This window comes from Mytilus edulis, chromosome 2, assembly GCF_963676685.1.
Source record: "Mytilus edulis chromosome 2, xbMytEdul2.2, whole genome shotgun sequence".
Classification (NCBI taxonomy): Eukaryota; Metazoa; Mollusca; class Bivalvia; order Mytilida; family Mytilidae; genus Mytilus; species Mytilus edulis.
In genome coordinates, this window is record NC_092345.1 from 66938727 (window position 1) to 67010815 (window position 72089).

Consider the following 72089-nt stretch of genomic DNA (forward strand, 5'->3'; position numbering starts at 1 on the left):
CGTTTCCAATATGTGCATCCTGATTTTTCACTCCAAAAGAAAATCAATTTATATTTTAGAAGAACAATAGCCGATGTATACAGAGGTCTTTTAATCATTGCCATTTCACTATTGGATAGTTTTAACGTACTATTTATCTTCAGTCTTGTTGATCCAAATTTGTCGGTATATGATTTATCAATACAGTATTTAGTATTCGTAAGGCCATCTGTTTTCCATTCATTACTATCATCTGAATGGTACATTATTTGTTTTGTTTTTTTCTTCCTCTCGTCAGCATTTTGATCAATACATTTACAGCTTTTTTTGTTTGCGAAGTCAGTAAGTTTTTCATGTGATCTAATAAGTCCGCTGGCTTTAAATCTGTGATACAAATTTCCCTTCACATCTTCTTTTTTTGACGCTTTATTTGTGTATCCATTGACAACTTTCCAGTGATCCGCAGATGCAAGGACTATGTTCGCTGAGGACACATAAACCCCATCTACATGATTTATACAAGTAAGATCTCCACAAACATCCTTAGGTTTGTCACACATAAAGAAATCCACATTCGGAGGCATCGAAACATCTAAGTTAAGTGTTGCAATACATTTTACGCTTCTTCTCTTTAAGACTTCGCGAATACCAATATTTAAAAGAAAAGCTCGAGAAAATGGCGAAATATTTCCATCATGTTGAACCACTATAGTTTGAATCTTCCATTCTTTGCGTTTAATTCTCTGCAAATTTTCCATGTAGGTCTCATACTTGTTTTCTCTCCCATCAAAAGGAATTACCACGTATACTATTGGCTTTTCCAAAACGGTCATATCCTTTCGGTTTGGATAAAAAATATTCGACAAACTAGGAAAACAAGTAAAAAGAAGCAGGACAAATAAAAGAACTTGTAGTTTTCTCGTAAATTTCTTTGGTTTTAGTAGAACTGTGATGTAATACATTGTTGATTTATGATTAATGATGATGACACTAGTAATCAAATTGCTACTTGCTGTTTGCAGTCGTTCCCCATTTCTACTTTACACTTCTAAATTTGATTTTACCATCCATTTCCCTAATTTCTTTACTTTATTAAGATAAAATAAACGATTGCTCTTCAAATTGTATTGAATACGTTGTACAGTTCATCGACAGTTGCCACAGATGTTTGGGCGCAGATGTTTTAACTCACAACATATTTTAATTATATAGATTAATAGATGAGTGAGGCAGGAAAACTTGAATACAACGTTATGCGATTTTAAACTACTGGTCCATTTAGAACAATGTATTTTTCATGATAATTTTATTGTACGAAAAGATAACTTGAAGCAGTTTGATAACCCCCTCGTAAATACACCAAAAGTTAATTACCACAGTACTGGACACTGCCATATACTCCTTATATCGGTTTGGGTACAAGTGGTTACAACTATTTATTATAGCAACTTATTATATATAAATACTATGTCCTTAAAGCTGGGTACAAATGGGTACAAGTGGTTACAATATTTCAGGACACGCTGAGTATCTAAATATAGGTAACTGTAATAAATAAGTGTAACCGTTTGTACCCAGTTGTACCCATGTTTCAGGACACAATATCTAAATAGGTAAATATAATAAATAAGTGTAACAGTTTGTACCCATGTTTCAGGCCACAGTATTAATATAGGCAACTATAATAAATAAGTGTAACCATTTGTACCCATTTGTACCCATTTTCAGGACACGGTATCTAATTAGATAACTATAATAAATAAGTGTAACCATTTGTACCCATTTTTCAGGACACGGTATCTAATTAGATAACTATATAATAAATACGTGTAGCCATTTGTACCCAGTTTAACCAATATTTCAGCCACAGTATCTATATAATAAGATACCGATTATAAACTAATGTAACCATTTGTACCCAGTTGTACCCATTTTTCAGAACACTGTGCTAAATAGGTAACTATAATAAATATCCTCAATAAGAGTAATCATTTGTACCCAGTTGTAACCAGTTACAAAATGTATAATCTGCTATATTTTTTGCAATCATGTATCGTTGTACCCATTCGTAACTCGTTACTGTTGACAAGAATTAGTAAATTCCCCATGTACCATTTGTATCCATGTGTACCTGGTTACAAATGTAAGGGGGGAAATATTCAGCACTAATTTCTTGACATATATGAATAACTGTAGTAAAAGAACCATTCATGGTCATCGTCATTATACATCACCTACTCTGCATTACGTCTCAATTAATGACCTGCTGCGATTTATACCGTTGAAAAGCCGTATTCATTACTTCATTCTGTGGTCAATTGATGTTTGGAAACCACTGTTACAAACCCTTATTCAAAGCAATACAAATTTACAGCTATCAATCCGGATATTGCAAGTCACAGACTTTTCAAACCAGTTCGCATTGGGAAAGATGAAAGAGAAAAGATCTTTTCTCAAACTCTCCTTTGCCAACAAAGGTCTCGATGGCGTTAACTTAGGCAATATCTTCTTATTTTAAAGATCAGTCTGTACCATCATTTCTTCTACCTATACCAAACCAAATGCAACTAAATTTTTTAATTACAAACACGTTTTGCAGGATCTAAATATTGAAGACTTCTACATGTAGTTCCCAATTGACATATAATCCGGCACGCCACGTTATTACCGGTGACCTCAAAAATGTCAATAACTCTTCCTGCGAAATGTGTTATCCAAAGGTCCGAAATATCGTGAGCCAAAATCCATCAATTGGAAATACAACTTCAAAATACTGATGGATTCAGTCGAGGATTATGCCAGGCTATGGGCTAAACGTGAGACAATGTTGATTGCATCTATCCCATCGAACTAGAGATAGAGGACACAACAGATATTTAAGTCGGCCTCATATCTTGACTTACATCTAGAAATTGACAACGAGGGTCGGTTGAAAACAAAACTTTACGTCAAACAAGATGATTTCAACTTCCCAATTGTGAACTTTCCATTTCTATGTAGCAACATTCCAGCAGCGCCTGCATACGGAGTATAAATCTCCAATTGATACGATATTCCTGTGCTTGTGTTTCCTATGATGATTTCCTTGATAAAGGGTTGCTGCTCACAAGTTGGCTATTAAAACAAGATTTCCAAATGGTAAAGTTGAAATCATACCTTCATTAATTTTATGGACACCATCACGAGTTGGCTGACCGTTATGGAATAACCGTTTGACATGATATCGGATGTTTCTTACATCGTAACTACAATCCCCTTCCCTTTTCATGAATGTGACCTACCGAATTATGACTATTTACCGGATGTGTATAAGCAACGCGACAGGTGCCACATGTAGAGCAGGATCTACTTACCCTTCAGGAGCACCTGAGATCCCCCCAGTTTTTGGTGGGGTTCCTGTTCCTCAGTCTTTAGTTTTCTATGTTGTTTCTTGTGTAGTATTATTTGCCTGCTAGTCTTTTTCATTTTTAGCCATGGCGTTGTCAGTTGATTTCGATTAACGAATTTGACTGTTCCCCTGGTATCTTTTGCCCCTCTTTTAGAATTGGTTAAATGATTTGATTTTGTGCAATACACTATGCTGTTGCAAATTGACCCCCCCCCCAAAAAAAAAAGAAGAAATTTCTTTTTAATTACTAAAATCTAGAGGAGAAAAATTGTCCCCAAAAACATGAATTAAACTCAATCCCAATCTTCCTTTTGTGATATGGTGTGGTACAATGTCACGAGAGATCCTTACACACAAGAATGCTCGTTTTTTGCATTAAATTCCTAAACTGTTTGCACCATAACTCCAAAAATTTCAGAGCAATTGAAATACTTATACACAAGTTATTATCCTGAAAATAGAAAAAATGCTAATTTTTGGCCCCTAATTCCAAAATGGTTGGGACCATCAACCCCAAAATAGTGGTATTGAACCTTCTGGTAAAAATCTATAGAGATCCATACACTTAAACTTAAGTTATTGTCTGGAAACAAAATGTGACTTCGGATGACACCATGATAGCATTATACGACACAGTAAACCAGATGCTCCGCAGGACGCAGCTTTATACGACCGCAGAGGTTGAACCCTGAACAATTGGGCAAGTATGGACACAACATTCAAGCTGGTTACAGCTCTAAATTTGGATTGTGATTAAATAGTTGACACAGCATAGGTTTCTGACACAGAATGAATGTGGTCTAATGAACTTAACATTTTTTTTTGCCTTAGAGCAATTCACTATGCTGTTGAATATTAATCCTCTCAAAAAAATGTTTGAAGAAATTTTCTTTTTATTTATGAAATCTGAAATGAGAAAAATTTACCCCCCCCCCCCCCCCCCCCCCATTTTTTTTCACATCCCCCTTTCCCAAAACTGATCTCAATTCAAATTTCGAATGGAGTTTGCAACAATAACTACTCATTTAAATACATCATAAAATATTAAAATGTAACAAAAGGTGCTTGTTATCACTGAATGGTAAAGATTGTTTTAATTTGTCAGTTGGTAGTAAAAGTTAATATACATTGTATATTGTATAAAACAATGATTTAAGTTGACTCAACTACTATTCTGGACAAAGAAAGATAACTCCAATCAATTGGTCTTGCTATTGCACAATATTGTGCAATTAGATATTTCTGGCTATTGCGCAATACTGTGCAATTGAAAATATTTGCTATTGCACAATACTGTGCAATTGAAGATTTCTTGCTATTGCGCAATACTGAGCAATTGAAAATTTCTTGTTATTGCACAATACTGTGCAATTGAAGATTTCTTGCTATTGCTGAATACTGTGCAATTGAAAATTTATTGCTATTGCACAATACTTAATATAATAATTTTGGAACCTGATTTGAACCAACTTGAAAACTGGGCCCATAAACAAAAATCTAAGTACTTTTTAGATTCAGCATATCAAAAAAGCCCAAGAATTCAATTTTTGTTAAAATCAAATTTAGTTTAATTTTGGACCCTTTGGACCTTAATGTAGACCAATTTGAAAACGGGACCAAAAATTAAGAATCTACATACACAGTTAGATTTAGCATATCAAAGAACCCCAATTATTCAATTTTTGATGAAATCAAACAAAGTTCAATTTTGGACCCTTTCGGCCCCTTATTCCTAAACTGTTGGGACCAAAACTCCCAAAATCAAACCCAACCTTCCTTTTATGGTCATAAACCTTGTGTTTAAATTTCATAGATTTCTATTTACTTATACTAAAGTTATTGTGCAAAAACCAAAAATAATGCTTATTTGGCCCCTAATTCCTAAACTGTTGGAACCAAAACTCCCAAAATCAAACCCAACCTTTCTTTTACGGTCATAAACCTTGTGTTAAAATTTCATAGATTTCTATTTACTTATACTTAAGTTATGGTGTGAAAACCAAGAATAATGCTTATTTGGGCCCCTTTTTGGCCCCTAATTCCTTAACTGTTGGGACCTCAACTCCCAAAATCAATCCCAACCTTCCTTTTGTGGTCATAAACCTTGTGTCAAAATTTCACTGATTTCTATTTACTTATACATTTTGTACTAAAGTTATTGTGTGAAAACCAAGAATAATGCTTATTAGGGCCCTTTTTTGGCCCCTAATTCCTTAAACTGTTGGAACCAAAACTCCCAAAATCAATCCAAACCTTCCTTTTGTGGTCAAAACCTTGTGTCAAAATTTCATAGATTTCTATTAACTTAATCTAAAGTTATAGTGCGAAAACCAAGAAAATGCTTATTTGGGCCCTTTTTGGCCCCTAATTCCTAAAATATTGGGACCAAAACTCTCAAAATCAATCCCAACCTTCCTTTTGTGGTCCTAAACCTTGTGTCAAAATTTCATTGATTTCTATTCACTTTTACTAAAGTTAGAGTGCGAAAACTATCAGTATTATTAAATTAAAATTTTTGCGGTCGTATAAAAATTGCTGTGTAGCAATATTGGACACATTTCTATTTTTAACAAGTGACTTAACTTAACTCTTAGTGTTGATTTGGAGAGTAGAGGAACATAAATGTGTAATAAATTGCTTTGCCAAGGGCAGCTGGATACAACCACAGAAGGCCAACCCTGAACAAAATATTCGCACTTGATACAGGTCCGAATTTGGGGTCATTTAAAAACTAGGGAGCTATTAAATGTGTTCAAAGAACATATTGCATTGAAAAAAGGGATTTTTTTTACCACGAGAAACAAGCCATCATAAATATCCAAGTTTATAATATTGACAGAGCTACAGGAGAAAACGTTACCATTACACAGATAGTAACTACATAAGCTATCTGCTAACAAGGTATGAAGCATCTAAATCTTTTACCTTTTGAAATATAAAACTAAATATAATAATTAAACTGCCACTGCCAGATAGTAATCCCCAAGACAAAAATTAGTAAAAATCTGCATAAAAGAGAAATTACTATGGACTGAAATATTCAGGAATTAACTGATTTGTATATCTGGTCTTGCTGATGGAGAAATTGTCATTAAAACTCAATAACTTAAATAATGAACAGTCTAATGATTTCAGCCATGCTGACTATTTTTCTCTATCTATCTTTTATATTTTTAAGATATTAACAGGCATGAACTACAAACCAATGTTGTTTAAACTCTTATTTATATAGTATTATAAAGATTTCATTGTTTAGAACCCCCCTCCAACAAACCCTTTTTTGTTGGGGATGGAGGGTAATAGCTTAAGACTTCTTTTGACCAATCACACCCAAGACTACATGATTACCATGCAATACTATTACTGTATTAGAAGACTTGATATTTAGGCAAATCATAAGCTGAAGATCAAAACTGCATAAACTTCAATTACAATGAAGACACCCTGCACCAAAATGTAGAAGCCAAAACTTGGTTTATATATCATTAGATAGAATGTTTACCGTAACATATATAAAGTAAACAAAAACCAATGAAAATTCCACATGATTTTTGGCTGAAAGGATCTGCCTGAAACCAGATAACTATTGTTCCCCAGATACCAGATCAAAATCAAAGAAGACATTTATAAACTAATTGGAAAGCAGGAGGCATTTAAAACAATAACAAGTCAAATAACTGGGTCAAAACAAATTTATTCTGGAGGAGACAGTACTGAGATTCTGACAGTACAAATTATAAATGCTTTCAATTCTATTTCTGATTTAAGGATTCTTTTGCTTTGTTTTATTTCTCACTCTCTTAATAATATTGTGTTTCATAAGAGCATTACATTGAAGGGTTGAGAGAATTGTTCAAAATAAAATACAATTCCAATTTTGCTTTAAAAGTAAACCAAATTGTTTCCTAATTTTGTAAAACTTCTAGTTCAGTTATACAATGTTATTTGTTTCTCCTACAAATGTATATAAGTATAAATACTTATTTCTAATATGTATAACAAATTTAATAAATATATAAAATAAATAGCTCCTTTCTTTGTTTATCATGATGACAGCTGTAACTATTTAAATGCTACCTTTAATCAACAGTAAAAATGATTTCATTATTTAATATTGTCACTTGCATTCCAGAATTTTTCATAATCAATTTACACGGATCCCAGTCTACGACTAGTAGCACTTTTAAAGTAGGTCACTATGACCTTAAATAACATTTTCAATCCTCATTGGCTTCTCCCCCAATTTCAGCATCAACAGATTTTCCTGCCTTCTTCTTCTTCTTTTTGGCAGCTTTTCGTGAAGCGGAAACGGCCAGTATTGCCTGAAATTGTATGAAAATTCAAATTAACTCTTACTATAGAAAAATAGCTGAAAAATTGGAGGGGCAATAAAGCCTTTTAAAATTACCATACTGGGTCTTAAATTTGCTCTAATAGGACTTAACGTATTGAGGTTCATGGAATAAATATAAAGGAGTAGGATCAGTAAGACCCCTTTTTGGCCCCAAAATAAAGCAGTTTTACAAAATTGTTAAAATGTTTACTTTTAGTTATTTATTGGACAGTAGAATGTTTCTTCTAAATAAATATAGGCTGTGTTTGACAATACAATTCACATATATCGGGTACTAGCATCATTAAGTCATGATAAATTACTGAAATCTTCACAATTTTGGCATTCTAGTTATATTTTAGATGGTTTCCGTCTTAAATGAAAGTGGGATTCGTGTTCATTCTTAATATTGAAATGTAAGTTATATTTGATGATTATACATAATGATATAATAATATACGGATGCGGCCACTTTCATTTTTGACAAAATCATCTGAAAAGTGACAATTGTTGGCATATTTGATAGATTTTTCATATTTAAGCTAGAATCGGGGCGTTTTTAATGAGTAAATCAGTTAAAATCTTTTCCATATACTTATTGAGTCAACTAAAATAGACACTTAAGTGTTTAAAAAGTGTCTACAATCTTTCGTTGAGGCCAAAATCAGTTCTTACCGACCTACTCCTTTCACATTTGATGAAATACCATAACATGAACCATGACAAAATTTGTTTGTTTTGTGCAAGTTCTCTTTTTTTCCCAATGTATGGGTCACATTTTGGATTGAAAAAGTATCGGTGCAAAAACTATATACATGCACTTGGTGAAATTAAAGAAAAGAAAGCTTCTCTTAAAAGGATTTGTTGTTATTTTGCTTCTACACCTTCTAGAAATGGTTAAAAAAAAAATTATCATAAAATGAGCATTTTTATTCTCTGGAATATTTACATCAGATAAGTTTTCATCAAGTATTTTTGGTTATGAAATTGAATAGAGCACAATAAATATGAAAAGATTCCAATGTAATCTGCAATGCACTGGTGTCACAATAAAATGATAACACTGCTAGCTAAGCACCATTTATCTTGTAACTTAATACTCACTTTTAATTCTGGATCCTCTACAGATTTTTCTGATTCGTATAATTCTGCTTCAAATGGCAGTCCTGTGATCTTCAGTGGACCATTGGGCATCAGCAGTACTGTGAATTTAAATTGAGCTACGAACTCACCTGAAAGAAAATTTTTATTTTGAGACAAAACATACATCAATAATTTTTTTTTTTATATTACAGTATAACTTTAAAAGAGAAATGACAAATGAAAAATGCAGCAATAGCATATATATGTCAGTTCATATGACAGTGTCATACATGTAAAAATAACACCTTTTGTATCAAATAAACGATCAATTCCTGATTTTTTTTTATAACAAAATTCTTATGTGAAATACAATACTTTAATTGCATTTCATAAATAAATGAAGGCAAGCTTTCAAGATAATTTTGGAATAATAATGCCATAATATCTTATCTTAATAAATTTCTGTTATGTATGGCATATATTAAAATGCAAATGAAGAATATTCTCTTTATAAATATATAAATTTATATGTTAATCTGAGGCACAACAGTTCAAAATTCAAACAGATACTTCTGAAGTCATTATTTCTTTAATCAAAATCACTTACTCTCTTTTTCATAAAGGACAGAGAAAGGTACCATTAAGTCATGCTTGACACATTCAACTACACCCATTTTTGCTTTCTTTTCATCCTCGCATAATCTAGAAAAAAATAATGTACTTGTTTAACCTATATAAAATTATTGAACAAATTATTAACAGACATGTAAACACATGTACTTATTTTCAGCTGTGCTAAATGTGAACTAGAGGCCCTAAGGAGCATGTGTTGATCACCTAGGTATATGTACATATTCAACAAAATACACTTTCTAACATCTTATACAAGCATTTAATTCATAACAAAAATCTTTATTTTGTTGATCTTGTATTGCTGATCGTTTTGTCTGCTAACTTTCTCTCTATCATCTATAGTTTTTGCTCTAAACACAAAGAGGGTAAACAAATCCTCATTTATCAGCCATCACTCCTACAGAGAGTGAGTCATCTAACTATATCTTCAAAATATGACTAGTTTGCATATCTTGCCTTACTGACCATTTTTAAAATTAATTTATGTATGAACCTGCTCAATATGGCTGTCATTGTGTGCAGAGTTCAAATTTGGATCAAAATCTTAAAGTTGCCAATATACATCTTTTCAGGAAAATTCATATCAATAACAAAACTGTTTTACTTGTTTATATCTTTTAAACAACCAAAAATGAAATGTATAAGTCTTACCTTAAAGAAAAGGGCAATAATCCAAATCTTTTTTCTACATCACTTAAAAATTCTGAAAAAAAATCATAAGAAATATGTCATTTACTATTCTATATCACCACACTATATAATATGCAGAAAATATGCATACTGCACAGTAATCATAGTAATTGTAGCCATGCTGTAGAAATAGTGACAATCAATACCCATAATTTTAATTTTCATTTGCAATAGAATTGTATTGGCTACCATTGACTTTTTTGACAGAAAAAAATATAATGAAGTGCCGAACCTCTCATTTTTTTGAGTTTTGTAAGTCATGAACTAAAATTTTTTTAAATGTTGTGAACATAGAGGAGGGATCTGAAGTATGTAGAACTTCAGCACCGAAGACAGTCCACATTTTATATACCACCATCACATACATGGTAAGTTACCAGTCAAACTTAACATGCCAAGAATAGGTGGTTAGTTTTACCATTGAACATAAATCAATTATTTTAAAATTCTTGAAATAAAAGTTAAATATGATAGCGGTAAATATTTGTTCAATACAATGTAATACTATATCTTGGCCAATATAGTTGTATTTCCCACTTACGCCTGGAAGCTTTCATTTTGAGTTGATAGACAATATCCTTTTTCTTATACACTGTAGTTCTAGTTTCGAGTTCTCTTCCCTGAAACACATAACAAAGATTTTTTTCCCCTGTATGTTTAACAAAATTACAGTAGAAAATATACATCGTAAAAACCATACATTTGTGCAAAATACAACTAATTTAAATTGGTTCTTTGTAAAACAAATGGTTCACACATGTTAACATTACTTTCAAAACAAGCTAAAATAATAATAATAAAAAACTAGAGGCTCTCAAGAGCCTGTATCGCTCACCTGATTCTACTTGGGTTTTTGAAATAGTATAAAAAAATAAAAAATTTGGCAAATTTGGCTAAAAGTAACAACACTTGGCCAGCACCTCACAAGGAAAGGAACATTCATGCTATGTTTGGTTTCATTTCATTCAGTGTTTCTCTTAAAGAAGTCATTTGTATGCATTTCCCATAGGGTCCTATGTTAAACTTAGTCCTCTGCTGGCGGCCATCTTGGATAATGGATCAGCTACAAAGTAACAACACTTGGTCAGCACCTCATAAGGAACATTTATGCCATGTTTGGTTTCATTCCATTCAGTGGTTCTCTAAAAGAAGTCATTTGTATGCATTTCCCATAGGGTCCTATGCTAAACTAAGTCCCCCGATGGTGGCCATCTTGGATGATGGATAGGATACAAAGTAACAACACTTGGTCAGCACCTCATAAGAAACATTCATGCCATGTTTGGTTGTAAAAAGTTAACGACAACGACGACGCCAGACGCCAAGTGATGAGAAAAGCTCACTTGGCCCTTCTGGCCAGGTGAGCTAAGAAAAAGGCTTAAACCATTATAAAATGGTTGTTTCCAAAATCATAATGAAATGTACATGCTAATATATTAATAAAATAAGAGAATATGGCTAATAAAACATTACTTAAAGATAACAAACTACTTTCCTACACCATAAAACAGTCTGGAAAGATAAAACAAAGTCAAACCTCCTGAAGTAATGTAAAACTATATCTTTTAGAGAAGGTCAGACATCATTTGAACCTTAACATATATAGATTACCACATATACTGAGCATACCAATGTGATTTATGTTTGTCAGTGTTTTCCAACAAAAGTGATTATCAAAGGACAATTCCACACATCTTCTTTAGTAGATAGAAAATATTCAAAGCTTGTGTTCAGTGTTATATCTCTGCATTTAATTGATATGTAAACTGGATTATATTTCCATAGGGGTAGTGCCAGTGATATTTGAGTATGTCAGAAGGTACAAATAACAACTTATAAATCATACAAGTATGTACATCAGTTTTCCTCCAATTGATCGAGCCATTCGTGATATTTTCACTTTTTTTAAAGACATAACAGATGATGAATGTCAAGTCATGGAAATATCTCACAATGACCTTTCACTGACCTTGCCTTCTCCTGAACTGACCAGTACATCTACAGCATAAACTTCATGTACATCAAATTCACATTTATCATGTTCTTTTCTGAAAAAAAATATATTCAGCACATTAAAAATTGAATATACTAAGTCAAAGTCAGAATTGATAAAATGATATAATGCATTGTTTAAGGGTAGAAAACTTATTCTCCATCAAATTCAATGACTGATTCATAAGCCATAGTAATATTGACAGATAAACAGCAATACTTGATGAACTAAAGATTTTTTGACTGTTGTGAACATAGAGGAGGGATCTGAAGTATGTAGAACTTCAGCACCGAAGACAGTCCACATTTTATATATCACCATCACATACATGGTAAGTTACCATTCAAACTTAACATGCCAAGAATAGGTGGACAATACTAAACGTATACAATAAAATCCTTCTCTGAGCGCAGCCTCATAGTCATAGAAACGCAGAGGTCGAACTCTGAATAGTTAGTGCAAGTTAGGACACAATATTCAAGCTTGATATTGTCTGCACACAATGTATTGAAGTTTGCTTTAAATTAAGTTGAGGAAACTATTTTGTGCAAATAGTTGTTCTGTATAAAAATGATGAAGGAAAGATTTATTCTGTACAAAAATGGTGCAGGAAAGATTTGTTCTGTATAAAAATGATGAAGGAAAAATTTGTTCTGTATAAAAATGATGCAGGAAAGATTTGTTTTTTGAAGATTTTTTGACTGTTGTGAACATAGAGGAGGGATCTGAAGTATATAGAACTTCAGCACCGAAGACAGTCCACATTTTATATACCACCATCACATACATGGGAAGTTACCAATCAATACTTAACATGCCAAGAATAGGTGGTTTAGTCCCTTTAGCCTAATTACATTCCAAGGCATCTTTTAACAAGAATACACCAGTTTTTGTGGTAAGTATACACCACCTTCTATTTTAAGTACCAGAAAATAAAAGTAGTTGTTTGATCGACCCAATAAGACCTAACACATTACAACACATCCCTTTCAAGCAGCTGACTAAATGACATTCTGTGCAGGAGTATCTAAGAAAAGTGTGACAAATAATTATTATTTGTTAAGAGAACCTATGAACAGACATACAAAGTGAATACAACATAGCCCTCAATTCTGGAGTTAGAGTTGCAAAAAGAGGTCTAAAAAAAGTTATATCTACAGTGTCAACTTTAAAAACAATCTAACTACCACAACAAATTCAGAAGCCACATTTTGACATTCATTTTTTCTTTGTTTTTTTTCTCTTTAACTTGATTTATTACATTATTCCATAGACTTCTTTGACACAAGCCAATTGCAATTTGTTTTCCTTTCATGCATAAACAAACCCTGTGAACTAAAGTATCAAATGCTTGATTCATACAGAAACTGTCCAAAACATATGAACTTTCTCTAACCTCCTTTGATAAAAAAACTTGCCCATCAATCATTTTTTCCCCAACATACAGTATTAAAACAAATTTATTCTACAGCAAGTACAGGCATATGATCATATCTTGCAAGCAGTTGTTCCTTTAATGATGAATCAAAGATCTAGAGACTGTTGTGAACATAGAGGAGGGATCTGAAGTATGTAGAACTTCAGCACCGAAGACAGTCCACATTTTATATACCACCATCACATACATGGTAAGTTACCATTCAAACTTAACATGCCAAGAATAGGTGGACAATACTAAACGTATTCAATAAAATGCTTCGCTAAGCACATCCTGATAGGACCGGAGAGATTGAACCCTGACAATTAGGGCAAGTTTGGACACAATATTTAAGATTGATATTGTCTGCACACAATGTATTGAAGTTTATTCTAAATTGTGTTTAGGGAACTATTTTGTGTAAGTAGTTGTTGTGTAAAATGATGAACGAAAGATTTGTTTTCTTAAGAATTTTTGACTGTTGTGAACATAGAGGAGGGATCTGAAGTATGTAGAACTTCAGCACCGAAGACAGTCCACATTTTATATACCACCATCACATACATGGTAAGTTACCATTCAAACTTAACATGCCAAGAATAGGTGGACAATACTAAACGTATTCAATAAAATGCTTCGCTAAGCACATCCTGATAGGACCGGAGAGATTGAACCCTGACAATTAGGGCAAGTTTGGACACAATATTTAAGATTGATATTGTCTGCACACAATGTATTGAAGTTTACTCTAAATTGTGTCTAGGGAACTATTTTGTGTAAGTAGTTGTTGTGTAAAATGATGAACAAAAGATTTGTTTTCTTAAGAATTTTTGACTGTTGTGAACATAGAGGAGGGATCTGAAGTATGTAGAACTTCAGCACCGAAGACAGTCCACATTTTATATACCACCATCACATACATGGTAAGTTACCATTCAAACTTAACATGCCAAGAATAGGTGGACAATACTAAACGTATTCAATAAAATGCTTCGCTAAGCACATCCTGATAGGACCGGAGAGATTGAACCCTGACAATTAGGGCAAGTTTGGACACACTATTTAAGATTGATATTGTCTGCACACAATGTATTGAAGTTTACTCTAAATTGTGTCTAGGGAACTATTTTGTGTAAGTAGTTGTTGTGTAAAATGATGAACAAAAGATTTGTTTTCTTAAGATTTTTTGACTGTTGTGAACATAGAGGAGGGATCTGAAGTATGTAGAACTTCAGCACCGAAGATAGTCCACATTTTATATACCATCACATACATGGTAAGTTACCAATCAATACTTAACATGCCAAGAATAGGTGGGTATGACATAGGACAGAGGCTACAAACATTAAAGCATTTTTGGGGGTAAATCAAAGGAATTTTTTTCTCAACATATAGTAAAATTTTCTTCTGAAAACATAATACATAACAATCTGAATCTAACTTTTTCTTCTGATATTCTATTTATTCAGGATTGTTCTAAAGCATTTTAAAACTAAGAATCATGCATTACTGAGTTTTTGTGATGTATTCAATTACCCGTCAGAAAATCAGATCTAATATTTTATATAATAAATGGTCAAAAACAGAAGCACACTTAATGCTACCATTCATATAACGCTTATGATAAAATAAATTTTAATGAGATTCAAATTTGGAGGCAATTTTGAAAAAGATCACTTTTAAATTCTGTGAAAAAGAAGTTGTCTTAGATGATAGTAGGGGTTTGTTTTAGCTCAGGTAGTTATAAAGCATACCATTCAGAATTCAAAGTACAATCAGTTATCAGAATTACGTCCCTTGAATACAATCATCATCAAGTATGCCTACATTTATATTGCTTTCAATTTAACAGCAAGTTCTAGTGTTGTAAGAAAGTTTGTTAACCATACTAAAATATTTTTAGAAAACTCTCAAATTGAGCCAGATTTGCACAATTTTCCTCCTTATTCTTTTATATAAATGAAAGAAATTTGAAGGGACTAAAACATACACACAAGGGTTTGAATTGTTAGAACTATGAATTTTGTTATAATTATTTAAACATATAAATTTTGGACAGTTTTTACTATTTCGAATACAATAGCAAACCATTCATATTTCAAGTTACATACCATTCAAATTTAACATGTCAAGAATAGGTGGGTATCTGATAGGGCAATAGCTTCATAATTTTTTTTCCCTGGCAAATTAAATTATTTCTCTTAAAATATCACTTTCCTTGAAAGGTAAATCGAAGATCATCCTTTGTTTATCTTACAGTGATCAAATCATAACTCCTGTCCTAAAAACTAAAGTTATTCAAGCTACACAACCAGTGTTCTATTACCTTAAATGCATTATGTAAATTTTATGGTAATGAAGATGTTTAATGATTTTATAATCTAAATTGTGGACACCAATCTGACAACCATTAATCAGCAACATTTTCACAGTACATGTTGGTTTTTTTAATCCATTTCTTGATTAATATTACATTTTTCATATGATTTCTTCAGACATTGCAGTTTTTGTTCACATGTAAACAACAAGTCTGAACCAATGTATCATATGGTTAGGTCATACAGACATTACTCAGCTTATCAGGAAAAAAACTTACCCTTACCAATTATTCTCTGACAGTACATTATTTAATCAATATTGTTTAAAGCAAGTAAAGTAAAACTAGTTAGAGCATGCAGCTGTTCTATAAATCATGATCTAAAGATTAAATAAACAGCTGCGCCATGAGCGCATGATACGCCCGACGTCTTGTGTGGAAGTTTTATGCAATAATCATAAATAGTTTCTGAGGAAGTTTTAAGCAATAACCATTTATTGTTTTTGAGACACGGCGGGACATGTGAAACCCCCCACCACCCTGTTTTTTTTTTTACAAATATCACTAAAATAAAATTTTGAATCAAACCAAAAAGTATACAGATCTTTAAATTAGTATAACACAGAAGTGTGTACAGTTTCAAGCAATAATCATAAATTGTTTTTGAGATACGGCGTGACATGTAAAAAAAAACCTCCCCTTTTTTACAAAATACTCAATAATTCAAAAATAAAATTTTGAGTCATCACCAAAAAGTATACAGATCTTTAGATTAATATAACAAAGAAGTGTGTAAAGTTTTAAGCAATAATCATAAATTGCTTTTGAGATACGGCACGACATGTAAAAAAAACCTCCCCCTTTTTTACAAAATACTCAATAACTCAAAAATGAAATTTTGAATCATGACCAAAAAGTATACAGATCTTTAGATTAATATAACAAAGAAGTGTGTAAAGTTTTAAGCAATAATCATAAATCATTTTTGAGATACGGCGCGACATGTAAAAAAAACCTCCCCCTTTTTTACAAAATACTCAAAAACGAAATTTTGAATCATCACCAAAAAGTATACAGATATTAAGATTAATATCACTAAGAAGTGTGTAAAGTTTTAAGCAATAATCAAGAAACGTTTTTGAGATACGGTGCGACATGTGAAAAACCACACCCCTGTTTTAGTTACAAAGTGCTGTAACTCAAAAAGTTTAAATCTTATTTTCACAAAAAAGTATACAGATCATTTGACCATCATAAGAAACAACTATATTAAGTTTCATGAAATTTGGATAAGTCGTTCTCAAATTACGGTGCGACATGTTTACGCCGGACAGACGGACGGACACCGGACATTAGTATACCATAATACGTCCCGTCAAAATTTTGGCGGGCGTATAAAAAACCCAACTAATTCTCTATTAAATTCAATGACAGACTCATGAGTCATAGAAATAGCAGTTAAACAGCACTACTTGATAAACTAAAGATTTTTTGACTGTTGTGAACATAGAGGAGGGATCTGAAGTATGTAGAACTTCAGCACCGAAGACAGTCCACATTTTATATACCACCATCACATACATGGTAAGTTACCAATCAATACTTAACATGCCAAGAATAGGTGGGTATCACATAGGACAGAGGAAAGACATATTTTTCCTTTTTTCTGACATATTTAAGGATTTTTTTCTAAAAGATTCAGTGGTAAACTTACATTTGAAGAATACACATGTCAACACAGTACAAATGCATAAATAAAAGACAACTGTGGGCAGAGTATTGTGCTACAAGACATACATTAAACACAAGAGAGGCAATTTTTAAAAGACCCTGACTACCCATAAATTAATTTGTTTGGGCTACTTTTCCTTCAAAATTGTGTGCTTTCCTTTACCAACCAGGAAATATGACAGTTGTTATTCATTTGTTTGAGCTTTTGATTTTGCCATTTGCTTAGGAACTTTCTGTTTAGAGTTTTCCTTGAAGCATTGACTATTGGCTGTGAACATTATATCTAAATATAACTAACTTTTGTGCCTCTGTAGGGTTCTGTATTACTGCCTTCTCACCATCTATCACATTTCTTTTTAATTGGTGGGATAACATGCCTGGAAAAAAATGCATACTAAATCATATTGATTTTTTATAAATACTAAGAATTTTCTACCCTAAGAAAAGCTGTATTTGTAAATCCTTTGGAATATTTGGTTCCTCAATGCTCATCAACTTTGTACTGTATTTTTTTTTAATTATTATTCAAGCATCACTGATGAGTCTTTTGTAGATGAAACAGGGTATCCAGTCTTGCATGTAAATTTTTTATCCTTTCTATCTACACAATTATGTTGTAATCAATCTGCAGTTTCAGATTTTTTTTTAACCATATTTGCTTTATTTCAAATACACAAGTATACTATTCAGAGTTCAAATAACAATCAGGTATCAGAATTACGTCCCTTGAAATTAAATCATCATCAGCATACCTGGTATTTGTTTTTGGGGTTTTACTGTAAACAATTTCTTAGCAGTTTTAAAACCATTAATATTTTTTTTTTTATTTATTGTCAGGACTATAATTTTTTGTGAATTAGTCATATTTCTTCCATTACTATGTCATGTATGTTTTTGAGTAAGACTGTTTATGTTGTTAACACAATGTAGACATCTCTAATCACAATATCATTTTTGTGCTATATGTTTAACATTAAGAACATAATTAAGTGCGAGCGTATGACATTTGCATTGATTTTAAAAAGTTTCATTCTTTCATTTGTGCCAATTTTATATTTGCTCCTAATTAGAGTTACAGGTAGGTTAATACTTGCACATGTACTATATCATTGGTAAAATCTGGTTATAAATTTTGTTCACTTAAGTATAATAAATAAGTTAATTTCTATTGAACACTAAAACGTGATGAGCAGGGGACAACAGTTATATACATGTTATGATTGAAAATTCATAACATTTGTACAACTGGCTAACGGAAGAGGTCTATAATGATAAATGAAAAATAACATGACTTGGATAGTGAGTTGTCTCATTAGCACTCATACCACATCTTCTTATATCTATTCACTTATAAATAACCTGAAAAAATATTGGCGCAATTGCAAAATGCCGCTAAGTGCATGTGACAAGTGTTAATATACATGTCAATTTAAATAAACTTTTCACTGGATATTGCAAAAAAAATATTATTAATAATACCAATTATTACTACCTTTCATATAAAGCTTATGATAAAAAAAAATTTGTTTGAACAAGATCCTTTTTAAATTCCATTATAAGAAATTGTCTTTATAGATGATAGTTGGGGATTATTTCACCTCAGGTGATAAAACAGTATACCATTCAGAATTCAAAGTACAATCAGTAATCAGAATTACGTCCCTTGAATACAATCATCATAAGTATGGCAACACTCTCTATTGGTTTCTTCTAAATAGCAATGTTAACTGCATGTTATTTTTCAATGTCTGTATTTGCAATAAATCAAATCCAATAGTGAACATATTGATTTTGATATAAACTCTTAAATTCCAAGATAAATACTTGTGTTGAAAGATGGTTTGGGAGTGCTTTTATTTAGGCAGTGATAGAGCATACCAATCAGATTTCAAAGTACAATCAGTTTTCAGAATTACGTCCCTTGAATACAATCATCACAAGTATGCAGACATTTTTATTGCTTATATTTTAACTGCCAGTTTCAGGTCAAAAAAATTTGTTTCTCATATCAAAATATTAATTGAAAATCTCTTTTTTTATAACATTGCATGTTAAATGTTTTTTTTTTTTTATCAAGCTTGTTTAACACAGCAACAATTTCAACAACACCAGTCAATTGAAACATGTTTTTGTTTCATAGCAATCCTCTGTTCAAAACAAATGATCAAAGCCTTACCCTTGCCATTATTATATGACAAAATTTTATACAATGTGGTTTAAAGCAAGTAATGTTTAACTAATTTGAGCAACAAGTTGATCTTTTCATGATGAACCAGATTGGTGGCATGTTGTGAACATAGAGGAGGGATCTGAAGTATACAGAACTTCAGCACCGAAGACAGTCCACATTTTATATACCACCATCACATACATGGTAAGTTACCATTCAAACTTAACATGCCAAGAATAGGTGGGTATGACATTGGGAACAGGCAAGAAATATTAATACTTTTCTGGCAATTTTAATAATTTTCTTTTAATACATCAATCATCATAAGTATGCAGACTCTCCTTATTGGTTACTTCTAAATAGCAATGTTTACTGAATGTTTTTTTATTTAAATGTCTGTACTTGTGCATTTAAAATCAAAAATTTAGAAAAAGTAAGAAGACTATCAATTTTGTTACAATAAATCTCAAGTAACATTTTAGACAATTTGTTACTTTCTTTCAAATACAATAAGCATACCATTCAGATTTCAAATTACAATCAGGAATCAGAATTACGTCCCTTGAAATAAAATCATCATCAGTATACCTGGTGTTACTTTCATTATTCCATAATTTCATTCATGTTAACCATTTATTGCAGATAAATAATTATCATTATGAACTGAATCAACAAGAACAAAGGAGAGTATGCTCCACTTAGAACATTTTTAAATGTAATTTAAAACCTTTCCTTTATGTTAAGTTAAGGAGGTACTTTTTTTAGTTTTCTATTTTGATTGAAAATACCATTAAGAACTTATATACTATAAATTGTCTAAAAATAAATCACACAAACCTATTATTGCCATTTATATAAATCTTATTCTGAAAGAAGTCTGATGAGAAGTTAGGAATCAAAATAGCAATGTTAACTGTATGTGACATGTATGGATTTACAGTATATCAAATCCAATTGTACAATTATTGATTTTGAAATAGATTTTACCGGATTTCAATTCCAAGAACTGAATCAACAAGAACAAACTTATTTTAGAAGATAAGTTCATGGTATTTTATTAATATAAGACAATGGTTGAGCATAACATTCAGAATTCAAAGTACAATCAGTTTTCAGAATTACGTCCCTTGAATACAATCATCACAAGTATGCTGACTTTTTTGTTGCTTAAATTTTAACTGCCAGTTTCAGGTCATAGAAGTTTGTTTCTTTGACGCATCAAAACATTAATGGAAAGATCTCAATTTTTTTTACATTACATGTTTATTGTTTTTATCTCGAGCTTGTTTAAGGTGGCTCGGGACTATTGGACTGTGCATAATTTCACGCATGAATTACAAAAGTATTTGTCGTAAATTTGACATAATTTTTCTAAATATTTTGATTGATTAGAAATGTTAAATCATTGTTGTTATGTGACTTATAGAATATTTTCATTATTATCCGTATTTGTTAAAGGGTCAAAATGACATTTCAACCATTTTCCCGCCAAAATTTGGGTTTTAAGGCAAATATATAATTTTTTTTCCTTATCGGTGACCTATGTTTTTTATTGGCTCATTCTTTGAAGCTATATTCCAGCTTTCCATATTACAGTTTTGGACCAATTGTCATAGAACGTTTTTTTGTAATTCCAATAAAAATATGTCAACACCTCAATTTTTCCTATCATTTCATTGAAAAATGGCCCATTTTGGCCATACCTGTTTAAAAGTAAAATTTTGAGCTTAAATGGTACGTGATCCCCTATTTTTTTTCGACCAATTTGATTCATTTTGTTTAAAGAATAAAATAACCAAAAATACGGCACTTCTGATAGAAACTTCAAATAGGCCAGAGCCACCTTAATACAGCAATGATTTCATCAACACAAGTCAATTGAAACATGTTTTTTTTTTCTCAGAGTAAACCTCTGTTCAAAACAATTGATCAAATCCTTAACCTTGCCATTATCATGATAATAGTTTCTACAATGTTGATAAAAGCATGTAATAATTAACTAATTTGAGCAAAAAATTGGTCTTTTAATGACGAACCAGATTGGTGGCATGTTGTGAACATAGAGGAGGGATCTGAAGTATGTAGAACTTCAGCACCGAAGACAGTCCACATTTTATATACCACCATCACATACATGGTAAGTTACCAATCAAACTCAACATGCCAAGAATAGGTGGGTATGACATAGGAAAGGCAACAATTATTTTTCTGGCAATTTTAATCATTTTCTTTTAATTCATCAATCATCATAAGTATGCAGACTCTCTTTATTGGTTTCTTCTAAATATCAATGTTTACTGATTTTTTTTTAAACATCTGTAATTGTGTCTTTAAAATAAACCAGATGCTCCGCAGGGCACAGCTTTATACGACCGCAGAGGTTGAACCCTGAACGGTTGGGGCAAGTATGGACACAACATTCAAGCTGGATTCAGCTCTAAATTTGGATTGTGATTAAATAGTTGACACAGCATAGGTTTCTGACACAGAATGAATGTGGTCTAATGAACTTAAAAAAAATATGTTTGCCTTTGAACAATTCACTATGCTGTTGAATATTAATCCTCTCAAAAAAAGGTTTGAAGAAATTTTCTTTTTATTTATGAAATCTGAAATGAAAAAAATTGACCCCCCAATTTTTTTTTCACATCCCCCTTTCCCTTATTTCAAAACTGATCTCAATTCAAATTTCTAATGAAGTTTGCAACAATAACTACTCATTTAAATACATCATAAAATATTAAAATGTAAAAAAAGTGCTTGTTATTACTGAATGGTAAAGATTGTTTTAATCTATCAGTTGGTAGTAATAGTGAATATACATTGTATATTGTATAAAACAATGATTTAAGTTGATTCAACTACTATTCTGGACAAAGAAAGATAACTCCAATTGAAATCCAATTGGAATTTCTTGCTATTGCACAATATTGTGCAATTAGATATTTCTTGCTATTGTGCAATACTGTGCAATTGAAAATATTTGCTATTGCACAATACTGTGCAATTGAAGATTTCTTGCTATTGCACAATACTGTGCAATTGAAGATTTCTTGCTATTGCTGAATACTGTGCAATTGAAAATTTCTTGCTATTGCACAATACTTAATATAATAATTTTGGATCCTGATTTGGACCAACTTGAAAACTGGGCCCATAATCAAAAATCTAAGTACATGTTTAGATTCAGCATATCAAAAAGGCCCAAGAATTCAATTTTTGTTAAAATCAAAATTAGTTTAATTTTGGACCCTTTGGACCTTAATGTAGACCAATTTTAAAACAAACCAAAAATTAAGAATCTACATACACAGTTAGATTTGGCATATCAAAGAACCCCAATTATTCAATTTTTGATGAAATCAAACAAAGTTTAATTTTGGACCCCGATTTGGACCAACTTGAAAACTGGGCCAATAATAAGAAATCTAAGTACATTTTTAGATTCAGCATATCAAAGAACCCCAAGGATTCAATTTTTGTTAAAATCAAACTAAGTTTAATTTTGGACCCTTTGGACCTTAATGTAGACCAATTTGAAAACGGGACCAAAAATTAAGAATCTACATACACAGTTAGATTCGGCATATCAAAGAACCCCAATTATTCAATTTTTGATGAAATCAAACAAAGTTTAATTTTGGATCCTTTGGGCCCTTTATTCCTAAACTGTTGGGACCAAAACTCCCAAAATCAATACCAACCTTCCTTTTGTGGTCATAAACATTGTGTTTAAATTTCATTGATTTCTATTTACTTAAACTAAAGTTATTGTGCAAAAACCAAGAATAATGCTTATTTGGCCCTTTTTTGGCCCCTAATTCCTAAACTGTTGGAACCATAACTCCCAAAATCAATCCCAACCTTTCTTTTGTGGTCATAAACCTTGTGTCAAAATTTCATAGATTTCTATTAACTTTTACTAAAGTTAGAGTGCGAAAACTAAAAGTATTCGGACGAAGACGACGACGCCAACGTGATAGCAATATACGACGAAAATTTTTTCAAATTTTGCGGTCGTATAAAAATTTAGAAAAATTGGAAGACTATTAATTTTGTTAAAATAAATTTCAACGTAGATTTTAGAAAATTTGTTACTTCCTTTCAAATACAATTAGCGTACTAGTACCATTCAGATTTCAAAGTACAATCAGGAATCAGAATTACGTCCCTTGAAATAAAATCATCATCAGTATACCTTGTATTGGTGGTTTTTTTTTTAAATAATTTCATTCATGTTGACCATTTATTGCAGAATAATAATCATCGTTATGAACTGTATCAACAAGAACAAAGGACAATATGCTACTTAAAGAACATTTTTAAATGTGATTTAATACCTTTCCTTTATGTTCAAGTTCAGGAGGTACTGTTATTTTTAGTTTTACTACTTCGATTGAAAACACTGGTAAATAAGAACTTATATACTATAAATTAGTGATGTAAAAAAATATGAACTTTAATACTCGGATACTCGGTCATGATACTCGAGTACTCGTGAGTACTCGGATGAATCTAAACGTCTATCGAAAAAATTAGATTTTAGGTTGGATGCAGTGTGTTTGTTATAACCTTTCATAAACATATTAACGAAAGACAAACGTACAACAAAAAATAGCTTGATCCTCTGTTTTTTGTGTCAATTAAACAATGAATTACCGACAGCCGTTTCTAAAAATCAAAATAGAATTATTATTTGTATACGTATTCATGAACCATTTTCCTATAAAATCCTAAATATTTGCATATTTAGTCCGACAAAGTAGATAATATATGTATCGTCTGTTCATGAAGAGTTGATATTTTTCATAATTCGACTTGATTAATTTACTTGTGTTTTTTTCGAGTTGTTCAGTCTTACTTTTTCTGTGTTTTGTTTTTGCACTATCGTTTGTCTGATTTTTTTTTGCCATGACGTTGCCGGTTTATTTTCGACTTTCGGGTTGGAATATCGCTTTCGTATTTTTGGCTATCTTTAAATTGTAAATTAAACAATTAAAGTTAAGTTTCAAATACAGAGTAATTAAATTAGTTTAAATGTACATCTTCTCATACCGATCACGTTTATATAGAAGTTTTGATTAACAAACAAAGGTAAGTTTTTACGGCTTGTGATCTGTTTATTTAATTTAAAATCCATGAAAGTGTTGATCAGTGTGCAAACACCGTTAAAAATGTCTCTAATCAGTTGCGTAGGGTTCACCGCAGGTCACTTTGATTTTGTTCTTGTTTAGAAATATGATCTGGTTAACAATTTCAGACGAAAGACTGTTGCTGGTACTACTATAACAAATAATATACTCAGGATAAACATCTTTATGTTGTTAATTGATTTTATTTAGTATTACAAAGGGGATATTTCAACGGAGCTAAAGTGAGCGGAAATGTGGCGAGAAATATATCAAGATGTATAACAGGCAATTGAGTATCCGATTACTAAAACTGTACTCGAGTACTCCGCCTTCCGAGCGAGTACCTGAGTACTCGAGTACTTGTTGCCATCCCTACTATAAATTGTAAGAAAACAGAACACAAAATATATTATTGCCATTTATATAAGCCTTATACATGTTATACTGAATTAAGTTTGAGCAGAAGTTAGGAATCACAATAGCAATGTTATCCATATGATTTATGTATGGATTTACAGTATGCACATATATTGATTTTGAAACAGATCTTATCTAAATTCCAAGATAAAAATTTGTTTATAAGGCCAGGATTTTTTAATTTGTTGGTTTACGGATCCGCCGACCTGATTTTGCCGATTTCCAGAATAAAAATAAAATTGACTTTTCATGCTTTTTCATTCCCGCCGACCCTAACAAATGCATTATCCCTGAAAAATAAATAAATTATCCTTTTTTATAAAATGAAATGCATTAATCACTAACAGAATTGGTAACACTTTCTGTTGTGAAAAAATGAAACTTCCAGTTTACGTTTCTAAAAAAAGATAAATCAATTATTAATGACCTTGACATGTCGTTTGGACAAATATTTTTGTGGAACGAAACCCGTGTTTAAAACCAATTACACAATAAGTTCGTTTCTCTTATTTGTCAACAGTCCGTAAGATGCATCTTCTCATAGAAATAGACTTGTCCAAATGTGGACAGGTGGAAGTTCAGGACATAAGTTAAAGTACTGAATATTAACAGATCATTTAAAATTTTCTTGTTTCATAGATTATAAAAAAAATTCGTCCATTTGGATAAAAACGGGAATGCGTGACAACAGATTAACCCGATATTCTCATTTTTTCCAGTGGACGAGTCTATTACGTTTTTGACGCGTGTGTTGAAAATTATTTTATTACCACGCTTTTACATTTATTTCTTTATCAGTTTTCGTTCTTGAAGATCATTATTCACCAAGTTTTCTGGAATTGATTAAGAGCTATGTGAATTTGTCTTCCTTTATGAAATTTAATTACGTCTTTGTCCGTGCACCCCCTTTTTTACGGGAAATTATTAGGCAATGTCATGCAATTTTTATTACAACTGAGCAATAATATTTCATTAAACTAAAATTTAAGAAATGATGACAAAATAGGATAACAAACATATTATTATAGAAAGGTGAAATATATTTATTTTGCATATCAGTTTTCTGTCTTGAAAGATATTTTTTTTATTTTTTTCCCGACCGACCGACCCGACTTTTTCATGGAGAAAATCCGTAAACCAACAAATTAAAAAACCGTGGCCTAAAGATTGAGTTTAGGGGTGTTTTACCTTACATACGATACTAGATGAGCATACCATTCAGAATTCAAAGTACAATCAGTTATCAGAATTACGTCCCTTGAATACAATCATCATAAGTATGCCTTCATTTTTATTTGTTTTCAATTCAACTGTTAGTTTTTGAGTTCTTAGAAAGGCCATATCAAACTTGTTCCAAAAATTTAAATGAAAGGTGTTTAATAGAGTAAGAATTGTCATTTTCCACCCTCAATTTTTGCATGAATGGCAAGAAATGTGAAGGTCTAATACATCAATTCCCATGGGTTCAAATTTGTATCACAAAATGTACTTTTATCGAACAGAATAACTCATGGAATTTTGTATATGCTGTGATCTTTATTTTTAAGGACATTGTCATATAAGTATCGAAATGTGGAAAAGTATTCTGGAAACCAATTATGTTAAACAAAAGAAATGCTGTTTCAGAGTAAAATAATGTATCTTTTTTCAGAATGTTACTTCATTGATTAGAGAAGCTATGATATGGCCATTTTTATACCCTTAAATTAAAAATTATTTTTGTTTACGTATTTATCACTTATCATGTTAGAAAGAATCTGAATGTAGTTTTTGAACTAATTTGCTTCATTTCAGGTACAATAGCATACTATTCAGATTTCAAAGTACAATCAGGAATCAGAATTACGTCCCTTGAATACAATCATCATCAGTATACCTGATATTGCCCTAACTATTCAGTTTTAAAACCGTTTATTTCAGAAAGATATAGTCATATATATATATTGCCCTTTTGTGATTAAGTCACATATCACTATTATTTTATTTTGGAAAAATACATTTGCTTGGTTAATTCCAAGTACATAGTACATATCTTAGATAGGGTATCAAGTAAAATTATTGGTATCAATTTGCCTGCAATATGTTGAATATAATACTAGAGGCTCTAAAGAGCCTGTGTCGCTCATCTTGGTCTATGTGCATATTAAACAAAGGACACAAATGGATTCATGACAAAATTGTATTTTGGTGATGGTGATGTGTTTGAAGTTCTTACTTTACTGAACGTTCTTGCTTCTTACAATTGCATCTATAATGAACTTTGCCCATTAGTAACAGAGAAAAATATTTGGTAAAAATTTACATAAATTTACCAAATTAATGAAAATTGTTAAAAATTGACTATAAAGAGCAATAACTCCTTAACCCTTTCGCCGATGAGTCCCGGTTTACCGGGATTCACGCTTCAGACAGCTGACGATGAGTCCCGTTTTACCGGGATTGGAATACCTCTTTTATATTTCCCGCTCAAAACAGTGCAAACATGAGTTATCTTTCTTTTGATGAATACCCGAATGAAAGTGTAAACATGGCGCTTCCGTTTGTTTTCCGTGTCAAAATCAGAGGAAATTTACGGAATTTACAAGAATTTGAAATGAGGGAACATTTTTTTTGCAAGAATATGGAAGAATTGAAGCCAAACTAGTATACTTTTTTGACATAAAATGTCTTTTTATGTACAGAACACTTTGAATGGACATCGTTCAGTGTGAGGAATGTGTACAGTCTCATAAATAATTTTTCAAAATTTTGCCGTTTGGGTTAAAAAATTACGATTTGGGGTCAAACAGCAGAATTTTGAGAATTTCACCTAGAAAATGCCGAAATTTGAAAATTTGAATATTTTATGAGGAAAAAATTATCAAAACATGAACAAAACTGTGAACATGGTGTTAGTGAATGAAATAAATATACAAATAACTACAAATAAGTTTTTATTGACATTTATTATGAAGATCTCCCACTTGAGTAATAGTAGCCAGGGAAGCCATCGTCTCAGAGTAGCTTCTGTCTGGGCAGCAATCGGTGAAAGGGTTAAGGGGTCAATTGACCATTTAGGTCATGTTGACTTATTTGTAGATATTACTTTAATGAACATTATCGCTGTTTACAGTTTATCGCTATCTATAATAGTATTCAAGATAATAACCAAAAACAGCAAAATTTCTTTAAAAATTACCAATTGGAGGGCAGCAACCCAACAACCAGTTGTCCAATTCATTTGAATATTTCAGGGCAGATATATATTGACTTGATTAACAATTTAACTCCTTGTCAGATTTCCTCTAAATGATTTGGTTTCAGAGTTATAAGCAAACAAGAGGCTGTCACAACGACAGCAAACCGGATTTATTAATATTTATTTGTGTCCTGGCAATATCACAAGAACCATTACTGATGAATGGTGAAAGTGAAAATCGTCAATATCAAATTTGACCTCCATTTTGTCATCAGTATCAACATCTTAAAATTTGAAAAGCTTAGATTGAATGGTTCATGAGTAAATGCAACAACGTGAATGAAAACGCCATTTCACAATCTTTCAAGAACCATAACTCCTGAACGGTAAAAGTCAAAATCGTCATTATTGAACTTGACCTCTAATTTGCCATCAGTAACAACATATAAAAATTTCAAAAGCTTTGGTTGAATGGTTCATGAGAAAATGCACGGACACGACTGGAAACACCATTTTTCAATCTTTCAAGAACCATAACTCCTGAACGGTAAAAGTCAAAATCGTCATTATTGAACTTGACCTCTATTTTGTCATCAGTAACAACATATTAAAATTTGGGAAGCTTTGGTAAAACAGTTCATGCGTAAATGCACGAACACGACTGGAAACACCATTTTTCAATCTTTCAAGAACCATAACTCCTGAACGGTAAAAGTCAAAAACGTCATTATTAAACTTGACCTCCATTTTGTCATCAGTAACAACATATTAAAATTTGGGAAGCTTAGGTAGAACAGTTCATGTGTAAATGCACGGACACGACTGGAAACTCCATTTTTCAATCTTTCAAGAACCATAACTCCTGAACGGTAAAAGTCAAAATCGCCATTATTGGACTTGATCTCCATTTTGTCATCAGTAACAACATATTAAAATTTGGAAAGCTTAGGTAGAACAGTTCATGCGTAAATGCAGGGACACGACTGGAAACTCCATTTTACAATCTTTCAAGAACCATAACTCCTGAACGGTAAAAGTCAAAATCGCCATTATTGAACTTGACCTTCATTTAGTTGTCAGTAAAAACATATTAAAATTTTAAAAGCTTTGGTTGAACGGTTCATGAGTTAATGCACGGACAACATTTGATTCCCGCCCGCACACCCGCCGTACATCCCCAAATCAATAACCGACATTTTTGTCACAAAAATCCGGTTAAAAACTACATTGTACCCCTGTTCTATTTTTAGCCGTGGTGGCCATCTTGGTTGAATGGCCAGGTCGTCGGACACATTTTTCAAACAAGGTGCCTCAAAGATGATTGTGGCCAAGTTTGAATTAATTTGGCCCAGTAGTTTCAGAGGAGAAGATTTTTGTAAAAGATAACTAAGATTTACGAAAAATGGTTAAAAATTGACTATAAAGGGCAATAACTCCTTAAGGGGTCAACTGACCATTTCGGTCATGTTGACTTATTTGTAAATCTAACTTTGCTGAACATTATTGCTGTTTACAGTTTATCTCTATCTATAATAATATTCAAGATAATAACAAAAAACGGCAAAATTTCCTCAAAATTACCAATTCAGGGGCAGCAACCCAACAACGGGTTGACCGATTCATCTGAAAACTTCAGGGCAGATAGATCTTGACCTGATAAACATTTTTACCCCATGTCAGATTTCCTCTGAATGCTTTGGTTTTTGAGTTATAAGCCAAAAACTGCATTTTACCCCTATGTTCTATTTTTAGCCGTGGCGGCCATCTTGGTTGGTTGACCAGGTCACGCCACACATTTTTTAAACTAAATACCCCAAAGATGATTGTGGCCAAGTTTGGATTAATTTGGCCCAGTAGTTTCAGAGGAGAAGATTTTTGTAAAAGTAAACAACGACGACGGACGCCGGACGCAAAGTGATGGGAAAAGCTCACTTGGCCCTTCGGGCCAGGTGAGCTAGTAATACAAGTTGAAGAAAGGAAACCAAATTTAGGATGCACAGACTGACAAGACTTGGAAACAGACAAGGGTAAAACTTGATGTCCCCTCAGCCACGACTGGGGCATAAAAATCATAGCAATAACTTCTAAATATACAATATATATTAAATCAAAACTGAAATTAGTATAATTTCTTAAAATGTAGTTTACATATTTCATTTACTTTTGTTTCAGTTGGTGAGTTTGGGAGTATTTTCCTTTATGCAGGGATACAGCATACCATTCAGAATTCAAAGTAAAATCAGTATTCAGAATTACGTCCCTTGAATACAATCATCATACGTATGCCTACATTTGCTTTCAATCAATATGTGGGTTTCTGTGTTTTATAGTTGTATTCTTTTAAAGAACAACACTTTTGTTTGTTGCTGTGTTACATATTTGTTTTTTCAGTAATTTTTTTGTACATAGATCAGGCCTTTAGTTTTCTGGTTTTAATTGTTTTACATTGGGTCATCCATAGCTGACAATGCAGTATGTGCTTTGCACACTGTTGAAGGCAGTACAGTGACCTGTAGGTTAATTTCTGTTAGTTGGTCTCTTGTAAATAGTTGTCTCATTAGCAATCACACCACAACTTCTTTTTTATATTAACATTTTCAAATGTATCATTTACCGTTGTTTTTATTCAAGAATTTATGCACACATTATTATTACTCTTTTTAGCCTCTCAAAACACATATCAAATAACAATTATTAATTGAATTATTTTTTTGTGGCAATTATAAATATAAGCATTAAGGAATTCAACTGTAATAGCTATTATAGCATCTTACCCTCTACTGGTTTACAATCGAATGCCTCTGCTACTTTCTGTATACTTTCTGTCACAAGATAATTCTGCAAACATTAAAATAAATATCACTTAAAGAGAACAGTTTTTCTTCAATTGTAAAGAATTTAACTTCACAGTAACTTGTTGTTGGAAATATACAGAATGCACAGGTCCTAATTTTCTACACAAAAACAATGACACATACCCATAGATCTTTTTTTCCATATAAACAAGAATGAGTTCATAGGATATTTGTCAACTAACTTTCAAGTCTATGGACCACATCTTTGTGGAAAAAAACCCGTCATTTCCATACATTTTTTAAAAAATTTCTCAGCACTAGAAATGTGTTTTTTTTAACTTTAAAGTTGATCTGACAGCATCTTCTTGGTAAACTATCTGATTCCAAAACGTTTCCTTGATATGGGTCAGACAAATGCAGAACTAACTAATGGATGGATACAAAGACAGGAAAAACATAATGCCTCTTAAAAATCATAGGAAGGACATGAATAAACATAAAACAGTATCTTAAAACTTTACAGCTAAAAAAATATTCAAAACATTAATAAGTAGGAATGTCCTATAACCAGCATTTACTATTTGTTTCCTTAAGGCTTAAATTAAAATATTGTTTGTTTGCCCTTTACCGACCGACCCTATCAATTCGTTCCGCCTGAAAATCTTTTATTTGTATTTACCAGCAAGATTTTATTTTATTTTATTTTTTCGTTCCTACCAAAAATCTTATATTTGTATTTCCCGCTCAAAACTTTTTTACCGGAATCCTCGGGTTTTATCTTTACGTATAAGGTCCAGTCCGTTTGGTATCACCTGAGCGTTTGACATGAACACTTGCATTTGAAGTTTCAAAGCATTTGTTTGAAATCGATGTTGAACACTTTCTGAAATCATGATATGAAGTATGTTACTCTGTACCTTTAAACTTAAAGAGCAGGGTTCAATTACAAAAAAGTTCGTTTGATACAAAAGTATTTACGTGTGTACAAACTAATTTGTAAACGGACGTTGTATTCTATGTAGGGATGGCCTTTTGTGATCCGCATATCAGAATGATTATGTTAACGATGCCACTAAATTATTTATATCTGACATGAACCAAAAGTGACAAAACCCTGTAAAGTGGAGAATATCTGGCAGTAAAATCGCCAAGTTTTCCATACAGATCATTTATAAATGTGATGCAAAATACGTGACAATTGAGTTTTAAGTCTTATAGCATTTTTATTGGAAAAAAAGGCACACACGAAATTTGTAACACTCTAGGGACTTTTTCTACTAGTAATTTATGTCTGCCCGGACATTATCTTACCAGTACAAAGTTATCTCTTATATATTTTTTTTCAAAACTAATAGTCCCAGCGGAAAACTTATTTGCAAAAACAAACGGACAAAAAAATGACTTTATGCAGATTTTGTATCTATAAAATAAAATATTTTACCTACCTGCCTACCCATGACAAATAATATACCGAGCCAAGATATTTTTTTGGGGAAAAAAATAAAATATTTTACCTACCTACCTACCCTGTTTCAAAACATAGGGTCGGAAAAGGGCAAACAAACAATATTTTAATTTAGGCCTAATATCTTAGAAAAGAAACCAGCAAGAAATCAGTCATTAACATACTTAAAGAAGAGACAAACAACAAATTGATGTCCTAGTTCAAATATCATTTTGAGAGGGAACATTGTAAAGACAGTGAATAAAGTACTCTATTTCATATATTTGCAGTAATATCTTGATCTACAAAACCAGTACCCATAAAAAATCTACTGTTACATTATTTCAAAATTTCCTTCTTATAAAGCTTACCTCATTACCAGGTTTTACTAGTCGGAGTGCTACCTCTGAAGCGAAATGTGCTGCTAATATTGCATCAGCCTTTTTACCCGTCACTTTTTTATCCTAAAAATACAAATCAACTTTGGTATATATATATTTTGTTACAGCCTAAATTCTGCCTAATGAACATGCCTACCAATTTGTTACTCAACTTAATCTTTTACTGCAGAGAAAATGGTCAACATTCTACAGATGTAATATGCGCTTCATACATGTACAGTATTGATTTTACATTTAATAATAGTGAAAAGGTGTTATTTAGACCATTGTTACTGCATAAATGAAGTTCTCTGATAAAGCAGTGTTCTAATTTTTTCCTTAAACAATGATTGCTCTTGTTTTCCTCAGGCTCTACACAATGAATCTGACACTAAATAAATACTTTCTAAAGAGTCTACAAAAACAACTGCACTCTTTCAATACCTACTGTTGAAGCTCCAACAACAACTGTATGAGCGGCTACAGCAATAAATCCATCTATCTGTGCACCTAAATCCCTGAAATAAAATAACATAAATTCATACTTCTTCACAAGTGATGTTGTCAAGAAGATCATACAATGATAAAAACAAAACTTGCAATTTCAAAATTCTGAAATTATAATGGTAAAATTTAGCCATAAATTGTACTGGCTGGGAGTTGCTATATGTATCAGAAACATTCTTTATGTTCCTAAGTTGTTTTTTACATGTAACTATAAATAGATTTATTATGTTATATGTATAACTTTTGAATGAACCAGAACATAATAATTTAATGATTGATTCATTGGTGGTTGCTTTACATGTACCTTTGAATATACACCAGCACAAAAAGGCTATATTGCAGAGAAAAATAATGATTTAAGCATCTGTCTTCTATGTTACAAAATGTTGCGATTCACTGTCCCATGCATATTATACTGCCTCAGATTGAATATCAGAATACATTTGTAACTACCTGAAATGCACATTTAGCAATCAAAACTTACACTTTCACAACATCCCCTTCCTTTAATAATATGTCTGCTTCACTTTTTAAAGGTGAAAAGTGACATATACAATTGTTCACAGATACACAGGTTGGGAAGGCTATACCTAAAATAAAAATTTAAATGTTATGACTACAAAATCAGCATTATTTTAGACATTATAAAATTATAAAATGTCAATTCATAGACAATCCTTAATTTCTGAATTTTTGTGATGTTTTTATTTAACAGCTATGCACATTTTTTACATGCCAATTCCTGCCATCAGTGCTATTTAAAAAGAGCTTATTCTTAAATTTCATGATTTTGTTGTGAACATAGAGGAGGGATCTGAAGTATGCAGAACTTCAGCACCGAAGACAGTCCACATTTTATATACCACCATCACATACATGGTAAGTTACCAATCAATACTTAACATGCCAAGAATAGGTGGACAATAATAATCATATCAAAAAAGGTGCACTGTACTCAGAAGTGTTTAACATACATAGAAGTGGTGGATAGCATTTCATTTGTCCAATACCATCAATGTTCATATAAATATTTTTTTTCTTTCTCACAATGCATTTAATTCTATACCTTGATATAGCTATAGCTAGCATTGGCAGAGACATTAGTGTAACATTCACAAATCAATCAATCAATAGCTTAATTAATAACCAATGTAAGTCAGTCATCTTGTTTGAGGTTTTATTACCGTTTATTGAAGTTACTTCCAAATTACATTTCACAAATACGGCTGTCAAATAAAATATTATGCACTCACCTGTTTCCCTGTGAGCTTAGGGCATCATCCCCCATGGGGCTAGTTCAAGCAATGTACTGATTCATATCATTTATAAAATATGGCCTCATCCTTGATAACAATTCAATTGTGTACCAACAAAATATATATTTGTGAAACATCATTTCTTAAAGTAAAATTTGGTAAAACACTATACCTTTTTTCTTTTCTTTATCTTTTCTGAAAACTTTCCCCGTTTCTTCAGTTAGTCTGGTGTCTCCAAATTCACAAATACTACTGACTGAAGCTCCCTCTACACATTTTGATACAACGTCTTTTAAAATAACTGTAAATACACATATATAAGTATCTTTATTGAAATGCTTTCGTTCTTATATAACAACATGTACATGATATCTTGATGAGTGAACTATTTTAAAGAGTCTTCATGGTAATTTTTCCTTTTCACTTTCAAATCAACAGGTCTCAATTTTTCTTTTTTTTTAATTATGGGAACCATGCCTAAATTTCATTGGGGATATACTATCACTGAGTCCAATATTTTACTTCAAATTTTATTACTATTATCTATAAACCCTCATGATGGAACTGTCTGAATTTAACCCCTGCTAATTTCAAAAGCACGCCTTGAATTTACTATATTACTGGAGTTGCTTAGGAAACTAACTAAGGACATCACTCAGAAGAGTAAAGCCATTGAAAATTGAATGTTGGTTTCACCTAACACACGAAAATATGAAAGGGTCACAGGCATGGAAATTTTTTAATCCTTTAACGATTTTTTTTAAAAAGGAACGTGCAGTTGCTTTATATTGTGATATAAGTTTATATTAACTTTAAAGAATGATGAAGGAAACATTTTTTAAGAAATTATTTTAAAGGCATTTATCAATGTCACGTGTTTAAGGATATTTCTAAATTCTGTCTTTCTTTTGTTATATTATCAAATTAATGTTGTTGTTTTTGTTCAAATCAATGTTCTGTTGTTTTTGTTTTATCTCGATACATTATACATGTACATGCGTAAATACTTTTAACAATAATTTGGTGAAATATCTCTATTTTTTCTTCTTTTTTTTTTTACAATTTAATCATTGAGTTTTCTTAACATTTACATAAGCTTAGAATAATACATGGATCAAATTGTTAAACAAATATAATAACTCCATTACAAACGAAAGTGAACCAACATCTGGTGAGTCTGTAGTCGGTAGACTCCATAAAGTGGATACCTCAGGTATGCAGGGTCGTTATGATAAAAAACAAGAATTCTAGTCAAATCGGCACCTGGTTAAATCGGCACTTGGTCAAATCGGCACCCAGTATAGTCAAATCGGCACCTAGTCAAATTGGCACCTGGTTAAATCGGCACTTGATGTAGTCAATTCGGCACCCATGTTAAATTTGTTTAATATATGATGTGTACAAAATATAACTTTGTACAATTTATAATTTGTACAGGGTTTTTGTACAAGTTCAGGGTTTTCAATAAGTTTTGAAGTAACTGATTTAAGTTAAAAAGTAGCAGATCAAGCGAGGGGTCCAGGGGGCCGCTCAGGTCGAGGGCGAAGCACAGTGGAGGGTCCGGGGGGGGCAACGCCCCCCGGAAGCTCCTGGGTTTTAAGGAAAAGGAGATAGGTCAAATTAATCAAAAATAACTTGTAATGTTGGCATTTTTTTCAATGCTGTACCTTTGATGAGTTACCAGAAAGCATAAAAAGAGTTTTGAAAATGTGTAGTACAAGGATTAAATCATAAATTTCAATCCTCTTGGTTCAGTGTTTTTTCCTGCAAGACACTGACTGTGTCTGTCACAAGAAAACATATTATTATATTTCATGAATAAATATTATAATTTAACATAGGCTGCACCCATACATCATATAATATTTGCATTTTGACTGAGATGTTTTTATGTGTAACAGTATAAATATTTACATTCTAATCTATATTTTTTTTATTACTATCAATGAGAAACATTCATGGCTTAGCTCCACTGACAATAAAAAATCTACCCATGTATTTTGAGGGACAAAATTTATCATGCTTAACAGGCTCTGTCTATTTTTGGAATAGGATTTTGTTGGTATATCATTTTACAATTTTGTTTAACTGCAAGTTTCCTCCTGATTTTAGTTCCTATCAATGTTTCCACTGCTTTTGGTATAACATTGGATTTTTTTAAGACTGTCCATATCAGGACCATTTATACAAACATGCATACTTTTCATACAGGCTTGGATCATTTTATTAGAATAATCGAGTTTCTAAGTATCTACAATTTTTTCTTTTATTTCAAAAGAAGGGCCACTGGGCATGCTGGGTAGGTATACATTTGATTTATGGTAAAAATGAAGAGTCTGCTTTTAAGAGGCTCTATCACTTGAAAACAAGAAAATGAAAATCACTTAATGAAAATAATGTGATGTCTGCTTTTACGAGACAAGACATTGCTCTTTATTTCATTTCATGGTAGGACGACGATCATGCACTTCATGAACATTACCTGAAATCACTGATCTCCTTTAAAGGAGGTGAAGATCATATACAGAATTACCAAGGAGGGTGTCTCAATATTTGATTACAAATGTCATAGAACAAATCTTTTTTTTTCTCTCTCTGTTGTTGATTGAAAAAAATCTGAAAACTTTTTCTTTATTGACTGGTTACAAAATTTCGTTATTACTACAAATGCATACATTTCCTGGTTTCAGTACAAAATCTTATAGTACTTTGCAGCTAACTCAACAACCAGCATCTATGCTGTTATACATCTCTCTGGATTGTCCTAGATAGTGAACGACGATCTAAAACTAAAAGTACGATTTATATTTTTTTGACATCTGAAAAACAACTGATGGGGATTTGATTATAAACGACCATTTCAATCGGCAATCGGTTCTTAATGAATACGCTGAGTCAAGTTATAAGTTTTTTGACACACATTTTCTTACACCAGGTGATACAAGTTTATCTTTAAAAATGTTCTAGTTCAATCTTTAAATTCAAATTTATATACTTTAACCTAACATTTCGTGCTATTATCCTTGTCCTCACAATGGAAATGAGGATACCTGAATAGTTTACATTCGAATTTTAATTTCTCCTGATACCACATATATCCATAAAAAGTCTTTTTATGGTCTAATCATGTTTGTGTATTAATTCTCGCTATTAGATTATATCATATAGTTGTGAAAATATGACAGAAATATGCGAAACAAAAGCTGGTGTTACCTTGTGTTTTCACTATGTACTTGATTAAAGTCATTTATTAATTGAAAAGAAAATTTATCAAAACCATGAAAACATCAGTCACATAATGTTGAGAAAACTTTAAATGATCAACTTTTGTATTTTTACAGCTTGATGCTTTTTAACAAAATAAATCATGATCGAATTTATACATTTTTAGAAATATCTATATATATTTGGGACTATTATGCTAGTATACTTAAATTACTAACTTAGCATAATAGTCCCAGTCCCATATATTATATCAAATATTATTGGATTCCGAATTGACTTTAAATAGGTGCCGATTTGACTAGATGCTGATTTAACCAGGTGCCCATTTGACTTTTTCTATGGGTGCCGATTTGACTTGTACCCAAAAACAACACTTTAGGGACTGCTGCAGAAATTAATTGATTGACATGCTTTGGTGCCTAGCTAGGGCACCGTCATCAGGATAAAAACAATACAGAAAATCATACTGAAGTACAAAATCGGGTTGTAAAAATTTAAACGTTTGTAACATTGTGACAATTAAATTTTTACAACCTGATTTTGTACTTCATTATGATTTTATGTATTGTTTTTATCCTGCTTAGGGCACCGTCATCAGGATAAAAACAATACAGAAAATCATACTGAAGTACAAAATCGGGTTGTAAAAATTTAAACGTTTGTAACATTATGATGTTTAAATTTTTACAACCTGATTTTGTACTTCAGTTTGATTTTATGTATTGTTTTTATCCTGATGATGGTGCCCTAGGCACCGAACCATGTCGATCAATAAATTTCTGCAACAGTCCCTTAAGTGTTGTTGTTATAAAACTCTCTACAAATATAATAACTGTTAACATCAATATAGTCATAAAAGCCAGTTCTCTGAATCTTTTTTCCCTTGTGATCCTAAGCAAAAAAATCTGCTGGTCATTGCCAAGTTCCTTGCTATTTATAATGTCAAATGCAAATTACCAAAACATGTGTTGACTTTCTCAAAATTATGGCCAGGGTGTCAGTGATTTTCCTGCCTTTATTTTAGGGGGAATATCAGCTCTGTTCCCATTCAGAAAATACATCAAAATTTCCCCAACTGACAGACTTCGCGAAATCTTTTTTTCCCTGGTGGTCCTTGAAGAAAATCTGTTGGTCCTCACTATTAGTTCTATTAAAAAATATTAAAATTGTGTCGGTCCTATGCAAAATTTTGGTGGTAAAATCCTCAGGACCACCACTTTTTCGTGAACTCTGAACTGACCCATAAAATTCCCTGCTGGTTAAATTGGCATCTGGTCAATGTCCCAAACTATTGAATTAATTACATTTTTGTGGTTTCTATAGGTATTTAATTTGTTCAACAGATTCCTATTAAAATCATTATTACATTTAAAATAAAGATCATTTATATATTTTTGGAATCATTTATATATATTTGAATATACCAATTATTGGATGTCAATTGACTATATGGGTGAAGATTTTACTTTTTCTATGGTTTAACTTGTACCCCAGAAATTATTCCCCCTTATAAAAAATCAAATACCCGTATGGCCATGTGGATTCAGTCGCTGTCAACTCTTTTCAAATTGCCCAGGTTTGTCAATACTAAGAATAAAATTTTATAGTGTCAGAGACCATATTTTTTATCAAATACTTAAAGATGTATGGGTGTTGTGCAATAATGAACATCATGGTCAACCACGTTTTTTTTGTGTGCGCCATACATTTTATAATTAAAAGGCTGATGCGACAATTTTTATAAATAAAATGTTTTGATTTGGTTCATGTATGATGTTTCATATCATTAATTTACCATTGACCATATCTCCGGTCATTTTGTATTTAGTAACAACAATATCTTGCGCTGGAGTAGGTTCTTGTTCATCATTGTCCGCCATTTTGGAATTCACGTGGTTCCCGTAGTTCGCAGAGAATGGCGGGAAATAAAAAGTTGAAGGGGAATAACTGTAAAAAAGAAGTTTTTGCTTTCATAAAAGCGTGTAATACTTATCTCACTGTAATAGTTCTCGATACAGTTATAAATTCATCTCCGCATAAAGATGGAATTTTCCAGAATTTGCTTTTAGTTTATATGGATCTGGTTGCTATTATTATCACCAGCCCAGTAGTCAGCACTTCGGTGTTGACATGAAAATCAATCTTATGGTCATTTTTATAAATTTTCTGTTACAAATCTTTGAATATTTCGAAAAACTACGGATTTTCTTATCCCAGGAAAAGATTACCTTAGCCGTATTTGGCACAACTTTTTGGAATTTTGGGTCCTAAACGCTCTTCAACTTTGTACTTGTTTGGCTTTATTTAGGGTATTTTGAACTGAGCGTCACCACAGTGTGGGAACGGAACTGTACGGTTTTCTAATAAATTGGTCATTCGGGAGACTGTCAAGCGGGGCCCCGACATTTGCAAAATAACAAGTTGCTTGATGGAAACTTTGATGAACTCTTATGCTACTATAAAACGTTTCTGTTTCAAGTTTAGATAGCTAAAACATTCTTTATGTAAATATGAACCAAAAAAATAATAAGAAAGATATATGCATCCAAAAGTTTTCCTTAGAATGGTGGAGCTCCGTGTAAAACGTTCAAAATTGTCACACAACAGCGATCAAAAATGTCAAATAAACATCGAAATATCAATGTTTGCTACCTGAATTGTCACATGTACCTTTTCTGATATATAGTCTTACCTGTCTGAAAATTTCAAAGCCATTGTACCAGTAGAAATCCAAATATATTTATTTTCTCCATGTCGGATATTTTTATTGACTGTACAATCGCTTGCAAGTTTACTGTAATATCACTCGGAGTCTTCCTGTACAATCACTTGGAGCTTTCCTGTAGAATTGCTTGGCCAAATTTATTAAATACATTGCACATGCATTGCATATGCATTGCATTGGTTGTTTCTTGCTGTCCTATTATATTCATCTATGGTATTTGAAGTGAAAATAAGCACAAAACCAGTCATTTTGACAATCAAAATTCTATCAAAGAACCCTTTTAAGGTGACTATGCCAGAGACAAAAACAAAATGTGTAATATAGATATAAAAAAAGAAGGTGTGGTATGATTGCCAAAGAGACAACTCTCCACAAAAGACCAAAATGACACAGAAATTACCAACTATAGGTCACCGTACGGTCGTCAACAATGAACAAAGCCCATACCGCATAGTCAGCTATAAAATGCCACGAAATAACAATGTAAAACGAGAAAACTAACGGCCTATTTATGTACAAAAACTGAACGAAAAACAAATATGTAACACATAAACCAACAACCACTAGATACGTATACAAGACAAAAAGAAAAGGACAGTACAAAATATGTTAAGAATATAATCTAAAATAAAAATGAAAATAATCCTCGTACAAAATAAATATTTATTTTTACCGAAAGGTAACTAGATGCTCTAGAAGGGTAACTAAATTTTGAATTTTACTTAATATATTAATTACCAGCAATTAAAAAAAAGATGATAAATACATATTTGAACAATACAACAAAGAATTTTTCATCAAAGGATCGGGATATTGTAACTTGATAAAGGAATTCGAATGAGGAATGATGGTAGCTAACCCCTGATCCAAGAAAAGACACACATATGTAAATAAGCATGATATTAAAATAAGAAGATGTCGTATAATTTCAAATGATATGTCTGTTTATTACAAGCTATAGCTACTGGTAGAAAAGGCTCCAGTAAATCAAATTTTATCTAGGATGGGAGAGGACTTATTATCTGAAAAACAGAGAAAACACAAAATCCTTCAACATGACTTTTTTTATATCAATGTCATGATTCAGGAACTTTTCAATATTCCCAACTATAGCATCCGACAAATGAACGAAACAGTTTTTTTTTTAGTGAGAACATCATTTTATCAAACCACATTTATATTTTCTATATAAAAATAAGGAGATGTGATATGATTGTCAAAGTTCAAAAAATAAATGGATTTAAGCAATTATAGTCGGCTATAAAAGGTCCCGACATGAAAAAAAGAATCAATACCTTTCGAATTTAACTGACGGTATAATTCATAATAATTTTTTTACGAAAAACATATATGACAGACATGAACCAACGACAACCACTGAACTACGGGCTCTTGACTTGGAACAGGTACATAAAGAAATTGGCAGGGTTAAAAAATATTTATGCGCTCATTTCTACCCAAAACTAGCACAGTACAAGACCAAACTAAAACAAATCTGTTGAATGATCGGATCATCATTTAATACTATCATTGACGATATCAGACCAGATGCGGATCCCGCCTTTCTGAAAAAGGGGGGTCCAAAGCACGGAACACCATGAAACGTCCACAAAATAAAAACAATTCGATAAAATGGGGTTTCAACCACCTTAAACTCCCTCTCCCCGCATACCGGATACGCTAATGCAGGCTGCATCCATTCAAATAAAAGCTTCAAACATCATTAACACTTTTGAGTGTGTAATTTAGGTTAAAAAAAAATTGATAACAATACCAAATAACTAACTGTAAGTTATTAAATCGTAACAGAAAAAGGAGAGAAAAATCATGCCAGACATATATTGTATTGGATTGCAGTAGTTTTAATAAATATTTATATGACAAAAGTATCATGGAAAACATAAACTGATCATGAATGTGGCAGAAGAGATAGTAGTAAGCATTATCTACTTAAAAAGTTATAATTAGTCATATGCCACTAGAAACTATTACAGCAAAATGCAATGAGTGTGTAGGTAAAGGTAATACCTTTGACTAGCTTGTTTGTTAGCTGGATCGTGAAGTCATTACAAGGTAAAGTAGGTTACCCTCCTTTCTTAGTAGTTTAGATGTCCAAACGATGAAAAGAAAAGCTCCAAGCGATTGTACAGGAAGGCTCCGAGTGATATTACAGTAAACTTGCAAGCGATTGTACAGTCAATAAAAATATCTGACATGGAGAAAATAAATATATTTGAATTTCTACTGGGACAATGGCTTTGAAACTTTCAGACAGGTAAGACTATATATCAGAAAAGGTACATGTGAAAATTCAGGTAGCAAACATTGATATTTCGATGTTTATTTGACATTTTTGATCGCTGTTGTGTGACAATTTTGATTGTTTTACACGGAGCTCCACCATTCTAAGGAAAACTTTTGGATGCATATATCTTTCTTGTTATTTTATAGGTTCATATTTACATAAAGAATGTTTTAGCTATCTAAACTTGAAACAGAAACGTTTTATAGTAGCATAAGAGTTCATCAAAGTTTCCATCAAGCAACTTGTTATTTTGCAAATGTCGGAGCCCCGCTTGACAGTCTCCCGAATGACCAAATTATTAGAAAACCGTACAGTTCCGTTCCCACACTGTGGTCACTGATGAGTCTTGTGTAGACAAATCGCGCGTCTGGCGTATTAACTGATTATAATCCTGGTACCTTTGATAACTATTTCGATGGAAGTTGAAGCTAAGAGAAGATACAAAATGTTCAGTAGGCCTAGTTATCATGCGCCTCCTCATGGTGGTTTTGATTATGTGATTACTTGGCAGTTTCTATATATACTGGTATTTGTTTACCAGACCAAATATAATATTTCATGATAAATTGATAGTTAAGGACTGTATTTTTTATTGTATGATTATCTTATTTATCTTGTAACGTTTACATGATTATGTGATTATAAAAATGTGTACTATACAAATCCATGGCCATGATCGAGGGACCTCCGTCATAAATGGGCGACTGCACAGATTTTGGTAAAAGTTTGCGTATATAACTTTTTCTTTTTTTTTAATCTGTTAACTGTGAAATAAACAATGATGCATGTCAATGTTTTATTTTCCTGAACTATAGCTAAATCAGTTCTTTAAAAAAAAAAAAGTCAAAATTAAGAGTGCAGTTTAAAAATTTCTAATAAGAATTAAATTCCCTCATATGTTTTGTTATGTAAATCATAGCCTAATAATACATATATTGTAAATTAAACCCAACTTTTGTGTATTGTCAAATGTCAAGGTACCTTGAGCAAGTACTATGATCACGGAGACCGTGATATAATACCAACATTTTTGTATATATCCCGTATCTGCTATTATTGTTACATTTTGCTTTACACACAATTTGGTGTAGCTGTAGTACGTTGACAATTGTGGATGGGTTACAATCGGATCATTCTTGAATGAGGGGGGCCTTGAATGGCATTTCTGTACTGGTAACAGCCCATTGACTATTCTGGAATGGTGACAGCACATTGACTATTCTGGAATGGTAACAGTACATAGACTATTCTGGAATGGTGACAGCACATTGACTATTCTGGAATGGTAGCAGCACATTGACTATCCTGGAATGGTAACAGCTCATTGACTATTATGGAATGGTAGCAGCACATTGACTATTCTGGAATGGTAACACCTCATTGATTATTCTGGAATGGTAACAGTACATTGACTATTCTGGAATATAGTAACACCTCATTGATTATTCTGGAATGGTGACAGTACATTGACTATTCTGGAATGGTAACGTCTCATTGATTATTCTGGAATGGTAACACCTCATTAACTATTCTGGAATGGTAATAGTACATAATCCTTGACGTTGATAATTGTGGATGGGTTACAATCGGATCATTCTTGAATGAGGGGGGCCTTGAATGGTATTTCTGTACTGGTAACAGCTCATTGACTATTCTGGAATGGTAACAGCACATAGACCATTCTGGAATGGTAACAATACATTGACTATTCTGGAATGGTTATAGTACATAATAAAGGCAACAGTAATATACCGCTGTTCAAAAGTCATAACTCGATTGAGAGAAAACAAATCTGGGTTACGAACTAAAACCGTGGTAAAAACACATCAACTATATAAATAAAGGCAACAGTAGTATACCGCTGTTCAAAACTCATAAATCCATGGACAAAAAACAAAATCGGGGTAACAAACTAAAACCGAGGGAAACGCATTAAATATAAGAGGAGAACAACGACATAACACCGAAACGTAACACACACAGAAACGGACCAAGCATCAGACAAAACACCACGAGAATAACAAATATAACATGAAAACCAAATACATGAATTTGGAATAGACAAGTACCGTGCCACGTCTTATCTCAATTTCTCAAAAATAAGAGAAACACAAACGACTCAACGTTAAAATGCAACACACACAGAAACGAACAATAATATAACAATGGCCATCTTCCTGACTTGGTACAGGACACTTTTAAAGGGGAATAAAAGTGGTGGGTTGAACCTGGTTTTGTGGCATGCCAAACCTCGCACTTTAATGGCAAAGTTAAATATAACATTGAAATGACAACATAATATTACAGGACTACAATACAAGTTAATAGAACATATTAGACAAAGAAAAACATGATTAATAGATAACAAAAAGCATCAGGTTTAAAATTCAATACGCCAAAAACGCGCCTTGTCCACACAAGACTTACAAGTGACGCCCAGATATAAAAGATCGAAAGTGAAAAAAGTACAAAGTTTTACAACACTGAAGATCAAAAGTTGAAAATGTTTCGCCAAATACGGCATTGTTTTTATGCCCGGGATAAGAACATTCTTATTATATAGAACAATTCATGCTATTATATATAAGAGGCAATCAAGGAAACAACAGAGACACTGCCATATTCCTGACACAGAACATTTTGAGAAAATTAAAATGGCGGGTTGAAACTAGTGTTGCGGCTAACCAAACCTCGCACTTTATGGCAATGTTGAATAAACCGCTAAAATTACAACATTACGAGACAGACATACAGTACAAATAAATGCAAGAGCACTCAAGGACAGAGAAATTCATAAATAAATAATATAATAGCGCATTTCGACATGTTAACCACAGAATAACAACGAATACCTAAAACAATTTAGGACAGTACACAAAAGCATAATAAAATTGCGAACAGTGTGTCACAAAAATGTATCAACCTCACAAAAAGTGACGTCAAAGGTAAATTTCTAAAAATTGGATATAAATCGGTATGGTTTGTAATCATATTATTTGATATAATTTATAACTATTGCAAGAATATTACTATACTAAGAATTGTGTCAGTAATTGTGCAACTAACTGCACTATCTAACTAAGTCGGCCTTTCTTCCAAATTAACCGTGTAAAACAAATAGATCCTGTACTTCAGTTAGTTTAAACACAGATACATCGCATGTATTCCAATTCGTGATGGTGTCCATAAAATTTACGGAGCGTTATTTTTAATCTTTCCTCCTCATAACTTTGTGGGGGCAGTTTCTGCTTAAGGAGCACAGCTCCTGTATATGAAGTCCGTATAGTGTGAAAATGCATGATAATAACTTATCAACTGACATATGTAAACACCATATGATGGCGCAGATGGTATGTTACTGCTTAGAAATGGGAAAATGATAATTGGGAAGATGAAATCGTTCCGTTTGTCATAGATTTAAGTGTGAAGTCGTCCATCTGTGTCAATATTGAGGAAGAGGTATGAAACAGTCCTTCTAGTATCAGAACTATCCTTAATTTCAAGTTTACTGAGGTATGCGAGATGTAAGAACTAGCTGAAATATGGATTTTTCAGTGATGGACATCATCAATTTATACCGGAAAGAAAATTAAAGAATTTCTCAAGGTGTTTTTTCTTTTTGTATTTAGGAAGTTTCTGAAATTGTGCCCCTCTTCTTGCCGACTTGTTTCTTTACTATTATGAGGCTGACTTTATACAGGAACTTCTTAGGAAGAAAGATAAGAAGTTAGCAATATCCTTTTTCTATACTTTCCGCTATATAGATGATGTTCTTTCACTAAACTTATTCAAAATTTGGTGATTATGTTGAACGCATCTATCCCATCGAACTAGAGATAAAGGATACTACAGATACAGTTAAGTCGGCCTCATATCTTGACTTACATCTAGAAATTGACAATGAGGGTCGGTTGAAAACAAAACTTTACGACAAAAGAGACGATTTCAGCTTTCCAATTGTGAACTTTCCATTTCTAAGTAGCAACATTCCAGCAGCACCTGCATACGGGGTATATATCTCCCAATTGATACGATATTCCCGTGCTTGCATTTCCTATCATGATTTTCTTGATAGAGGGTTGCTGCTCCCAAGGAAGCTATTAAACCAAGAGTTCCAAATGGTGCAGTTGAAATCATCCCTTCGGACGCCATCACGAGTTGGTTGACCGTTATGGAATAACCGTTGCACAAATGATATCGGATATGTTCCTTACGTTGTAACTACAATTCCCTTCCCTTTCATGAATGTGACCGACCAAATAAGACTATTTACCGGATTTGTTACCCTTAAGCAACACGACGGGTGCCACATTTTGAGCAGGATCTGCTTACCCTTCCGGAGCACCTGAGATCACCCCTTATTTTTGGTGGGGTTCGTGTTGCGTATTCTTTAGTTATCTATGTTGTGTCATGTATACTATTGTTTGTAAGTTTGTCTTTTTCATTTTTAGCCATGGCGTTGTCAGTTTATTTTGGATTAATGAGTTTGGCTGTCCCTCTGGTATCTTTCGTCCCTCTTCTGAATGAAGTCTGCTTCATACCAGTACAAAAACAAATCGTCCTGTAGGGGTGCACAGTTATGTACCCATTGGAATACATACTGTATGTTGAAGTATCAATCCTCCACACTCAATAAATAAAATATTGTCGATAAAAAGTTCAGCATTTTGATAATATCGTCTTCAGTATAATTTCTGGTAGAATCAGTGTTGTTCTCCAAAAAATAAGAATTATTATAACTCAAAACAGGAAATTTGTATCTACTATTCCTATGTTAATAGAAATAGCTTGGCTTTTCTGAAATGGTTTCAGTACATTGGTTATTTTGGAAAGGTTTACAGAACATCGACTACTAGTATTAACGAATGATACATTAATTTTTCTTGAAAGGGTACAGTATATAGACTGTTCGTGAGTTGAAACAACTATATATCAAAAATTCTGGAATGGTAATTCTGCACTGGCAAAAACAAATTGACTAGTCTTGAATGGTAACAGTTCATTAAACATTCTGGAATGGTAACAGTAGATTGATTGTTCCAAAATGGTAACAGTACATAGACCATTATGGAATGGTAGTTGCAATACATTGACTATTCTGGAATGGTAGTTTCAGTACATCGACCATTCTGGAATGGAAGTTGCAGTACATTGACCATTCTGGAATGGTAGTTGCAGTACATTGACCATTTTTGAATGGTAACAATACATCGACCATTCAGGAATGTTAACAATACATCGAAATTTCTGGAATGTTAACAATACATTGGCCATTCTGGAATGGTAACAATACATCGACCATTCAGGAATATTAACAATACATCGACATTTCTAGAATGTTAACAATACATTGACCATTCAGGAATGTTAACAATACATCGACCATTCAGGAATGTTAACAATACATCGACATTTCTGGAATGGTAACAATACATTGACATTTCTGGAATGTTAACAATACATTGACCATTCAGGAATGTTAACAATACATTGACCATTCAGGAATGTTAACAATACATCGACATATCTGGAATGTTAACAATACATCGACCATTCAGGAATATTAACAATACATCGACATTTCTAGAATGTTAACAATACATTGACCATTCAGGAATGTTAACAATACATCGACATATCTGGAATGTTAACAATACATCGACCATTCAGGAATATTAACAATACATCGACATTTCTAGAAAGTTAACAATACATTGACCATTCAGGAATGTTAACAATACATCGACATTTCTGGAATGGTAACAATACATTGACCATTCAGGAATGTTAACAATACATCGACATATCTGGAATGTTATTAACAATACATCATCAACAACAACAACAACAATACTTTATTTTAAGAGGGTTACACAGTTAGCTATATAACTAATCTTCCCTGAGGCCCTCATCATGAGAAATCAAACAAAATGCAAACATATACATTGCATACATTAGTATAAAAAGTCAAGTATGATAATAATATTTAATACAACTTGATAAAATGTGATGAAAAAAAGTAAACATGATGACATGATCAGTTTTTAATATTATTGATATAGCTAGGTTGATTTCAATAAATGATCTGTTATTTTGTATTTGAAAGAATTAACATTTGTAATATTTCTTAACGGTATTGGCAAATTATTCCACAAGAATGGTCCAGAATACATAAAAGATTTTTTGAACAATTCTGTTTTTGGTTTAGGGAGTATGAGGTTTCCTTGAACAGCATTTCTCAAGGGGTATGGATTTCTGTCTGAAACATAATGAAACTTGTTAGTAAGATATGATGGGGCATCATTTTTAATGCACTTAAATGTCATCACTAACTTGTGATATTTTATTCTCTGTTCAACTGTCATCCAGTTTAAATGTTTGAATAAGGGTGCAGAAGGAGCGAATGGGTCTGTTTCTAGTATTAATCTAGCAGCCCTCTTTTGTAATTTTAATATCCTTTTTAAACCCTCACTGCTACAACTACTCCACACTATACAACAATAATCAATTAGTGGCAAGATATAACCATTATAGAATAATTTTCTGCAGTCTAGATTTAGAAATTTTTTAATCTTTAATAGTAGATATAGTCTAGATGATATTTTTGAGCAGATCACATCAATTTGGTTTGTCCATGTGAGGGAAGGGTCAATTTTAATGCCTAAAAGACTTTCACATGTGGAAGATTGTATCACTTGATTGTTAATAGTTAAACAACTCTCATTGTAATGTGGCATTGCTCTTTGCTTCGTTCCAATAATCATATATTTTGTTTTATTTTTATTGATGAACATATTGTTATCATTGCACCATTCCTCTACACCATGTAAATCTTCTTGTACCTTTGACTGTAGAGTTTGATAACAATTACCAGAAAGATGTAAAGTTGAATCATCGGCATATAAATCAGTGCAACAATTTTGCATATAAATAGGAAGGTCGTTTATGTATAATATAAACAGAAGGGGGCCTAATATGGAGCCTTGGGGGACACCATACTTGATATAAAGTTTTTCAGAATGAGCATTACCAATTTGTACTTGTTGAGTTCTTTCATTCAAATATGATTTAAAAAAAGAAACAGCTGTATTATCAAATCCATAAATTTCAAGTTTTTTACAGAGAATATCATGATCTACTACATCAAAAGCTTTCTTAAAATCCAACAGGACTGCTAAGTTGATATTACCATCATTCATATCCTGTATCCATTTATCTATGATATTGATAAGGGCAGTTTGGCAAGAGTGTTCTTGTCGAAACCCAGACTGTGCTGGGTGTAAAAGATCTAATCTTTTTAGGTAGTCATACAAATGTTTTGAAACATGCTTTTCTAAAAGTTTTGATAAAACGGGAAGTACAGAAATTGGTCTATAATTTGTTGCCATGAATTTTTCACCAGCTTTAAAAACAGGGGTTACTCTTGCATTCTTTAGAACACTGGGGAATGTATTTGTATCTATTATTCTGTTAAAAATGTAAGTTAAAGATGACGTTATGAAAGGAGCACTCAATTTTAAAATTTTTGGTCCTATGTTATCAGATCCGGTGGATTTATTAATGTCAAGTTTGATCATCTCATTAAATAGACCATTTATTGTGACTGGTGGAATTGAAAATTTTACTTGTTTTGACTTAGTAAATTTCTTTTGTACAAATTGATTTAATTTTGCATACTCATGAGTTTTGCTCATACATCTGTCAGTCCTCCGGTTTTCAACACAAGATGTAAAAAACTTATTAAAAACATTACAAATGTCACTGACATTATTAGTTTTAACACCATCTTCATTTAAAAGTTCATATGGCTTTTCTTGTTGGGATGGGTTAAGACTTCGAATACATTTCCACAGATCTTTAGAAGCTTTTGAATCTTTTACCATCTTTGAATAAAAATTTCTTTTTGATTCATCGATTATGTGTTTTGTCCTGTTTCGCCAAAATTTGAACTCGGACCACATTCCTAATTTATGGTATTTCTCTCTCATTTTTCTGGCATATGCAATTTCATTATTGAACCATTCAGGTTGTCTGTCTCTTTTTACTCTTTTAGTAACAATTGGTGCATGTTTATCTAGAACTGCATTAAATATGTCATACCACATCTGAATACATGTATTTGGGTGACTTTCATGTTCAATTTTATCAAAAGGTGCAATAGCTAAGTCACTTAGAAAATTTGTCTCATTGAATTTTTTTAAATTTCTGTAAGAAATGGTAGTATGAATATCTTTTTTGATATAAGAGGAATGTTTTTCTTTTCTAGTTAAACAAACTGGATAATGATCACTTATTGAAAATTTAGCAACATGTGATTCTAGTATCAAATCTTTATTGGTGACATAAACATGATCAATTAGTGTACTAGAATCAGGTGTAACTCTTGTTGCCTCTTGAATTATCTGGTTGAGATTGTAGGTTTCTAATAAACTTAGCCATTTTTGTGGTTGTTTATTAGGTTTTAAAAAATCTATATTAAAATCACCAACTAAAATAATATCTGAATTATGATTGATGGCAGTTGTAATTTCTTTTTCAAATTCATCAATCCAATTAATTAGTGAACTAGGAGGTCTGTATACTGAACATAATAAAAATGATTTTTTGTGAACTGGTTTAATTTCAAACCACATTGTTTCAATGTCACTTATTTCAAATTCAGCTTTTCTATTAAATGTTACTTTTTCTGAAAAATAAGTGACCACCTCCACCTCGTGATGGTCTATCTTTTCTGTTTAGAATGAACCCAGGAATTTGTATAAAATTATCCTGGGTGTTACTGTCCAAAAATGTTTCACAACAACAGTATATATCTGGAGGATTTTCAGAGAACATTAAATTGTATTTGATTTCATCCAGCTTGTGTTCAAGTCTGTTTACATTATGTGAACATATTTTTATACCCTTTGTTAAAGAAAAGTCATAAACATTATCCTTTCCTTCAGATGTTTCTTGTAAATTAGGTAATAAATAACAATTATCATTTAGTAAGGCAAATAAACATGCTGTCACTAATACACTTAATCCAATTGAAAAACAAAGCTTAAAATCAACAGGTGATAAGGCCTCAGGGGGATTGCATAAAACATTTGTATCAGTACATTGCAAATTAATTACCTCATCATTAGATTCATAAGTACCATTATCAGATTCTGTAACAGCTACAGAAAGATTGTCATTCATTGTAAAATTTCCAGCATTAGTCATACTGGTGATTGCATTTATTTTGTTCAAATCACTTATACTAGTTTTAGAAAATTTGACAATAGATTTGTCCATTCTATTTGACACGGCTGGTAATCTACACACGCAGAACATTTGGTTCTGCAATGAAAACCGTTAGAGGATTTTCCGGTTGTGCTTGAGTGGAGTAATTGTCACCGCTACAAAAGGTATGTACATTTCTAAATCTCAATTTTCCTATTCAACTGATCAAAATATTGAAAATCAGAGAATGCTATGCTGTGGTGAATACTTTAACGAAGAGATACATGTATCATTTGCTGTTGTACGTAGAGTTGAACTCCTACAATATCAGTTGTCCAACGAGAAATTGCCTAAAAAAGTGACATTTCAATTTTGAAATGGTTTTATTTACAGACCTACAAGTTCAATTTTTTTTTTTTAGGGCAATGGGTATGAATGTTGTTTTTTGGCGGCGTGTACGCTGTCCGGTGTTGATAGACGTCTTAATAATTCCAAAAACTACATTTTTTCATTAAGTCATGCGTGAGGGGATCGGTCCTGATTGAGGACATCATGAATGCGTGAGGGAAAGTACAAATCATATCTTTATATTCAAGCTATGAGTCGTTGAAACTTGCCTAAATAAGGCTACATTGTTCATGAAAAAACAAAAAAATATGAGATTGGATTATGAAATAAATTGTGGGAACCTATGTTTAATAATGTGTTTCACGAAGAATAAAATGAAAAAATGTTGTCAACGATAACCAAAAATACTGCAGAGATGTTGGTGAGTATCTCGTTCGTCTGGATTCGTCCTTTTCAAACTACTCAACAATGTCAAAAAACAGTTGGAATGCAATGGTGTTTAAAAGGAAAACGTCCACTCTGTACTAATGAAAAAAATAAAAAATCTTTCCCTTTTCCCTACGTCTGAGAGTTTATCTAAAGCACTTTGAAAAACTTTATATTCTTCCTCAAGATCTTCCATGTGGTCTTTCTCGTGTTTTACTACATGTGGTCTTCATCTATGTCTTCTTCTATATCTTCTTCGTTGTCTAATACATGCTCTTCCTTATGGTCTTCCTCGAGATTATTTTGGCTTTCATCGATGTTCGTGAATAATAAACGTCTGTATATCTGCCATTTTTGTTTCGAAAATTTCGTGATTTTGGGTGAACAGATTACGTCTAATATAATCTATATAGGTGTTGAAGTTTTGATCGGCGATTTACTTTTCTTAAATATATGTAGTGATCTCTGTGACGTATATTTGACGACAGGACTACTCCCAGAGGGTTTAGTTCGCTTCGAGGGCGGGGATAACTTGTATCTCCATGGCTTTTTGTAGACAGTCAATTTCAGTCCTCTTTTCCTTTGAACAATGGCATTTTCTGAAATTGAACTAACAATTAATAGTTTAATTTCATTGAATCAGTGATAAGTTTTTATATATTAAAGTATAAGGATAAATATGTGCTTTTAATCAGCATTGATCACATTTATTGAGTCAACAAAAGTCACAAAGCCAAAGATTAAAAAAAATGTTTGTACTTCCCCTCACGCATTCACGATGTCCTCATTCAAAACCGATCCCCTCACGCATGACTAAATGAAAAAATGTAGTTTTTGGAAATATTAAGACGTCTATCAACACCGGACAGCGTACACGCCGCCAAAAACAACATTCATACCCATTGCCCTAAAAATAACTAAATTTGGTCTGTAAATAAAACCATTTCAAAATTGAAATGTCACTTTTTTAGGCAATTTCTCGTTGGACAACTGATTTTGTAGGAGTTCAACTTTACGTACAACAGTAAATGACACATGTGTCTCTCCGTTAAAGTATTCACCACAGCATAGCATTCTCTGATTTTCAATATTTTGATCAGTTGAATAAGAAAATTGAGATTTAGAAATGTACATACCCTTTGAAGCGGTGACAATTACTCCACTCAAGCACAACCGGAAAATCCTCTCACGGTTTTCATTGCAGAACCAAATGTTCTGCGTGTGTAGATTACCAGCCGTGTTTGAAGAATGTTTAAGTTTGGTGTTTTTTTCACTTTTCTTAAAGAGATAATTTAGACTCCTGTCTGTAGGGCAGATACATGTGTAATTATTACATTCTTGACAAATTTGATTTAAAACATCAAAGTAGTTTGTGCAAGTTTTTTCATTTTTAGAAATAAATTTTAAAGATGAAATGGCTATATCTCTTTGCCAATTTTTTAACTCCAATACAGATCACAAAATTTCTCCTTATGACCAAATGATTTACAGGAGAAACAAGACACAGGTTTACCATGCCTACATGTATTTAGGTCATGACCTCTTTCACCACAGTATTGACAGTAATCATTGTCTGATGAAAGTTTAAGAATTTTTACATATTGATCAATTTTTTGTAAAAATACCATTGTTCCCATTTTTGTAAGATGAATGCCATCTCTTTGATATAAAGTTTTTTTGACATAACCATAGTCATCATAGAAACATTTGCTATGATCTATATATTGTAAATTGTAATAGTCACACAGATCAATTAGAATTTTATTAACCGGTTCTACATCTGTATCCTTTCTTGGTGGTACACTTGACACAATAATGTTGGTGTTCATATCTGCTTTAGATCTGAGCAAGTATAGCAAACTTTCATAGTTATCATGGATCAAATTCAGGGTGGCACCATTGCTTATATCATTTCCACCAATATGGACAATGATTGATTGATATTGCCTTATGTCTGTATCTTTAACAATATTGATAATATCAATAATTCTTGCACCTCTGTTTGTTGATACACGGGTGTTAATCAGGTCTTTTGTATTTATGCTTTTCAGAAGGGAACTTCCTATCACAAGAATGTTGTTGTTATTTAAATTTCTACTAATTTTCTGTTGTTGGGATCCATTCCCAAGTCTTTTGCCCTTGTTTTCTTGAGAGTAGGATTTAGAGATATTTTTAACATCAGGAGTTGATTGTATGCACCTTTCAACATTTTTTGAATGCACCTCGGGCATGTCAGGAGGGGATGTTTGCATGGCACTGTCCTTTAAATCAGGATGAATTTGAGTTTCAATGCTATTAGTTTCAGGTTTTTTAGTTGCCAGTATTTGGAAATCATCAGTTTGTGTAGAAGCATCACAAGTAGTAACTTGTGTCCCTTTGTCAGTTACAATGGGTTTATTGTTTATCAAATTCATTAGATGATAAACTGTTTTCTTCAGTTCAAATATTTCTTCCTGTAGATTAATACTTTCATGATGATTGATGTTAATTGGAGATAAAGTATTAAAATCTAACAACGGTTCATTGGTATCAGGTGACTCAGAATCGACCATTCAGGAATATCAACAATACATCGACATTTCTAGAATGTTAACAATACATTGACCATTCAGAAATGTTAACAATACATCGACATTTCTGGAATGGTAACAATACATTGACCATTCAGGCATGTTAACAATACATTGACCATTCAGGAATGTTAACAATACATTGACCATTCAGGAATGTTAACAATACATTGACATATCTGGAATGTTAACAATACATTGACAATTCTGGAATGTTAACAATACATTGACCATTCTGGAATGATAACAATACATTGACCATTCAGGAATGTTAACAATACATCGACATTTCTGGAATGTTAACAATACATTGACTTTATTTATTGAATCATTGATCAAGATTAAGTTTGCATTGGCCAAACCCCGCCACGTTTCTCAGATACTTTATGCATTGAATAAGCAATTTTCCCATTACATTTGGTATATGGAATAATTGGAAATTAGTTGTACATGTATGTCCGGTAGAGTTCATATGACCTTGACATCAATTTCATTGTTCATTTGTCGATATCATTTTTTTCATGTTTTTTTTTGTTTATCAGAAACTATAAAAAAAAAATTAGGTTAATTATATTTGGTGTAAGGAATGATTGTAAGGTGCACATATATATGACATATCAGGTAGGTATTAAAAAAAAAGCAGATGTGGTTTGATTGCCAATGAGACAAATGACACAGCAATTAACAGCTATAGGGCACTGTGTGGCCTTTAAATGACCATGACCTCATTTTCAGGGACTTTGGTAAATAATAAGTTTTCGTGGTTTTTGTCAGTTTATCAAATATAAGCAATGGGCCAACTTACTAAATTTGGTACACTAGTGTGTACATTTCCGACTGGCAGGTTTCATCGGACTTTGACCTTATTTTCATGGTTCGTTGGTTAATATGATACCATTTAGTTGTTTGATTTGTTTCTCATGTTCTATAAAAGAGAGACGAAAGATACCAAAGGGACAGTCAAACTCATAAATCAAAAACAAACTGACAACGCCATGGCTAAAAATGAAAAAGACAAACAAACAACAGCACACACGACACAACATAGAAAACTAAAGAATAAACAACACGAACCCCACCAAAAAACTAGGGGTGATCTCAGGTGCTCCGGAAGGGTAAGCAGATCCTGCTCCACACGTGGCACCCGTCGTGTTGCGTATGTGATAACAAATCCGGTAAATAGTCTAATTCGGTAGGTCACATTCAGGAAAGGGAAGGCGACAAGACCACTGACTGCCATTATTCATATGATGGTGACACATTTTAATGAACCATTGATTATGTAAAGTTTATGTGATATTTGTAGTAAAACATAGATTTTAATCATAAATTCAATAATAAGTAAAAGAGGTGAGACATATTCAAGTGTGCACTCTAGTATTAGTTTGTTCTTGTGTTTTGCATAACCCCACCAAAATCTGTTGATGTCTGTCCCAAGTTAGGAGACTAAGTGGATTATGTACATCATATATGTCTTTAGCCAGTTGTTTGTATATAAATCAGGCAGTTTTTGTTTCAATTATTTAGGGCAACCAATAGTTGTTTTTACATATAGGTCATTTTGTCTCGTGGAAAGTAATCTCATTGGCACTGGTCTTATTTAAATAGACATTTGAAAAGATGCATTAATTACTAAAATCAATTTTATAATGAAATTTAGTATCTAGCACTTTTGTTTTGATATTTAAAAACCTAATAGTGACAGAATGTTAGTCTGCAGATGACCATTGTGATCTCTAAACCTACAGCAGAGCTCTGAGGTGTATTTAGAGGGCACAGCTTTTCCCCTTTTTCAAAATCCTGTCACTGCTTCTGGAGCTTGCATTCTTTCCTAACAGGTAGTATTGTACTTCTGATTATTTAGGAATGACTGTAATATTTTTTCTGTCTATGAAGAAATGGCATAAAAAATTTGGTGCACACTGAATAACGCGTGTAGCGGGTTATTTAACAGTGTGCACCACATTTTTTATGTTATTTCGAATAGACAGAAAAAATCTTAGTCATTTTTTATAATTTAATTCAAAATTCCATTTTAAACCGTAGAAAAACATGAAAAAACGTTGATTACGTCACATGACTAAATTATGTCTATGGGCTGATAACAAATTAACGTCAGCCAATCAGAAGACGTGTTACATCCAAAATTAAATTATATTGATATGTTTTCGTCATAATTTTTTTTAGTGTTGTCTATTGCATTTGTTGTCTCAATTGCAATTATATATAACATAATATAATATAGACGAATTAAGACAACTCAAATTTTACAGATTACTTTAACAAATCATCAATGTTATTTTTAGAACAGATATTAGATTACTGCACCTTGCACAAGTTATGCAATTTTCTTGACAAGTATATATAATGTTATGGTCAATGCACTATAATTTGTGTATCTCAAAAGTAGTGATCAACCTTGGAATATTAACCCTTGACGTGCTGGGGCCGTAATTTTACGGCCGTACCCAGACCACCGGTATTTGGCATCAATGGCGCTCCATACATTTGGAAGTCATTGTTATGTCATTTAATTAGTAGTGTGTGCATGTTTCCTCAATCTGACACTATTGATTGTCATGTTTCTCACTTTTAATATTCATTTTGAGTTCAAATACGAACTTCAAAAAATGAAATCGGACAAAATAGTTTTATTTGGAGGGGTGGGCTTACCTTCAAGGTTTGAAACACGGAGTTATCAGGTTATGAGGACTGAAACCTTGACAAATACTGTTAACACAAAGGCATATAACGACTGATCATGTTTATTATCAAAATACGCCAAGGAATCGACTACTTCCGGTTGCAAGTCCAGTTAAAGTTCAAAATCGGAAAAAAATCATTTTTTTTTTATTTTGGTGCAAATGACCTTCTTTAGACTGATGAATCCAGATCAGTTTCACTCCAACCTAACAACTGTTGTTATAAATGTGTTCACTGGGATCCACTCTACATGTAAACTTCAGAACGTCACAATTGACGCTTTTTGCACATGAGGACCAACTTTGGGGCAAATTCCCGCCCACTCTTCCCCGGCTCCTCACCCTGACCACCCCACCCTGTGATCCCTATATTAGATTTAATGCAATCAGTATGCTTAAGCATCAGGGTACAGCTCATTTGCATATTTTTGCAAATACTCGAAATTTAGACAATTTCTGAAAACAATTCAGCATGACAATGGTTAAGAAATTAAGCCAGTACCATAGGTTTTGATTGAATTTCATGCAATCTTTAATGAAAATTAAGTAACAGTTTGTAGTATAAGTGGATCCATAGAATGAACCATACATATTTTACACGAGGTTCAAGAATAATAAACACATCTATAATTTTACTATATTTTTTATTATTTTTTATGTATATTTTTAATTCTATATTGCTAAATAACAATTAAACAATACAAATACATTTAGTAAAATAATAACTTTATATACTAATTGCACAGAATAAATAAAATAAATGAGCATTTATTAATGACATTGGTTGTGATTATAATGTGATACATGTATATCTTTGTTCACATACAAGGGACATATGTTAAGGAACGTGTTCAATGCACTTATTTATTTACATGGTACTTTTAAGAATATGCCAAACTTACAAAAATTTTCACCAACTGTGTAAAATAATGGAATTTTTCTATAAATTACTGACCAACTGAAACAAATTCCTTCTTTTATACACTTGCCTGTTCTAATTAAGACTTATTTTGGTTGAATATAATCAAAATAAAATTTCCTGTTTTTGTATCTGTGGTAAATTTCATGTAACAAAGTTGTTGATGTTTAAAAAGATTTAACCACAGACTGAACCACAATGTTGAAATATCTTCATATAAATGTTGCAGGCTAAACAAAAATGTATAATAATTTAGTTAATTTTTCATACTATGAAAATTCTTGCAAATATATGTTAATTTTCAAACAATAGATTTTGACATTTGGATGTATATCAATTATTATTCTTTAAAATGAAGGTATTGTCATAACTTGTTATTAGTTATTAAATCAAATGTTTAAAAGCATATAAAAAATGATAAATAAAAAGACTTGTTCATGGTACTTACAATGTTATAATGTCTTTGCATTGTTTTGGCAAAATGTTTGTTGCATTTAATAATTAGACGGATTAAATTCAGGTAAGTACAATTAATGTGCAAAAAAATATACAATCATGTTAATAGAGTTTTACTTCATGCAATATTAAAGAACCTTAGTGAGCACGCTCACATACCCCACGTCCCCACATTGTCATTGGAGAAATTAAATAAGTATAAGAAAAAATATTGAATAATAATTTCCTGTCAATATACATAGTATGTCCTTATTATCTACAAAATTTCATGAAATTCTGTTGTGTGTTTTCAGAGGAGTTGAGATGACAAACTGTTGCAGAAGTACATTGAAGCAAATAAGTTCAAAGTGGCGTAACTCCTAGAAAAAAAATTGAATCGCAATTTCCCCTCGATATGCACAACTACATAGTATGTCCTTATTATATGAAAAGGTTTCGTGAAATTCTGTTGTGTGGTTTGAGAGGAGTTGCGATGACAAACTGTTGCAGTAGTACATTAAAGTAAATAAGTTCAAAGGGGCGTAACTCCTAGAAAAAAAATTGAATCGCAATTTCCCGTCGATATGCACAACTGCATAGTATGTCCTTATTATCTGAAAAGGTTTTGTGAAATTCAGTTGTGTGGTTTGAGAGAAGTTGCGATGACAAACTGTTGCAGTAGTACATTAAAGTAAATAAGTTCAAAGGGGCGTAACTCCTAGAAAAAAAATTGAATCGCAATTTCCCGTCGATATGCACAACTACATAGTATGTCCTTATTATCTGAAAAGGTTTCGTGAAATTCTGTTGTGTGGTTTGAGAGGAGTTGCGATGACAAACTGTTGCAGTAGTACATTAAAGTAAATAAGTTCAAAGGGGCGTAACTCCTAGAAAAAAAATTGAATCGCAATTTCCCGTCGATATGCACAACTGCATAGTATGTCCTTATTATCTGAAAAGGTTTTGTGAAATTCAGTTGTGTGGTTTGAGAGAAGTTGCGATGACAAACTGTTGCAGTAGTACATTAAAGTAAATAAGTTCAAAGGGGCGTAACTCCTAGAAAAAAAATTGAATCGCAATTTCCCGTCGATATGCACAACTACATAGTATGTCCTTATTATCTGAAAAGGTTTCGTGAAATTCTGTTGTGTGGTTTGAGAGGAGTTGCGATGACAAACTGTTGCAGTAGTACATTGAAGTAAATAAGTTCAAAGGGGCGTAACTCCTAGAAAAAAAATTGAATCGCAATTTCCCGTCGATATGCACAACTACATAGTATGTCCTTATTATTTGAAAAGGTTTCGTGAAATTCTGTTGTGTGGTTTGAGAGGAGTTGCGATGACAAGAAACAGGACTGACGGACGGACGGACTGACGGGTCAAAAACATTATACCCTCCGCAACTTCGTTGCATGGGGTATAAAAATCTTATATTGAAAATAATTAGTTAATTCAGCAATCTAATCCATATTTGACAATGTAATTGCAGTAAACCTGAGGATGTAAATATAAAAATCAAGACTCAGTTTAACATTGTTACTTCATCATACTTTGGGCACAGTTAACCAACATTATTATAGTAACTATTTGTTTTTGTGTTTAGACCATATCTAGCCAACTTGGCAATAATTTAGTTTGATAATTCTAATTTTGCAGATGTTTAGTTTTGTGATTGTTTCAATTTTGCTGATGCTTTCATAAAGGGGAAAATGAACTTTGACAAATTGTCATTGGCATTGATTTATATTTCCATGACTTTACTACTTGAAGCGATCACACAAGTATACCAGCTGATGTCAACAATGACAAAGCATATCAGTTAGCATAAATAAAATTTACTTGTACGGTTTTTATGTTTTTGAGTTGCGGTCATATTGCTGAATACCCAACATCTTCATCTATTTATATCAAACATTTTTATATTCATTTCTAGATAATTTCTTCGTTAATACTATATTTGTTTTGTTAAAAATGCTGAAATACACCTTACAGAAAACTCCACCTTTACATGAGCCTGTATATAGTTCTTAAAAGACACCGGAATATCACAAGATTTTCTTTGATTTCATGTTCAATCTTTAATATATTCATTGTTTTGAACAACAATAAAGATATGGTCCCATAAGTCAAAAATGTATGTTTACAAAAATAAGAAATTATCAATTATATTGACAACTTGCAAAAACTAAGTTTTGTTCAATATTTTGATCAAATATTATTATATAAAAACATATTTGATTAAAAATACATGTAGTGGTTCTATGTATCTGTCAATAACTATGCTAAACAATAACCCTATTATACTTGAGCTTTATCTCAATTTAGAGGTAAGAGAGCCAAACCTACGAGCAATGTTAGTCATTTTATTTTGTTCTAATTAATTCTAGAATACATTTTAACAATTATTTTTCTAATCAGTTAAAAATACTGTTATTAAGTTTAAAATACTTTAAAGACAAAAACATAAACCAAGTGAGCATTATATCTGTATATCTTTGAGCTCTTCAGTAACTTTTGAGATTCATTTTAAAATTAATTTAATTTGCTACTGAACAAAATTACTTGTATCAAGGCCTTACAGGAGTTGTAGCTGTAAACAAAAATTCACCTATTTTACTCAAGTCCAACAATGTACAGCGCATGAACTCACTATAATGCATCAGCATTTTAATTGTATACAAGACAAGATGCCATTGACCAACCATCACAATGAGGTTGACTTGCAAGCCAATAACACATCAGCAATGTTTCTAAGCTTATTTTGAAATAATTCTGACTGCTAATAGTGACATATTTATTAAAAGTTCTGGCTTCATTAATGATTGAAACATATTTTATTTTTGTGTGTAAATTGTATTACCCTTTAATAATAAATGAATGGGGAACATGCCCATGGGACACACATGATGCCCCTGCTAGCAACTAACATTATAAAGGGACATAACTCTAGAACAAGAGTTACGCTACCCAAATTGAGTATTGCAGTAATAAGCATTGTGTATAAGTTAATAACATTTGGTTGAGGCAATCTGAAGTCAGAGAACAGAAACCAATTTTAGGACGTACAACAGTAAAATTGATTGCCCTCATCTTTACAACACGGCATAAAAATCACATTCCTCTTGTATGTTTTCATTTACAAAAAGAAAGGGAGATTAAATTTGGTTATATAAATTGCATCAAACTGACTAGAATTTGTCTTTGTTTGTAGGTAACCTGACTTCACAATGAAGGAAACAGCTAAATTTATCAAACAGAAACATTCTTTGGTTATATAGGAACAAACTATTATTAACGTTGAAACAAGTGATCAATTAAGCAAGGCAAGAAAGCATTCAAACCATTTCAGCACTACTCCCAGTTTCCACATTAACTTAAAAACTAAAATCTACTTGTAAATTCCCATTAAAAATAATTTATCTATTGTCCTTTATTCTTAAAAAAATTATAATACGGCTGCTATACAGATAAGAAACTTGATGGTCCAGTCAATTATAAATAAATTAAACATTTGCGATTGACATCTTGCTTAGATCATTATTTTTTTCTTCAAGTTATCAATGTTATCAAGGTTTTCATGGAATGCTTGAATTCTGAACAAGTCAACATTGTCATAAAAATAATGCACATTGCGTATTGTTACTGTTAAAATAAAATCATAATTCACACATAAATAATATAAGCATATGTTTGATTAAAAATAAATTTTTAAACATTCCTAGTTCACACAACTTTCTTGTTTAACAAGCTAAATCTACACCATGGACACGGTCACAGGACACCCTAAAGAGATCAAGATTGTCTGTTAGTACAAATAGCATTCAAAGATATTCTATAGTACCTGGACAAATATGACATATAATTGTACACAATTACAGAAACTATGGGACCTAGCAACCAATGGACACACATGGATTGACAAATCACATCATACAGGGGAAATATTACTTTTACTTGAGTTTGCTGATACAATATACCGTTGATGAACATTTTGATAAATACCTAGAAATATTTTTAATTTTTGTCAAGGGTTTTTAATGATAACTTCTTGAAACTGATTTTGAATGCAAAAACAAGTGACAAAAATATGCTGTCAATTTTAATTAAAAATAGAAAAAATATTAATGTTTCTTTCATGGTCCCAAAACAAACTTTTCAGTAAAATAAACTAATTAAAAATTTAGGCTTCTCTTTAATGAGCTTAAAAATTTAATGTATTAAAAATTAACCAATATAACTATTGTTTATTGTGCATCCATCAATATTCTTTATTAAAAACAATTTAAAAATTAAAATGAATACACATGGAATGTTTATATAAACTCCCTAAGTAAATAATTTCATACATGACTAACAACCAAATTGATGTATAAAATGTAACATGAATATAAACAAAGAAACCTATTTTAACAGCTTTCTTTTAATAAATGTTTTATAGTCAATCTAGATTCAATGTATTATTACAACAGAAATAAATAATTTTTAAATTAATTTCAGATTTTTTATTTTTCATACCGCATGGTGGTTTCATCTTTGAAAAAATTAAAAATAAATAATCCTTTTTCTTCCTTCTTCAAACTTTGGGGTAATTTTCATAATAAACATCATTTAACAATACATTTATAAGTACAATACACATAAACATGTAACACAATACACTTAAGGTAATGGATTTATTGAAACAAAAATACTGACCCACAAAAACTTAAAATGTCTTCCATTTTAAATACATTAGCACTATATCTGAACAGTTTTTAACTGTTATTTTGTAGGATTTTGTAAATTACGAATTATCAAAATGCGTAGTGAATGATTGATTCCACACAATATGATTGTAAAGTCTGTTAAATGCAAATGCTTTATCATATAATGATGTCAGAATTAATGATTACACTGTTCCTAATTAACTCACTTAATTTAAAACTGTACCTGTTACACAAAATATATAAGCTATAGACTTGTTATTTAGATACTTCAGAAATGTAAGGCCAAATTAAAATATATTTGTGGTTCCAGTTACCCTACCTACCCTACTATATAGTCTTAAAAATAGCCTACCCTAAAGATTTTTTTGTCATTTTTCATTAAGCACTGTTTAAGTCAGAATGATGCTACCATGGACTCGAAATGTAAAAAATAAACATGAAAAAAAATTCCCTACCCACCTACCCTAACATTTTATAAATGTAACTGAAAACACATATACTATTTTATTTAGCCTGAGGCAATCCTTTTTAAGAAAATATATGGTTTCAACTTATATAAAATTCTTCTTTAAAATTTTTCATTTTTGCTAAATATTCATGTTATTATCAACCTCACTTTTCTGTATATATGTTAACAAGAGTGCACACGCTGAAATGTCTCGCCTTCTATACTAATCATTGATATTATGTTGATAGTCCTAAGTATAAAGCTAAGCTTTATCACAACTGTCACATAAACTTTACATTAACCAAGATAACTAAACAAAGACCAATGAACCTTGAAAAAGAGGTCCAGTTCAGATGAACCATGCCAGGCAGACAGGTACAGCTAACAATGCTTCTATACATTATATATAGTTGACACATTACTTATAGTTTAAGAAAAATAGACCAAAACACAAAAACTTAACACAGTGCAATGAACCGTGAAAATGAGGTCACGGTTAAATAAAACCTGCTCGACTGACATAAAGATCATAAAATATTTCCATACACCAAATATAGTTGACCTATGGCATATAGCATTAGATAAAAAGACCAAAACTCAAAAACTTAACTTTGACCACTGAACCATGAAAATGAGGTCAAGGTCACATGACATCTGCCCGCTAGACATGTACACTTAACAATCATTCCATACAACAAATATAGTAGACCTATTGCATATGGTATGAGAAAAACAGACCAAAACACAAAAATTTAACTATAACCACTGAACCATGAAAATGAGGTCAAGGTCAGATGACACCTGCCAGTTGGACATGTACACCTTACAGTCCTTCCATACACCGAATATACTAGCCCTATTGCTTATAGTATCTGAGATATGGACTTGACCACCAAAACTTAACCTTGTTCACTGATCCATGAAATGAGGTCGAGGTCAAGTGAAAACTGTCTGACGGGCATGAGGACCTTGCAAGGTACGCACACATCAAATATAGTTATCCTATTACTTATAATAAGAGAGAATTCAACATTACAAAAAATTTGAACTTTTTTTTCAAGTGGTCACTGAACCATGAAAATGAGGTCAAATACATTGGACATGTGACTGACGGAAACTTCGTAACATGAAGCATCTATATACAAAGTATGAAGCATCCAGGTCTTCCACCTTCTAAAATATAAAGCTTTTAAGAAGTGAGCTAACGCCGCCGCCGTAGCCGCCGCCGTATCACTATCCCTATGTCGAGCTTTCTGCAACAAAAGTTGCAGGCTCGACAAAAACCATGAATGTATAAAAGAATTGGACAAGCTCCATTGATACAACTTAACAATAAACAGCATGCCCAAAAATGTACTTTTAAATCATTTTAACATGTTCAAACTTATAAATACTTTCGACTTATGTGAACAATTTTTTAACATTGAACTGCTTGTCAAATCCTGAAGTTATCTGTTTTAATTAGAATTAGAACAGTTTTTTCTTTAAATTATAAAAGTGTAACAAACCAACATAAAACTTAAAATAAACAAACACAACCTGCATCAAATCATTCATCTTTCGTTCCTGTATTGATGTATGAACTAAATGACCATGTTCTCCTACTATCACGTTGGAATAACATTAGAAACCGGTTATAAATTTCTGTACGCACTTTTACTGTGAATTTGTCAGTCAAACATAAAGTTGTTAGTGCAGCAAACAGAGCATCACAGGCTAAAATAATATACAAGTTACCAAGCCACTCCATACTACCAAAGTTACCAATCAAATTAAAATTTGTAAGACCTACAAAATAAAATACAATTCATTTTAACACTTAATAACACTGGACCATTCATATACTAGAAGAGAACTATGTTTCTTTGTGTATATAAATCAAACACCTTTTCAAATAATTAAAAAATGTTTTGTTTTAAATTATAGAGTACAAAATGTTTGTCTACCTTTAAAGCATCAGTAAATAACCTTGTAATTTTCACCTTATAATATAATATAATATTTTCACAAATTTACTTTCTTTATTCTTATAGTCACAGATTTTACCATTAAAGTGATATCAGTTTAAGTCATAAAATGTTAAATGTAGTTTTAAAGTCATACCTAACATTCTAGAGAGAATTGGTAATGCTGAACTGAGTACGAGCAATACAACACAGTTTCCTATGATTTTGACCATGGACGTATCATGTGGGACTGGACGTAATCTTTTGAAGAATGGCAAGCTATAAAATCCTACCACAGATGCACACATAACATACCTTTGTATAGTTAAGGATTTAATTTCATAGTCTGTGAATAAACTTAAAGTTGTATTTTTTTAACACAAGTATCCCATATCTCATTTTATACAGTTACACTTTATTTTTTAAAGCATATATGAAATATGCACTCTCTAAATAACAATATCCTTTCCCTTATCATTTTAGCATAAAATCATCTAGATCCATTTAAAGACATTAATTTTTGGTTACAGTATATTGTTGTTTCTTTTTTTAAAATACATTTACCCATAACTATTGAACTAAAATTCAATTCCCATTCATTTTGTTTATGCCATTTCTCTTTCTTTTTCATCACATTGTGGAAGTATACGTATTTATAAAACTTGTGAACATACCCTGTATGTTGGTACCAATATAAAGGATACAAAATTAAAACAATTTCTAAGGTAGCTCCAACTGACCCTAATGTGGACAGAGAGGAGATCCCCAATACAACTGTTTCCTGAAAATATAAAGATCATATGTTATAGAATTAAATAACAATTTAAAACTACAACTAAGTCATATACAGTTAATTGAGAAATTATTGTGAGGTTTTTATTGTGATGAATAATGCAAATTTAGTGATTATCGCAATAATAAGAACTCACATTCATATATCTGATACAAATATCTGCATCAATATTTTTCAAAACTTGCAAAATTTAATCACACTTTTTTGTCCAGTCTTCAAAAAAACCAATAATAAATGCGCAAAATAATTACTGAATTTAAAAAATTCAAATTTTTTATATAAAAATACAAATTTTATTTTTCAATGTGTATGTCCATATCATTGAAAGTTGCTTTTATTTATGTATGTGATGAATTTAGAAGTCATTTTGTCAAACCTAATCTAACATTAGCCTCCGTTTTCCTTTCAACAATTAAGAGCAAAGAAAAGACACTAAAAAAAGCACTAATTTTGTAATCATTTATAAAATAACTAATCGAAGAATTCAAATAGAGAAAAATATTCAACGAGTGACCCAACAACACATTAATTCAGGAATGCGCAGAGAGCACCAGTTAATTGTCATGAGTTGAATATTTTTCGATATTTGAATTTTTTAATTAGTTATTCTTTTTATTAAAATGGCTTTTTTTAAAGAAATTAATGTAAAACATGCAAGGAACTATATCTTTTTTCTACGCATTCACAATTTGTTTTGATCCGCCGTTATTGACATATTGACAACGCCTATTGTTGTATGACGTCAAAGAGTGAAATAATCAAGTTTATTTCACATGTGAAATAATTGGTTTTTATTTAACTGAAAAATCAATGTAATTCATTGCAACCAATGTAATAATTATAATTACAATCTTGAACAGCAACATAAAGGAAGAAAACTCATATAGCAATAGCTAATAGAGGTAATAGATAGTAATGTGTGCCATACCATGTTTTAAATAGTTCAAATTGATGATATAACTTGTATTTTATGCAGAAGTTGATCCAGATAGCAATACTATGATCAAATAGTTAGTTTTCCTTGGAAATTGTCAATATTTCTGACCTAACCGTTTTAGCAATGTTAATCTCATATACATTTTTTTTTAAATGCTGCATTTTTATATAAGTAAATAAGAATATAGACCTTACCTTAGCACCGACAGGTAATGCTTTTATACCAACTAACAATTCAAAAAAGTTGTGGGCAACCATAAGTAAACATAATACCTGTAAAAAAAACAAAGAATCATGGTAGTTATCAACTTAGTATAAATAGTAACATATTTAGTCACAGACTGATAATTTGTAGAAACCTGAAATAGTTTGTTAAAAAGTTAAAAGGAAAGTTGATTTCAGAAATCTTGCATCCTTATTTTTGTGATAAGACATTAGTTATAGAGAGAAGTTGCAGAGGGTACAATGTTTTAACCTGTCCATCAGTCTGTCTGTTATCAGTTTGTTGCGCCATATCCTCTTCAAGCTTGGACAAATGTTTCCACTCATTGAAACCATAGATGAGTTTTATTATCAGAAAAATCACAAATGAGTAATCTTTTGATTGGGAAGGGGGCATGTAAAAATACCCATATTAATTGTTGTCAACATTTTATCACTTTTTTTGTTAAATTCCCTTCAAATTTTGGCGAAAGTTTAAACTCATCACTGGAAATCTACCGAACAAAATGAAGTCATTCTGTTCAATTGTAAAGGAGACCTGTTTGATGAAAGATTTAAAGTTCATTTAACATATCGAAAACTTGCCGTATACCTGTCCTTATGGAAGTATTTATATTTTAATCAGCTGGTTATGATATGGCATTTCTTATATATCACTCTTAAAACAGACCCCCATCACATGGTGTGATATCAAAATGCTATATAATAACATCTTATGATTGCCTTAGAGTTATATACTTACTGTTAAAACTAATAACAACAACATAACTAAAGGATAACCCAGGTTTCTTCTCCAAGGTGATACTTTCTTTTTCTTCTCTGGAATAAAATTAGTAACAAATTAAAATTCTGGTGCATTTCCCTTCTTGATAAATAATCTAATTTCAGTATAAGTGACACTACTGCAGTTCGTACTTGATCTGAGTTTGGTGGTAACAAGCACTGTGTATTTGATTGAGGCAAACTAAAGTTAGAGAAAGAAAACCAATTTCTGGATGTACAGATGTATGGGAGAACAAAAAGACTGATAAGGGTAAAACTTAATGCTACATGTGCTACAGCAAGGACATTAACTTTTTTCGAATATCCTACAAAAGACATATGCAGTACATGATTGGATATTATGATATTTTTTTTTTAATCAACTAGATATAATATGTGGCAAGCTAAACTTCCTTTTCATCCTTGCTTTTCTGTAAAATTTGATAAATTAATAAATTTCTACCAGCTTTATTGAAGAATCTGAAGACAAAATAAACAATAGTCTTACCTAAAACAGAGATAGTATTCTGAACATCAAGTAACTGTTGCTGTAGTAAGTCTGGGCTAGTATGTCCATTAGCAATCTTCCCAGGAACTGATAAAGAAAAAGAGTATGATTGTAAATTAATTCTGATCAAAAATATTTCCTCAATGCAAAAACTATAGTATGAACATGACAACTTTTAAAATGCCAATCTAAATACACAAAATAATAAAGTTGTCCATTATCAGGGTTCTTTACCAAAGTCCTATCTGCCTAGACTTTTTGAAACTATATGTTGTGAGTTAAAACAAAATAAAGGGAACAGTAAGGATGCACTCGAGGTAAAAAATAAAAGTAAACACATTAGAATTTATTTTTTGTGATTTTGAATAAGTCAACACCATCAAAATGAGGTCAAAGCAGGGCAGTGTTCTCCCCAGAAATTTTGGATAGCATCACATGTTGCGTAAAAAAAATAACTGTATTTTTTTAATGTCATTTGTCGCGTCGCTTTGATGCTCTATTTCCTTCATATGTTTTAGTTTATATTGTTCAATTCATAACTGAGAATACAATTAAACTATAACCACAAAAACAGTTGTTTCAGTTTATGTTTTCTTTATTCATTTATAGTTACAATTATTTTTTTCCTTTTGTGCCAAATAAAAATAAATATGTGGTTTCAGTTACCCAACAATAAGTCAAATGAATGAATGGTTCATTATAGTGCAACCTGTATATACAAAACTAAATATCTAGTACACAAAATTAACTATTTTTTAAATTGTATTAAGTAAAGATAAAGTAGCAAAAGTAGCAAAAAAAATCAATTTAAAAACTTTTTTTTATCATGTTTATGAAATTTATTGTTTCATGGCACTCAATGAATTAGTCCCAGTTGTTTACCTTTACATCAAAATGATATATGTACTTTTAACAAAGTTATCTAACAAATAGTCTGTTAAGGAGGTTCGCGGGTATAAGATTTTTAGAAAAAAATTAAACATTAATTTTTCATTACAGATTTTATTTATTACCTTAAGTAGTTGTTACTTTATCATGTGGTACAAAAATCATTCCAAAAAATCAATTCGTGTTGTCCCCAGCGGACTTTTAAAATGTAGATATCACTTAAAAAGCTCCAAATTATCTCCCTTTGGTGCAAAAATGCCATTTTTTTGGCAATAAAATTAAAATATCTTTTTTAACTCATCGGTGACCTATATTTTTTGTTGTTGTTTTGGAATAAGCTGTACATAAACTAAATAATTGTAAAATTTTAGCGATTTCTGTAATTTAGTTCTTTTTTTATTTCGATATTACCGCTATTTCTCCTATTAGTTCAACAGAAAAAAAGGACATTAACAAGAATGTATGCTTCTTTCGAAAGCAGATTGTGAGCGTAAATGAACAGTGACCCCATTTTTTTATTTCATTTTTCTATTAAGTGTAAGATAAAGTTCATTTATAAAAAAATATAGAGAAATCCTATATTAAATAAAAAAAATCATTTAGACCCGCGAGCCCCCTTAATACGTAGTTTTCTCTCTTGGTATATTTTTTCTGTCTACTGTCCATTTGTTGTCATTATTGTGAAAATGCGGATTTTTGTCATATCTGGTCCTGTTCCTATCCGTAGTTTACACAAAAATGTGCAATGGCGGCCGTAGAAAAATTTATGAAAATGAGTCTGAGAATAAACATTGTTTGACAAGAGATTGTGAATGAATAAGACGCTTTTAATGAATTAAATGGATTAAACATAAACTTAAGCCAATTATGATCACTTTTTAAAGAAATATTAAACTTATTTTAGCTCTAAACCAAAATTCTCGCTCTCGTATTACCGGAAGAGAAAGAAAGTAATTTTAAAAAAAAAAATCGTTTCAATCTTTGAAAATTCGTAATACAAAACGTAGATTTCGAATTGTTTTGTGATTGCATTTTCCCTGTCGAAATTGGTGATTGCAGACACGTGGCGTGGTATTAGTCATGTCACAAGTGTCAGCTTGGGATATTCGCATCCAAACAGTTATCACCCTGAGGGCAATTAACACCTAGCTATTTAATCTCGTAATTGCCTTTAGT

At 31.8% G+C, this 72089-nt stretch overlaps 2 protein-coding genes and 11 non-coding genes across 13 annotated transcripts in view; all 13 read right to left on the minus strand.

Moving 5' to 3' along the window:
- Positions 1 to 7041: 7041 nt before the first annotated feature.
- Positions 7042 to 40019, minus strand: LOC139512720 (proliferation-associated protein 2G4-like). The gene is made up of 13 exons (XM_071300586.1): positions 39864 to 40019; positions 35016 to 35144; positions 34072 to 34177; positions 33529 to 33598; positions 33072 to 33164; positions 31236 to 31299; positions 17863 to 17941; positions 12076 to 12154; positions 10648 to 10726; positions 10068 to 10119; positions 9391 to 9485; positions 8805 to 8932; positions 7042 to 7689 (listed from the first exon to the last, which is right to left on the minus strand). The coding sequence occupies exons 1-13, from the start codon at positions 39946 to 39948 to the stop codon at positions 7585 to 7587; spliced, it is 1164 nt and encodes a 387-aa protein (XP_071156687.1). The 5' UTR covers positions 39949 to 40019; the 3' UTR covers positions 7042 to 7584.
- On the minus strand, positions 10384 to 10514 carry LOC139513914 (small nucleolar RNA SNORA57). The gene has a single exon (XR_011662549.1). It is a non-coding gene; the product is annotated as a small nucleolar RNA SNORA57 (small nucleolar RNA).
- On the minus strand, positions 12340 to 12470 carry LOC139513921 (small nucleolar RNA SNORA57). Its single transcript, XR_011662556.1, has one exon. It is a non-coding gene; the product is annotated as a small nucleolar RNA SNORA57 (small nucleolar RNA).
- Positions 12799 to 12930, minus strand: LOC139513924 (small nucleolar RNA SNORA57). Its single transcript, XR_011662559.1, has one exon. It is a non-coding gene; the product is annotated as a small nucleolar RNA SNORA57 (small nucleolar RNA).
- On the minus strand, positions 13637 to 13767 carry LOC139513919 (small nucleolar RNA SNORA57). The gene has a single exon (XR_011662554.1). It is a non-coding gene; the product is annotated as a small nucleolar RNA SNORA57 (small nucleolar RNA).
- On the minus strand, positions 13993 to 14123 carry LOC139513916 (small nucleolar RNA SNORA57). Its single transcript, XR_011662551.1, has one exon. It is a non-coding gene; the product is annotated as a small nucleolar RNA SNORA57 (small nucleolar RNA).
- On the minus strand, positions 14349 to 14479 carry LOC139513918 (small nucleolar RNA SNORA57). Its single transcript, XR_011662553.1, has one exon. It is a non-coding gene; the product is annotated as a small nucleolar RNA SNORA57 (small nucleolar RNA).
- Positions 14705 to 14833, minus strand: LOC139513925 (small nucleolar RNA SNORA57). Its single transcript, XR_011662560.1, has one exon. It is a non-coding gene; the product is annotated as a small nucleolar RNA SNORA57 (small nucleolar RNA).
- On the minus strand, positions 17327 to 17458 carry LOC139513923 (small nucleolar RNA SNORA57). Its single transcript, XR_011662558.1, has one exon. It is a non-coding gene; the product is annotated as a small nucleolar RNA SNORA57 (small nucleolar RNA).
- Positions 19848 to 19978, minus strand: LOC139513920 (small nucleolar RNA SNORA57). Its single transcript, XR_011662555.1, has one exon. It is a non-coding gene; the product is annotated as a small nucleolar RNA SNORA57 (small nucleolar RNA).
- Positions 21781 to 21911, minus strand: LOC139513915 (small nucleolar RNA SNORA57). The gene has a single exon (XR_011662550.1). It is a non-coding gene; the product is annotated as a small nucleolar RNA SNORA57 (small nucleolar RNA).
- LOC139513922 (small nucleolar RNA SNORA57) lies at positions 34376 to 34507 on the minus strand. The gene has a single exon (XR_011662557.1). It is a non-coding gene; the product is annotated as a small nucleolar RNA SNORA57 (small nucleolar RNA).
- Positions 40020 to 62533: 22514 nt separating the features above from the next.
- Positions 62534 to 72089, minus strand: part of LOC139512734 (limb region 1 protein homolog) — a 31320-nt gene continuing 21764 nt past the window's right edge. Inside the window, exons 10-15 of the mRNA XM_071300599.1 lie at positions 70026 to 70112; positions 69498 to 69574; positions 68729 to 68806; positions 67509 to 67585; positions 66962 to 67119; positions 62534 to 66646 (exon numbers count right to left, since the gene is read on the minus strand). Coding sequence (XP_071156700.1) covers positions 66408 to 66646; positions 66962 to 67119; positions 67509 to 67585; positions 68729 to 68806; positions 69498 to 69574; positions 70026 to 70112 — 716 coding nt within the window. The 3' untranslated portion in view covers positions 62534 to 66407. The remainder of the gene's footprint in view (positions 66647 to 66961; positions 67120 to 67508; positions 67586 to 68728; positions 68807 to 69497; positions 69575 to 70025; positions 70113 to 72089) is intronic.

Coding starts and splice junctions, on each gene's coding strand:
- LOC139512720 (XM_071300586.1), bottom strand. CDS start 39,948: ATGGCGGACAATGATGAACAAGAACCTACTCCAGCGCAAGATATTGTT. Junction 12,155..17,862: donor AACCCTACAGAGGCACAAAA/GTTAGTTATATT, acceptor ATTTTTTTTCAG/AAAAGAACATGATAAATGTG. Junction 8,933..9,390: donor TGTCCTTTATGAAAAAGAGA/GTAAGTGATTTT, acceptor ATTTTCTTTCAG/GTGAGTTCGTAGCTCAATTT.